General features: G+C 38.5%; 2 protein-coding genes and 1 non-coding gene across 3 annotated transcripts; 1 reads left to right on the forward strand and 2 right to left on the reverse strand.

Moving 5' to 3' along the window:
• Positions 1 to 24,545: 24,545 nt before the first annotated feature.
• Trnay-gua (transfer RNA tyrosine (anticodon GUA)) lies at positions 24,546 to 24,632 on the reverse strand. Its single transcript is given in 2 exon segments — positions 24,546 to 24,581; positions 24,596 to 24,632. It is a non-coding gene; the product is annotated as a tRNA-Tyr (tRNA).
• Positions 24,633 to 24,833: 201 nt separating this feature from the next.
• LOC132563647 (peroxisome assembly protein 26-like) lies at positions 24,834 to 40,681 on the forward strand. The gene is made up of 4 exons (XM_060228385.1): positions 24,834 to 25,033; positions 25,428 to 25,574; positions 30,408 to 30,541; positions 36,507 to 40,681. The coding sequence occupies exons 1-4, from the start codon at positions 24,834 to 24,836 to the stop codon at positions 36,599 to 36,601; spliced, it is 576 nt and encodes a 191-aa protein (XP_060084368.1). The 3' UTR covers positions 36,602 to 40,681.
• Positions 40,682 to 41,857: 1,176 nt separating this feature from the next.
• On the reverse strand, positions 41,858 to 48,913 carry LOC132563658 (sulfotransferase 1C4-like). Its single transcript, XM_060228399.1, has 5 exons — positions 48,571 to 48,913; positions 46,666 to 46,977; positions 43,586 to 43,695; positions 42,373 to 42,559; positions 41,858 to 42,166 (listed from the first exon to the last, which is right to left on the reverse strand). The coding sequence occupies exons 1-5, from the start codon at positions 48,740 to 48,742 to the stop codon at positions 42,051 to 42,053; spliced, it is 897 nt and encodes a 298-aa protein (XP_060084382.1). The 5' UTR covers positions 48,743 to 48,913; the 3' UTR covers positions 41,858 to 42,050.
• Positions 48,914 to 66,156: the final 17,243 nt, after the last annotated feature.

Below are 66,156 nucleotides of genomic sequence, written 5' to 3' on the forward strand. Positions count from 1 at the left end.
GGCATAGAATATTTAGTCTACAGAACGACATAGAATATTAAGTCTACAGAACGACATAGAATATTTAGTCTACAGAACGACATAGAATATTTAGTCTACAGAACGACATAGAATATTTAGTCTACAAAACGACATAGAATATTTAGTCTACAGAACGACATAGAATATTTAGTCTACAGAACGACATAGAATATTTAGTCTACAGAACGACATAGAATATTTAGTCTACAGAACGACATAGAATATTTAGTCTACAGAACGACATAGAATATTTAGTCTACAGAACGACATAGAATATTTAGTCTACAGAACGACATAGAATATTTAGTCTACAGAACGACATAGAATATTTAGTCTACAGAACGACATAGAATATTTAGTCTACAGAACGACATAGAATATTTAGTCTACAAAACGACATAGAATATTTATGGATGGTTGTTAATCTTAGTGACCTCTACATTCTATGTCTTTTCATAACAATTTATATTATCATAAAAGAGCTAAACATACAAAAGATATCGTAATAAAGATATTTTGTAAATATAGGTTACACGATCCTCTTTAAGCATTTATACACGATAACACATTGTCTATAACAGTGCTTTTAAAACAGACACTGTTCTATTTTCACGTCCATATTGTCGATGACATACAGACACTTGATTAAACTTTACGCTATGTTTTCAATCAGTTTTTTACCAAAGGGACACATTACTTTAGATATCATTTATAGGCACATCTACTCCAAGCTAATATTGCCCCGTTATTAGACATCAGTCCAACAACTCATCATTTTATGGGGTTATTTTCGCTCCCACAATGCACCATTCAAGATGGCTGCCAGTCCCCACATTCCCCCAAAGTTCACCATTCAAGATGGCCACCTCCATCTCATCACAAAAATATCCCTATTGCAAATTGATCTCTCTGAATCTTTATTAAGTATTATATTGAGAATATTGAAATGTAATATGAAATAGACACTGCTAAAAGTGAGCTGAGCGCAAGTTGGTCAACAAAATGAACTCCTTGATCCATAACTGCATTAAAGCGTTTTTAAAATTTGTTTTATATTTCGGAAGATTCAAATAAAACATCGGCACATACACCGATGTACCGATGGATCAGCATCATCTCATCTTCTTCTTCTAGAAAACATTGCATTATCGACATCAGGCTGTGGTTTGGTGGCACAGCTGTAACACTTGTCTATCACCTAGCTGTCCGGGGTTCGATTCCTGGAAGGGATACGGGTTTCTCGCGCAGTTAGACCTCCTTGCATGCTTACAATAAGTGTGATTCTTATAAGTTGAAATGATAAAATTTCCATGTGTAAAGAAGTCTTGCACATACAATCATTCAACATGAAGACAGACAAAGAAGAACAACACAAAAGACGACAAGATAACGCAACGCAATACGTTATCCCCGCGATGTGCTGTTTAAAAGAAAGACACATAGCCATAAATATTTATATTTATATTAAAACAAGTTTAATTTCTGTTTGGTATATCTAATTGTTCCATACAAAGTATTGGAATGGAGAACATCTCCATAGCAAAAGATAATACTAGCTTAATTAGTGTAAAACGTTTTGAGCAATTATCTTGAATGGTTTCAGAGCATTGGACCAGGAAAACTTAAACTAGTGATGACGGTTATCTGTTTCCATGGTAACAGAAAATGTATAAATAAAGTCTTTGACAACACATCTAGACTACAAAAATTGATAAAAAAATGTTTAAAATAAATGTACAAGAGTTTCCGTTTCTGAGTTACAGAGATTGCAGAGAGGACTATTTATCATCTTTACTTTAAAAAAGAAATAAGTTTGTAGTCAAAATATGATGAAAGACAATATAGTTTTATTCGGATTTGTAAAGGCGGTGCTTATATGTTTAACCAGTTTTCATCATCAAAATCAAAGTGTTCTAACTATCTGTTTTCTTTTCTCTTTCTCTTTGTAGGGTATTCGTTCTGTAAAATAACAAATCATAAAATGCTTCAGAACCTTCAGCGTTTTAAGCAATGTCGACTTGTCTTGGTAGAATAAAGTGAGTAATGTTGTGAGCATTGCTGTGACTATTCTGTTATACATTATAATTAAGAAAATCAGTATGATATATATACTGAAAGGATAAAAAAAACGCAGGGTAATATTTATTCCAATATTTTGAAAACGCGTTCTCCAAATAAAGTGAAACATTGTGGATTGAGTAATTAGGTCATATTACACCTTTCGAAAATTTAGTCACGGTACAGTGCGCAGCTCTGGTAAATGAAGGAAGGAAAAAACAAGAATCTCGTGCACCGTGTTGTTCTGGTCTCATGCAGCGTTGGTCAAGTCACTCTTCGTTAGTCTTTATACAGACCAACTGCTTCCCTAAAATTTATTGAGAATTTGATTCGTTTTAAGAATGGCACGACTCACAGAAGTTCAGAGGAGTCAGGCCATTCAGATGCTGATGCAAGGCAGCTGCAAAATCAGGTTGCTAGGCACTTTGGTGTTAATGTTTCCACCATAGAACGTCTTGTAAGACGTCTTCGGGAAACTTGGCGATTGGCCTATCGACCTAGGTCAGGGCGTCCGCGCGTAACGTCACGACGTCAGGATCGCTATATCGTCGTCTCTCATGTGCGTAATCGGCGCCTTACTGCCGTTGAGAGTGCACTTAATGTTCGTGGAAATCATGGGCGTCCTATAAGTTCAAAAACTATAAGGAATCGATTACGAGAAGTTGGTGTAAGAGCACGTCGCCCCTACACTTCACCCCTGCTCGACGTCAGCGTCGTATGGCCTGGGTCGCTGCACATGCTCTACGACGGTTTCCACTGAGGCAGTGGAGACAAGTTTTCTTCACGGACGAGTCTGACGGCCGCCAACGTGTCTACCGACGTCGTGGCGAACGTTTTACGGACGCTTGCGTTGTAGAGAGGGATAGGTTTGGGGCGGTTCAGTAATGGTGTGGGGAGGAATCTCAAACGGGTTAAAATCACAAATGGTTGTTATTGATGGCAATTTAACAGCAGCTAAGTATAGAGATGAGATCCTCTGACCCCATGTTATCCCTTTCTTACAGCAGCATAATCTAACCCTCCAGCAGGATAATGCTAGGCCCCACGTAGCAAGGATTTGCCAGGTCTTTCTGGCCAACAACAACATTCAACCACTAGATTGGCCGCCATATAGCCCTGATTTGTCCCCGATCGAGCATCTTTGGGACCAGTTGGATAGACAGGTTCGAAAGCGCCAGCCACCCCCTGCTACTCGAGAGCAGTTGACCTGAGCTCTGATTGAAGAGTGGGACAACATCCCCATAAGACGGATTAACGCTCTCATGAACTCTATGACCAGAAGAATAAGGGCCGTGACCACAGCAAACGGCGGACACACAAGATATTGATGACTCAGTTCAATTTTAATTTCAAAATCCTATGGGTCCATTCAAATTAATCGTTAGTACCGCTAAACCAATTGTCAGATGCAAAATACAGACTTTGGATATTTGTAAGCTTTAATTTATCTGTAAGTATACAAAATTTCGTTTTAAATGAAGCCCGATATCATACTTAATTTCTGGTTTAAATTCACCCTGCGTTTCTTTATCCTTTTAGTATACTGTATGTCTTTGAACTGTTTGGATATCTTTTCACGACATCTTCGAGTTTCAGTATGCTTTTTCTGTGTGTCTTTGGACTGTTTGGTTATTTTTTCCACGACGTCTTCGAGTTTCAGCTTGCTGTTACTGTTTGTCTTTCAACTGTTTGGATATTTTTTCACGTCTTCGAGTTTCATCATGTTTATACTGTATGTCTTTGGACTGTTTGGATATTTTTCCCACGACATCCTCGTAATTCAGCATGCTGATACTGTAAGTCTTTGAACTGTTTGGATATCTTTTCACGACATCTTCGAGTTTCAGTATGTTTTTTCTGTGTGTCTTTGGACTGGTTGGTTATTTTTTCACGACGTCTTCCAGTTTCAGCATGCTTTTTCTGTGTGTCTTTGAACTGTTTGGATATTTTTTCACGACATCCTCGTAATTCAGCATGCTTTTTCTGTGTGTCTTTGAACTGTTTGGATATTTTTTGGTCTAGGTTTCAAGATGTCATTTAATTTCGCCATGCTTGTACAGAGTGTATTTTAGCTGTCGAATAAATGTTCACGACATCATTGAATTTCATTCAGCATGCTTGTACATTGTATATTTAGACTGTAGAGCTGTATCACGTCATCTTTGGTTTGATTGGCTGTTCATGCTTGTACATTGTATATTTAGACTGTAGAGCTGTATCACGTCATCTTTGGTTTGATTGGCTGTTCATGCTTGTACATTGTATATTTAGACTGTAGAGCTGTATCACGTCATCTTTGGTTTGATTGGCTGTTCATGCTTGTACATTGTATATTTAGACTGTAGAGCTGTATCACGTCATCTTTGGTTTGATTGGCTGTTCATGCTTGTACATTGTATATTTAGACTGTAGAGCTGTATCACGTCATCTTTGGTTTGATTGGCTGTTCATGCTTGTACATTGTATATTTAGACTGTAGAGCTGTATCACGTCATCTTTGGTTTGATTGGCTGTTCATGCTTGTACATTGTATATTTAGACTGTAGAGCTGTATCACGTCATCTTTGGTTTGATTGGCTGTTCATGCTTGTACATTGTATATTTAGACTGTAGAGCTGTATCACGTCATCTTTGGTTTGATTGGCTGTTCATGCTTGTACATTGTATATTTAGACTGTAGAGCTGTATCACGTCATCTTTGGTTCGATTGGCTGTTCATGCTTGTACATTGTATATTTAGACTGTAGAGCTGTATCACGTCATCTTTGGTTTGATTGGCTGTTCATGCTTGTACATTGTATATTTAGACTGTAGAGCTGTATCACATTGTATATTTCTTTGGTTTGATTGGCTGTTCATGCTTGTACATTGTATATTTAGACTGTAGAGCTGTATCACGTCATCTTTGGTTTGATTGGCTGTTCATGCTTGTACATTGTATATTTAGACTGTAGAGCTGTATCACGTCATCTTTGGTTTGATTGGCTGTTCATGCTTGTACATTGTATATTTAGACTGTAGAGCTGTATCACGTCATCTTTGGTTTGATTGGCTGTTCATGCTTGTACATTGTATATTTAGACTGTAGAGCTGTATCACGTCATCTTTGGTTTGTTTGGCTGTTCTTGCTTGTTTAACATTTTACACATGTTTTCTTAGCTATTTACCATTTTTGGCTTGTTTGGGTGGTTTCACCTGAATGTTTTATTCTTCTTTTCTGGCATATTTCTCTCCTCTGACTTATTTCGCTTCTGCAGTGCATTGGTTGACTAAAACTTTACTGTTTCACTTTCTAGTAATAAGTATTTCTTTTTTAGGCTGTTGAATCTGAGAACTCCATGTTTTTTGGGGGTTTTTTTAATCTTTTTCCTCACCAATTTTCATGCAAATGACGATTGACACTTTCAGCAAAAAGAAAACGGAAAAGAAAAATCACATAATTGGTTTGTATTGTATTTAATGAAGGATGAACATACAGCTATCGGAAAAACATTTGGAAATAAACTAAAAATTGATATTTCTATTTTCCTATATAATGCATTAAAATAAGAGATAGTTCAACGCAATGAATATTCACCTTAAACGTGATCTGTGTCTCAGATCAGGCATACTTATACACGTGAGTGACTTAAATGTAAGAAATAACGATGAAATCTGGTTATATGTAGTGTAGATGTTGGAGACTCACCATTCCTTGGTGAATTTTTAGAGCATGGTTAGAAATATGCTTATTGTCACCAGGAAGCCAGATTCCCCCAGCACCATTAAAGAGACAACTTTTATAATGAACAGTTTTTTTTTTCAATTTCATAAGCTTGCCTATTTTGCCTTTAACGATAAAGATGTGTAATTTTTTCATCCTTTCTAGTATACCATTGGTGTAATGCAGGATCCGATGTTTATTACAACATATTTTTTCTGTAAGTACATTGTCTCAGGAACATTTTACGCCATACTTACCATCTGGCCGTTGGAGCTATTGGCCGTGGCGCCATTGTAAAGTAACCCCCTCCCCCATTTTCATGATGATTTTTACAACATAAACTTTGTTATAACTTAGCTAATTTTAGACCTGCAGTCATCAAATTAGTCGCAAATAAAAGCGCATGACTTCTTTGATTTGATGCCAAAATACATCTACCAGCTAATTTACATATTTAAGAATATTAATGATCTTGTTCAAAATGGCCTACTTTTTTTTTATAACATATGGCATGTTTTTACCACTGGAGTATGAAAGTTCAAATTGCATTAGTCTTTACTAGTTCATTATGAAAGAAGGTTTTGTTTTCAACATTTTAAGCTGAATTGTTTGAATTTTGAATGTTTGGCCGTTTGGGCATGACGCTATCTTAAATCAACCCTCAATTGTACAATTGTGATATCGACAGGGTTTCTGCACATTGGTACAGACGATCTCGACACGCTGAACCCATTTCTTTGTAGCAATTCGTTTGCTCCTGGATGTTTTTTTTCGGGCAGATTCAGTAATGTCATAATGTAAGCAAGAAGGTACCAGGCGTAGTTGTTGTGATCAAACGCGAAGAACACTGGACAAAGTTTTGATTAAAGCAAATATCCATTGGATAATATCAATATATCGTTGCCAGAACTGTGCAGTTTTACCTGATTTACCTTTCCTAATTGACTCCTGGAACATTTGATACCCATTAAAGTAAGCAATGTTTTTGGTTTTATTCTACAACCAGTTTCTTCTTGAAGGATCTTTGACTAGATTCTGAAGCAGTGTGTTGATCTCTTCTGGCATCACCTGGACACTTTTAAAACGTGTAAACAGGAGCCGTTCAAGCCCTTCAACAAATAATTTGTGTACACGTAGCGCTCGATTTTCCAACGACCCGCTGGCACATATTCCAGCCTCAATAACAATATCAGCAAATCCACTGCCTTTCATTATCTTACCCACTGCGCTAATGAGGGAACAGAATGTATGAATAAGCCCCATTCTGACAATCACAATTTCTCTGGGTACTGCCAAACCAAGGAGTAGGCCTTTTGTTCAACAGCTAGGTCAAAGGTCACAATTACATATGGCTGGCCTACCTCCTCACTTGCCGCAAAAGATGCTTCAAGGATATTCAGAACTGTTGAGTTCTCATTAATGGAGTCATGGAGTGGATGCATGTATTCAACTTATACAGATTTACGGTCTAATGCTTCTACTGTACTGTACAGCCATCCGGAGAAAGACAGCACTGTCTGGGTCTCAAGTGCACTTCCGGTCATCCTGCCGAGGAACCACGTGAAGATTAACATTTCAGTCTTTTAAAATTATGTTTGGGTTTACTGATCCCCACCTCAAAGTTCGGCTCGAATTTTACTTTCGCATAGCAAGGTTTTATTTCCACTACTTTTGGCTTCACTGTCCTCTCACCAGATTTGGGCAGCTGGCTTTCTCGAGGTACTTCCCGTGATCTATCAACAACCTCTTGAATGACGATGACATGTGTCGAGCGCGTTGTGCCAGAACCGGATGGAGTCTCTTCGTTTAGATCAAAATTGTCCCAACAAAGATGGATTTAACTCCAATCAGCGGTATAATGAAGTTTACAAGGCTTTCGGTGGATTTTTCTTTCTCCAGAGAGAAGCCAGACCGAAGAAGGTGGCCATGACATCAGTCTGGAGTTTATGCGAGCATCATTGACGTGCCTCCTTTATATCATTGCTGATGCTTGACGACGCCTCTCATCAGATGATGCAAGTTCAGATGCCTTTTCAACAGCACTGCTATGAAAAACTGCGCTGTACACCAAATCTGATGTAGTTTGGGATGATTCCGGTCTCCGGGACTTTATTCTTTGCTGAGAATGTTTAACTAACTTTTCTTTGAGTTTGTATGTTTTGTAGTTTTCATTGTAGATTGCTGGAAACTTTTCTAACAAGAAGTCAAGATAACGTTCTCTTAGCACTGTTAGTCTCTCTACAGTCTGGCTTTCGCTGATGTGTGTTTCTATATATTTGCAAATATGCTCAAATGCGCTTTGGTGAGCCGTTGGCGCTTTGGTGAGCCGTGGGCGCTTTGATGAACTTGCTGCACATTCAATATCTATTGAGGAAGTCAATTTCCTTTTCTGAAGTTTATTTATATTAGTGTATCGTTGGTAGCATTTTCAGTGGGTCCCATGTCTCCGTCAGTCCCCCGACTTCTTCACATCTTAAATCTTCAAATGTACTTAGCACTGCCTTTGACTAGCGCCTATTGACGATTTCTTTGCAGATTTCTTATTTTTTCGCATTTAAGTTTCACGGGTCGCTCCATTTTGATACTGATTTATGAAAGACAGAAACGATAGAAGTGGGAAATGTTAAGACACAAAATAAAAACTTTCTTTCTTGCATTTGACCAACATTTTATTCGTTGTACAATTTCAGTTTGATTAAATTTATTGTTTGTTCCGTTTTCTGTGTAGCGCTCGCCAAGGAAACCATTTATTCCTATCTTATTGTTAGAACTTTTATTTTACGTTACTAATTAACATATTGTAATGGTATCCGTGATTTTGTTTAAGGACTTAACATCCTTTAAACAGCATAGGATACCATTTAAGAATTTCCACCCGATTTCATTTGAAGTGTTGCTTGTCGATGCATATTGGTTTATCAGTGTAAGCATTCTTACTGTATTGCGAACTTACGCCAGCTTATGATACAGATGAGTTAATTTACATATTTTAGCAGTTAATTAAACCAGACAGCATACCAATTAAATGATACAACTCTAGTTTTGAAATCAATAAAGATATCATAAAATCTTATGTCTTTATGTTCTGCTGCACGTTTGCAAAAAATTAGGGGTGGGTTGATTTAAAATGACGTCACACCTAAATGGCCCAACAATCAAAGTTCAAACATAGCTTAAAATGTCCACGATGAAATTTACTTAAATATTAAATTAACAAAAACCATGCCAGTAGGGAATTTTACACTCTAGATGTAAAATAATGCATCGCGTTACTAAAAAAAATTCTGCCATTTTGAACAAAATCATTAATATTCATAAATATGCAGATTAGCTGGTGGACATATTTTGGCATCAAATTAAAGCAAATGTCATAATCTTTCATTTGAGAAATTCAAAACTAATAGGGGCGGGGTACTTAACAATGGTGCCACGTCCAAAAGCTCCAACGGAGAGATGGTGAACATAGATTTTCTTGTAGCATTTTCCATAAGCTTTCAGAAATCATACTCGTCAAAATCATCCCTAGGGGGAAACGGGTTATGATCAGCTCAATGACTATTAGAGAAACCATGACTTTTCTTCAAGAATTTGTGCGAACGTTTGAAAACATAAGCTACAGATTTTGTTATTACATAGATAAAGTTACCTTTAACACAAACAAAAGTAAAATGTAATATAAAGATAGCTATTACACTTACATATATTTAACAGGTAATGATTTTTATTTAACAATAATGTAACAAAAAGTTTTAACACACACACACACACACACACACACCCATATATATATATATATCGCATATCCGATAGAAACAAAACGCTGGCATATTCTTTCGGCTTCCCCTGTGTAAATGATCTTAAAATGTGCAATTCGTTATTTCTTTGATAAAAAGGTAACCCAACAAACGTTGTATTAATGGTTGATCGACAGAAGTTTGGTTCAAGATAATGAAGAATTTGTATTCCCATTAATGACGACAATAATGTTAACTTGGAAAGTTTCATTTCATATGAATACAGATGTTTTCTTTATAGTTATACTATCTTGTTAACTTGCTCTATCTTGTCAATGAACTGGTTCTTTCTTTGAGAACGTGATATTACACAGATTCGACTGAATTTTAACGGTGCCGTCAAAATATGTCACCTTTGGAAATTAAATGGTCTTGCTTTAAATCCGTTGTATTATACAAACATTGTCTAATAACTCACAAGTGAATACCACCATATTTCGAGTACAATACAAATTTATAACTACACATAATAAATTAAACAGTATCATACAGCTGTTTCGTCTTTCTACGGCTCTAAGTAAACATTTCTTTTGTCACGTTGATGATGAATATCATTGTTTCATTTTCTGGAAAATGAAGTGAAATCTCCAGATTCATATGAAGGTAATTTGACTAGCTTCGTCTATGTCTACGCCATACAAACGGACTGCGGTGTAACGCTTTGTGTTAATACGTTAAACAGAAAAGATATGTTTAGACACGGTAATTTATAGCTCAGTAGTCACTGTAGATGTGTGGTATTAGCTTTGTTCCCAAGGACAAACCGATTTAGTTAACCTTATACAATGGCGCCACAGGCCTTCAGCACAACAAATCATCGAGCTAAATCATTTTCCCAAGGTCAGCTTGCAATTTGACATTGAAAAAAATCATTTTGCGTTACGTTTTTTATTTTATCAGAATAAAACGAACGTTTTTTTTTTCACCACGAGCTCGCTCCTAATCAGTGCAGTTACATGCTTCTTTGACTACATCCCCGAGGACATTTACACGTTCCCATCGACTGACTGGCAAACTTCCTCTATCAGATAATTAGTACAGAATCTCAGCAACTTATTTTGTAATCAAAGTAGTAAATATTGCACATGGCCGTGGCGAGAAATAAGCTATACTTTGTAAGCTCACGTGAATTGCTTTCATTTCAAGAAAAGTCCTTAAGACATTATTACAATCTGATGGCGTCAATAACACAAACTAAATTTCTACAAACAACTATTATCTTGGCATTAATTGAATTTTTCTTTTGATGTTTTAAGAGGATGAGAATTCTATGTTTTCATAAAAGACGAATACATCCTTTTCATTTTCAGAGCATATTGTCACACTGAGCGTTCTGGCAAAAACATTATCGCCATTTCAAATACGCTATATACTAACCGAAAATATGCTCGGGAAAAATAGGTTTTGAAAAATTTCTGATTAATAAATATGCATGTTAATAACAAGATAGAATAAATGACAAAAACGCGGCTTCCCCGAGTGTGTAAAAGCTGTACCTAGGTCCGCCCGCGGCTTCCCTGAGTGTGTAAAAGCTGTACCTAGGTCCGCCCGCGGCTTCCCCAAGTGTGGAAAAGCTGTACCTAGGTCCGCCCGCGGCTTCCCCGAGTGGGTAAAAACTGTACCTAGGTCCGCCCGCGGCTACCCCGAGTGATTGAAAGCTGTACCTAGGTCCGCTCGCGGCTACTCCGAGTGTTTGAAAGCTGTACCTAGGTCCGCCCGCGGCTACCCCGAGTGATTGAAAGCTGTACCTAGGTCCGCTCGCGGCTACCCCGAGTGTTTGAAAGCTGTACCTAGGTCCGCCCGCAGGTCACCACACAGATATATATGATGTTGATATAAGTCATTTTTATCACTTTGGAAACTTGTAATGTTACGCTATCTTACTTTCTAACAATTATGTTTCATACCAAAGTAATTTTTATTTGGTAGATAATCCTTCGGTAGAGAAGGGAGATAACTCGGTCTTCCGTATGTTCCATCACTATTTTAAGCATCACGAACATTGAGTTTAGAGCGCTAACATCCATTTCTATTTTTGCAACGGTCAGAACAATATTCCCTTAGGAAAATTTTATTTGGCAAGCTTATAGTTCATCACATATAGTAGCCATTTTGTTTTTGTGGGTTTTTTTTTTTTTAATTTGATTCCATGTAGGCAAATCTGTCTTACATCATAGGATGACAGAGCTGGAGTCTGCCATAGTGTTACTCCCCACAAATCTGTCTTACATCATAGTATGACAGAGCTGGAGTCTGCCATAGTGTTACTCCCCACAAATCTGTCTTACATCATAGGATGACAGAGCTGGAGTCTGCCATAGTGTTACTCCCCACAAATCTGTCTTACATCATAGGATGACAGAGCTGGAGTCTGCCATAGTGTTACTCCCCACAAATCTGTCTTACATCATAGGATGACAGAGCTGGAGTCTGCCATAGTGTTACTCCCCACAAATCTGTCTTACATCATGGGGTGACAGATCTTGTTTCTGTTTTATCTTACACCTGTTTATGTTGAGGATCATTTTAGATATAAACCTATTAACTTTACATAATGTACTTTTCTGTTTTGAAATTATGTTTTGAATTAGATTTAGCAAAATAATTATGATTATTTCTATATTTTGCAGGTTTACTTGTTCTCATCCTGTCCACCATGATAATCGCTGTTTATAAAAGGTATTTTTTTAGTGTATGAAGGGCCTGTAATTTTGAGTTTTAAGGGGGTTGACCAGATAGATACACTAGGCACCTTTTACACTGAAAAATTGTGTTCTCACTTTTAGTGGTGTATTATCTCTCAGCCCAGGGTCGAGTCGGTGAATTAGTCTTTGATTAGTTTGACATCAAGAAAGCCAGCAGAGTCAGAGAGATACAGTTATTATCCTCCTTATCATTGGAATACGTTGATCTAAACAACAGATTACAAAAGTATTCTGTTTAGCAAGTTGTGTGTTTGATAATGTTACTTTTCAAGTTAAGATCCCCCAGGGGTGAAAGGTTTTTTTCACAGTGTTTGAGAGATAAAGACAAACCAGTAATATTTACAGACTGTGAAGTCCTATCTAAATGTAACTCCGGTAAAATACTAGTCACAATATACCACTCGGCTAGAAAGAACTTTAAGGCCCTGTCACACCGCCCGGAGCGTCCCTGGAACTGTAGGGAGGGGTGTATGGCGAATTTCGACAACGCTTGTCACAAAATGGGAAAAAAAATCGAAAACACGGGCGTTGGCTTAGCGGTGCACCGCTGAAACCGGCGTTGCTTTAGCGTTGGTTTAGCGGTAGCGAGCGTTGTTATAGCGGCGTTCTGCGCATGCGGGCGTTGGCTCGGCGGGGATACAAATAGCAGTAACGTTGGTTTAGCGGCATACCGCTTGTGACTACGGAGTTGAACGGATCGTTTTGATACAAGTTCTGATAGATTTTTGATAGAAGTCGATAGTTGAAGTTCATCATGCCACGTGGACAAAAGACGAGGAAGGCTGGAGAAGGAAAGGCAGCAGCCTCCAAGAAGATCATTACTGAGGTGAAGCAATGGAGTCAGGTAAATATATGTGGCCCAATGGTTGTGTGAAGAAATATTTAACTGTGAAAAAATGCTGTTAGGTATTTCAACCTTTTTAATTTATTATTCCATTGTTATATTTTGCAGAGACCAGTCAGGTCACAACAGCAGCCACTGCTAGTACAGCCACTGCTAACACAGCCACAGCCACTGTTATCACAGCCAAGGCAGGGGCAACTGCTGATGAAGGTAATCACAAATGAAAATGTATGAAATTAAATAATGATAATAATAATAACCATAATCTTATTATTCATTTGTTATATTTTGCAGACTCTGATAACCAGCCAGAGGAGGCCCTGACACAGGACCAGCCTGACGATGAGGAGCTACCCCCTGGTGATGACCAGCCTGAGGAGGGCCGTGCTGCTGCTGGTGCTGAAGGTAATTATAATGTGATGAATGCAATGAAAAAATCAATACAAATTGATTTAAAAAACATGTTTCATTTATACATTTATGATTTTTATGCAATTGTTATATTTTTCAGACTCTGACTCTCAGCCCCCAAACTTGGAGAGTGCCCTCCTGCTCGACGATGACACACAGGAGCAACTCATCGAGTGGGTCCGGGAGCACGATTTTTTGTGGAGGAAGGGGGCCACCGACTACAATGATGCAAAGAAGAAGACGGAGAGTCATCACGGGACCTCTACGCGAAGCTTCTCTCCAAGAAGTCTGGCCAGGCTGCAGCGAACTTGAACTGTTCATCCAGAGGATCTGTGCCTTCCTGCACAGGGAGGTGAAGCCCAGGAAAGGTCAGCCACTAAGAAGCAACCCCTCACACAGGAACCTGCAGCCAGTAAGACTTCTGACTTCAGCAGCCAACCTCCAGCAGCCCAGCACTTGTCGCCAGCCGTCCCACGACGTCGAGGAACAGGAAGATAACGAGGTCTCTCTCGCTCATTGAAACTCAAGCGGCAGTCACGATGTCCCAGGACACCCCCCCCCTCCACACACACACACGCACAAACATCAGCTCCTTCCTCCACCACCACCAGACGACCACGCCGTGCCGCCACCAGAGCCGAGCCTGAAGACTCCTCTGCGATGCTGGAGATGAGGGATTGTATGAAGGCCACCAACGTCCTCATGGAGAGACTGGTCCAAGCCCAGGAGATCAGCCATGCAAGGTAGCCCTTCATCACGTACATGTCCCAGTCTCTCCAACGACTACCTGAGGCCCAGTACCAGCTCGCAGTGGAGAGGATGACGGCCATACACCACGATATGGATGTAGCGACCCATCCCCTACCCCCTCCTCCAGCTCCACCACATCCAGCCTCAGCACTTTCACCCACACCCACCTTCTACCAGCAGCAGCACTACTTCCAGCACCAGCCTCAGCATCACGGCTTCCAGCAGCAGCCTCTCGACTTCCAACAACAGTGTCAGTCTCAGCAACAGCCTCAGCACCTCCACCAATTGCAGACACTCATAGTCAGCCAGCCAGCTATCCTTCACCCCCAGGAGCTCCAACCAAGGACTCGTGTTGTCAGACATGCCGAACTGTTCCTCCATTCACCATACCAACATGAGCGCCGTCAACGAGGAGTGGATTCTCCAGGACCAGAGGCAGTAGATGAACGCTCCACCCATACCCATCACCACCTCAGCTCAAGGGACTGCTGATGTACTTGCAGAGATGAGGGCCACCACAGATGAGAATTGAGACTGCTTGTGATGTGTTGAAGGGACTGCTCAGATATTTCATGTGATTTTTGTGTTTATTTATTGCATGTACACTTGTGTGTGTGTGTGGGGGGGGGGCGTTCTCAAAAGCTTTGAGCTTTAATATTGTAAAGTTCCCGTGTGACCCCAACAAAGTGATTGCCCTGTGGCCCTTCTTTGGCCCCAAAATAATTTCACACTTATGACCGTGACGCCCGAGTATATTTTCAGAAATGAACTCCTGTCCTGTTAACTCCTGACACTAATTAGCGTTAACAAGGCAATTGAGGTGGAGGCATTGGCCTGCAATAACCATTGGGAAATTATTTCAAGTGGGAAGGGTTAAAGATTAAAGACCTTTATTAGAACTTCTAACAAAAAACCTTCAAGTATTAAACAAGACATGTTTTAAATATAAAGTGCTTTTATTAATATAATATAAAATTAAGAATGAATCATAGCACACGGTTCTTTAATAATCTCTCATAACATTTCAAACACACATAGCACAATTTATTCAATGCATTTCCAATACTGGGACCCCATTAACGTTCAAGTTTCTTTAACAATGTCAAATAACATTTACAACAAAGTAATAAACATGAGTATATATAATATGTACAATGCACAAGTGTCTCCTCAGTTTTCTGCACAGTGTTCAGTTGATAGCCACCATTCTCTCCTGCCAGCCCACTGATCCTGCTGGGGAGTTGCACCAATGCTTGAGTAGGTTTCGCTGCCTCTTCCTATCACGTGAGGCTGTGTTGGGGACTTGCACAACATTAGTGTCCTCCAATGTCCGTCCTTCTCTCCATGCCTCAGGCTGCAGGTTCCCATCTGGTTGTGCAGGGTCCACAAGTCTGTTCTGGAGCACTGGGTAGCGGGTGCGCATCAGGCTGTGGAGGATGCAGCAAGCTTCCACGATGATTCTGACAGTTTTATGGTGATGTTGCATGGTGGTGAGCAGGATCTGGGACCTGTTGGCCAGGATGCCGAAGACGTTCTCTGCGACCCGTCTTGCCCTGGACAGCCGGTAGTTGAAGATGCGCTCTTCATGGGTGAGGTTTCTGGTGCTGCACGGCTTCATGAGTTAGGTCCGCAGTGAGGGGGTCTGGCTGAGGAAAGGCATGGATCCTGTTCTGATCCAGCCCACGATGGAGATTACTTTTGTTGTAGATCTGAGCGTCTGAGAATGAGCAGTTGCCTGAGACGTCAATGTAGGTGAACTTGTAGTCAGCATCCACCATGGAAAACAGGATCACACTGTAAAAGCCCTTGTAGTTGTAGAATTCTGACCCAGAGTTAGGAGGAGCTTTACATGCCACGTGCTTGCCATCAACGGCACCAACTGTGTGGGTAAAGTTCCATCTCTGGTACCATTGGTCAGCCAGGTCTCCATCCTTGTTCAGTTGTTGGACAAAACAAGAGTTCATCTGTGTACTCCTCAATGATGGCCTCTACCACTTCTCTGACTACGACACTGATAGTATTGTGGGGAAACCTCCAGGCATACTGCATGTTTTTTGTAGGTGTTACCAGAGACCAGGTGCCGTATGGTGATTGCCACATTGAGACCAGAATCCAGGCTTGCACGGTATTGGTGTCTTGCTTGGTCAATATGGAGGTCAGCCTCTGTACAAGTTCCTCAAACATGGCTGGTGGCATCCTCATGAAGTGCTGGAAGGCTCATGGGTCCTCATTCCTCAGCTCCACTATCAGCTTGTCATACATTACATGTTCCACTCTGTGACCCACACAACTCTGTCTCTCCTTCTTCTCTCTCTCTTCTTCTGTCAACAACTTGTTGCAATCTGAGGAGGTTGTGATTAAAGCAAGCCTCTCAGCATCCGTGTTGATACAGTTTTACTGTAACTTTGAGCTAATTCGATATAGATGAGGTCTGAACTCAACGGCAGCTGGATTCAAAATGAGCTCCTGGTCCATTTCTCCACATATTTATAGCTAAATTCTGTTCCCGCTCCGAAACCTCTATACCAACGCCACTCCAAAGTTCATTGCCGCCATGGATCGCTGCTTCAACGCCCGACACCGTTCCAGCAACCCCTTGTCCGCTTACAACCGCTTCACCAAAGCAACGCTGGCGAAGCAGAGGTGGTCCAGCGTTCAAGATTTCTGCGTTGGCCTAGCGGACACAAGAGTCCACGAACTTGCGTCTAGCGGTGCCAAACTTTGAGTGGGCGTTGGTGGAGCGGGTGAACTTTGCCGTGGCGGAAAATTGCCCCCTCCTCACCGCTCGCAATATTTTGTGCAGCTCGAAACTTTCGGAGCGGTAGGAGGGCCCCTCGAGAAACATCAGCGGTGGCCGAGCGTATACGGCGTTGATTTAACGGGGGCCAACTTTTGTTAAACGGTGGTGAACGGTTACAAAAGTTGATGAATTTTTTCACCGCTCCAGGAACGCTCCAGCAAGGTTCGGGCGGTGTGACCGGGCCTTTAGCTCGATTGGTTGAGCGTCAGACTAGTAAGCCAAGGGTCCCGGGTTCGATTCCTATTATTGAAATAAATAATGACTTCTGGTACATCATAATGAACACGTACTTGGTGTCATTGTGACGTTCTTGGTGTCATTGTGACGTTCTTGGTGTCATTGTGACGTGCTTGGTGTCATTGTGACGTGCTTGGTGTCATTGTGCTTGGTGTCATTGTGACGTGCTTGGTGTCATCATGACGTCCTTGGTGTCATTGTGACGTGCTTGGTGTCATTGTGACGTCCTTTGTGTCATTGTGACGTCCTTTGTGTCATTGTGACGTACTTTGTGTCATTGTGACGTCCTTGGTGTCATTGTGACGTTCTTGGTGTCATTGTGACGTCCTTGGTGTCATTGGGACGTGCTTGGTGTCATTGTGACGTGCTTGGTGTCATTGTGACGTGCTTGGTGTCATTGTGACGTACTTGGTGTCATCATGACGTCCTTGGTGTCATTGTGACGTGCTTGGTGTCATTGTGACGTCCTTTGTGTCATTGTGACTTACTTGGTGTCATCGTGACGTCCTTTGTGTCATTGTGACTGACGTACTTGGTGTCATTGTGATGTCCTTTGTGTCATTGTGACGTGCTTGGTGTCATTGTGATGTCCTTTGTGTCATTGTGACGTGCTTGGTGTCATTGTGACGTCCTTTGTGTCATTGTGACGTTCTTGGTGTCATTGTGACGTCCTTTGTGTCATTGTGACGTGCTTGGTGTCATTGTGATGTGCTTGGTGTCATTGTGACGTCCTTGGTGTCATTGTGACGTGCTTGGTCTCATTTTGACGTGCTTGGTGTCATTTCCTTGCCGACTCTACTAAGACATAGTTTTGTAAGGAACTTAATTGCTCTCAAACAATGTCTGTCATCCTTCTGAAGAGAAAGGACTTCCTTCTCTCTGTTGACGACAACAGATGAAATGCTGTTAAAATGACTTTGTTCATCTACAGAGTAGTATTTATAACATATTCTTCAAGAGTGAAAGCTTTCAGAACATGTCCACGGTTCCAAAATCAGAAGTGGGCATATAGGACAAAGTTGTTAAATGTAAATGATTTGCGCCTAGTTAATATATATGTGATCTTGTTACAAGCAGCATCTTTGGGGTAAAGTGTTTGACAACCGATGAATGTTTGATGGAATTTACTTATTTTTCAATCCTCAATGGTAGTGAAAGTTGCGATGAAAATGAAAATAGAAATCTTCTTCCTGTTTCAAAATTTATTAATAGATCATACAGATTTTATTGGATAAATACTAACTATAAATTCATTGTATTTGACTGTGTACCATGTATGCCTTATTCTTTTCAGATTTCCGAATGATAAATATCCTGAAATAGTAAGTGTAATGTTTATGTAATTTAATGTTGAAAGCCATTTTCATTTATTTAATTTACCTATTTTATTCAGAAATGTTAAATGATATTTATCAATAATACTACCACTGGGGATTGTGCATAAAAAACAGATTACTCTGGGGTTTTTTAGATAATTAATTCGGTATGTAAGCAACGCATTCTATATGGTGTAAGATATAAACAGATGTATATTTTCACACAATGTTAATACCTATTTAGTTCTATATGGTGTAAGATATAAACAAACAGATATATCTTTTCACACAATGTTAATACCTGTTTAGTTTCCATTCCATCAGTTGCTGATAGTGACTTTTGGCCTGTAGGTGAAGTTGGAACTAGGGTTAGGTGAAGTCACTGGGTGTCGAGCTTCCACTCACGCTCACATGCTAGTCAGAACAGTCTGTGTCGAAATTACTTTGAATTATTCCGAAACCGGACAGCAGTCCATGTGAATACTAGTTCGTTCGTTAGTTTTATTGTTAACTCAGGTAGAGTTTGCTGTTCCACGCTATATGTATACATCGGCATTTGTTAGCTAGTATCTCTACAAGGAATCAGAGACTTACCCACCGTGTGCAAAGCTAGGCTGCACGTTACAATAAGAGTTGCTTCCCTTTTGTTATACTGCAAAACGATTTTCTATCTCATGACTGTTGTATGTTAAGGTATTTTGTTATGTATCAATGTGAGGGAGATGACCTAGATAGGCTCTTGTTTGATGTCCAATCCCTTTGTCATATATGTAAGGTTTCTCGATCGAAGTGATGCTTCTATGTAGAAAAATGAAGTAATCACTGTAAACAGATCTTTGATTGAATGGCAGGGATCGCTCTCGAGGAAAACCGCAACACATTCACGACTCCGTCACAAAAGGACCTACTACAAATGTTGCTAGGACTTCTTGTTTCATTATACAAGATTGAGAAACCTTATAAATCATCAATAAAAATCATGTACAGTAACAAACCACATTTACTTAATGAATGCTCCCTGGAATAACTACAAAAATTGTTATTATTTCCCATTTACGCCATTTAAGTAGTAGTTTTATGTTTGTGTTCAGAGAATGGAAAATGTTATTTAGCAACAGAAATTTAAAATTTCACTGAGTCTTTATAATTCACATGGAGATGTTATTTTCGACTATTTCTAATTATAGTGGAAGAGTCCTTGAAACTATTATCATGAACTTTGCTTTTAATGCAATTATAAGATAAAAAACAATAATACTTTATATATTAATTAAAGGTGGTAACCTATCCAGTATCAACCTCCAATCTTTGAAATCAAACATGAAGGATTTTTTTAAAATAATAAACACGTGTCTATTGTTTATGTGACAATAGTGTTAGCTATTCAAAGTTTTCGACATTAACCACTGTCACCATACAGAGACGAAACACTCATTGCTAAGTGTGTAGTTTAAACGACAGTGGTCGGCAACGTTTTAGGACAATAGCAGATGATCACTCATTTGACATGTTTCTAAGGAACCATAGACATTGACGTCATCAGGGTATAGAGGTAACCCCCAAAGAGTAAAAGACCAGTCAGTGTACTGCTTTACATTTTAACATTTTAGTGGCAGTTACGTCATCTGCTCTCGTCATTTCTGTCAAGAGTCTTAGTGTGCACAGATTCAATTACGGGTGCCTGCCAACTGCTCTTCTGAGCGTAATGGAAGCCATTCTTAAGATAAAAGCGTACCTAATATGTCTCCTTACTGTATATACACGGGAACTTATTGAAATCAAGTTTCTTTTTATAATCTAAGACAAGAGAACGCAGTAGGGCTAAAAACAGGCCGATGGAACTGTTTACAGAATACTTTCGTTGAGTGGAAATGTTCAGAAACAGCTCCAAATTGGATGATTTTCGAAATTCGATGTATTGTATGCGTGTAAGATATTAGATAAATGATTTGTTTTTCTTGTGTTGTAAAGTCTACCCAAACAGTTTCTTCATGTAACAATTTGCAAATGCACATCAAATAATACATTTTCATATATCAAATATAATACAGTTGTTTCAGCGATAAGGTGATGATGCACGTTTAATTTGTGCAGTGTCGATTGCTGAGGTCACACTGATTTGTACAGTACCGAATGCTGAGGTCACAATGATTTGTACAGTACCGAATGCTGAAGTCACAATGATTTGTTCAGTACCGAATACTGAGGTCACAATGATTTGTTCAGTACCGAATACTGAAGTCACGCTGATTCGTTCAGTATGGAATGCTGAGGTCACACAGATTTCTTCAGTGTCGAATGCCAAGGTCACACTGATTTGGTCAGTGCCTAATGTTTAGGTCACACTGATTTGGTCAGTGCCTTATGTTTAGGTCACACGGATTTGGTCAGTGCCTTATGTTTAGGTCACACGGATTTGGTCAGTGCCTAATGTTTAGGTCACACTGATTTGGTCAGTGCCTAATGTTTAGGTCACACTGATTTGGTCAGTGCCTAATGTTTAGGTCACACGGATTTGGTCAGTGCCTAATGTTTAGGTCACACTGATTTGGTCAGTGCCTAATGTTTAGGTCACACTGATTTGGTCAGTGCCGAATACTGGGGTAACACTGATTAGTTAGTTTAGTTTAAGCATATTTTATTTGACCAAAAATCAAATGGAATTGGACATAAGTTAAACAACTCCTAACAACGAACCAATCACAACGGAACAGATCAGATGACACCAACTCTTCTCAACGAACCAATGACACCACACCAACTCTTCTCAACGAACCAATGACACCACAGCAACTCTTCTCAACGAACCAATGACATCATACCACACCACACCAACTCTTCTCAACGAACCAATGACACCATACCACACCACACCAACTTTTCTCAATGAACCAATCACACCACACCAACTCTTCTCAACGAACCAATGACATCAGACAAAGCCTTATCCACGAACCAACGACATCAGACCAACTCTTCTCAAGGAACAAATGACAAAAGACCACACCACACCAAATCCTCTCAACGAACCAATGAAACCGGAACTGATCAGACCACACCAACTCCTCCCAACGAACCAATGACACAAGACCAGCTCTTCTCAACGAACCAATGACACCAGACCGCACCACACCAACTCTTCTCAACGAACCAATGACACCACAGCAATTCTTCTCAACGAACCAATGACACAAGACCAGCTCTTCTCAACGAACCAATGACATCATACCACACCAGACCAACTCCCCTCAACGAACCAATGACACCAAACCAACTCTTCTCATCGAATTAATGACATCAGATCACACCACCCCAACTCCTCCCAACGATCCAATGGCACCAGATCACACCACACCAACTCTTCTCCAGGAACCAATGACACCAGACCGCACCACAACAACTCTTCACAACGAACCAATGACACAAGACCAAGTCTTCTCAACGAACAAATGACACCACAGCAACTCTTCTCCAGGAACCAATGACACCAGACCGCACCACAACAACTCTTCACAACGAACCAATGACATAAGACCAAGTCTTCTCAACGAACCAATGACACCACAGCAACTCTTCTCAACGAACCAATGACACCACAGCAACTCTTCTCAACGAACCAATGACACCAGACCGCACCACAACAACTCTTCTCAACGAACCAATGACACCACAGCAACTCTTCTCAACGAACCAATGACACCACAACAACTCTTCACAACTAACCAATGACATCATACCACACCACACCAACTCTTCTCAACGAACCAATGACACCACAGCAATTCTTCTCAACGAACCAATGACACAAGACCAGCTCTTCTCAATGAACCAATGACATCATACCACACTAGACCAACTCCCCTCAACGAACCAATGACACCAAACCAACTCTTCTCATCGAATTAATGACATCAGATCACACTACCCCAACTCTTCTCAACGAACCAATGGCACCAGATCACACCACAACAACTCTTCACAACGAACCAATGATAGCAGATCACACCACATCAACTCTTCACAACGAACCAATGACACCAGACCAACGTCCCTCAACGAACCAATGACATCATACCACACTAGACCAACTCCCCTCAACGAACCAATGACACCAAACCAACTCTTCTCATCGAATTAATGACATCAGATCACACTACCCCAACTCTTCTCAACGAACCAATGGCACCAGATCACACCACACCAACTCTTCTCAACGAACCAATGACACCAGACCGCACCACAACAACTCTTCACAACAAACCAATGACATCAGATCACACCACACCAGCTCTTTTCAACGAACCAATGACACAAGACCAGAGCAGACTGCGAAATTATAATGAGTGAGTAATGTCCGCGAAAAGCGCGGTTGAACTGGGAGGGAGCCCGCCAGAGGAAGCTGACATGGAATGACATTTGGTATACTGAACCACAGAGGCTACAATTTAACCTCAAGTCAGTATACGATGTCTTGCCGAGCCCAACAAACCTGACAACGTTGGGGCTGCCAGACGATCCAAGCTGCAAGCTTTGCGGGTGACCAGCTAACTTGGAGCACATCCTTTCTTCTTGTTCAGTCGCCTTGACAGATGGACGATACACCTGGCGTCACGACAAGGTTTTGTCCGCCATTGCAGATGCCTTGGAAAAGTGCAGGCGGAAACCAAAGAGGGACAAGGGACAGCTGAAATTTGTAAACTTTGTCCGGGCAGGAGAGCCTACCACAGGAGGGGGACCGTTGAAGGGACTGGGCTACTAGGAACAGCAGGGGATTGGCAGCTGAAAGCAGATCTGAATGGTCGTATGCAGTTTCCACCAGAGATAGCAGTTACAAATCAAAGGCAAGACATCGTCACCTGGTCTTTGTCTACTAAACAGGCTGTCCTGGTTGAACTTACTGTGCCATGGGAAGAAAGAATGGAGAAAGCCTATGATCGCAAGAAGTTTAAGTATCAGGGTCTAGTGGAGGACTGCCAACACAGAGGATGGAAAGTATGGTGCTTTCCAGTGGAGGTGGGTTGCAGAGGATTTGTGGGCCAGTCGATGTGGAGAGCTATGCGGGTCATAGGCATCATTGGTGCAGACAGGCGTCAGCTCATAAGCTGTCTCTGTAAAGAAGATGAGTTGACTTCACTGTGGCTATGGAGGAAGAGAAAGGAGAAGTGGATCAAACATCAGTGATCTCGAGAAACATCGGAGATATAACATTGTAGGAGGTGGCATATGAACATTTAATAACACCAAGTAAAGTAGCCGAGTGGTTCCGGGCTGGGACCTGATCACCCTAGTCGGCGCACCTCTGGAGTTTGTCGTGGACAGCGCCGAAACAACCGAGGAAGGAGGATCCACCTTATGACGGGACCACGACGCATCTACACCATCAAGATGTTTATAGGTAATATATTTCACTCGTGTGTCTATTTTATTATATATTTTTTTTTAAAATTTAACTCGAGTGCACAATATTTCACACTTGTGAAATATATTTTTTTTAATTACTGAATACACTATTAAGTATCTGTTATGTATTCTTCGCGCTGCATTACGTTGAAATATGTTCGTGTCATAAATGAAGTGTTGGAAAAGTTACTGCACAATTCAAAACCACACAGCATTTTCCATACTGACATTCCTCAAACAGAAATGTTTATTTAGCATGATATTATAATACATACGAGTATGATATATTGGTCCTATATTTGGTTATAATATATAATATATATTATATAATACCTTCATGGATAACTGGCAAAACTACTGATACATTTGCTGTGCTTGCTATTGTATTGAAAAGAAATTAATAGTTATCATAACTGATATGCGCAATTGTTTCTATTTAGTTGTGGCTGCATGGGGTCATGAGGAATGCAAGTTAGAGTATAGATAAAAACAATGAAAAAACGAAATCCCGCGAGCCGGATTCGAACCAGCGACCTAAGGATTGCTATTTATACCACTACAGTCCTCCGCTCTACCAACTGAGCTATCACGGGTAGATACCATATGTGGAACCAACATAATTAATATATCTCAACAATAACTACGTGCAATCTTATTTATTTTCCTTGTGGTGATCTATATTTGGCTTTTTTACTATACGAAAAATAAATTACAATTCATATTTAAAGACATTGTTCTGCTTTATAACATCGATTATTAGCACATTTCGTTTTTGATGGTCACATGACAGCAAAATGGCGGCGGTCGAATTCTCATCCGTGAAACCACCGACCCCGAGTAGGTTACAAAGTAATATATCTGATACGGCAGTTTTATCAGCCGATCAATGTATTGAAAAAGCAACCGAGAAACTTCTGTTTAAAGACTTCAACGAGTGCATACGACTTTGTGAGGCAGGAATTACCGAGGCTCAAATGCAACCTGACACTGTGAGGTAGATTTGTTTACAACTGTATTACTGTAAAGCAGATAAGTGCAAAGAAACACGTCATTTAGATATCAGTCAAGTAGACAGCTTACAACGAGATTGTATTGTATAGTTATATACATCATCTATTTAACTTCATGTATTACCGTTAGATCGTTTTAAATCATTTAGGTATATACATGTGATTTATTGGTCAGGTACACCATGGGGAAAACCACAAATTTGTGGATAATACGGATTGCCTATTATTAGGGATATGGATTTGTTACTAAAAATAGCCGAAATTGTTTAAACAGCAACTTTTGCAATATACTTTTAAAAATCGCATTATCTATGTTGTACTTAGAGGGAACTTAATGATATGCATATGATATAGAATCAGGTTTTTATTGTTTTTCAGTCATAGTGTACAGATAAAACTGGAGGCGCTGTGTATATTGGCTGTGCAAGCCTATGCTGAACTTAACCAGTGGCAACAGGTGATGCCCTTTGTGCAGCAGGTATTTGGCAGTGTGGAAGATTGTCCTTATAAAGTTATGCACCTATGGTGAGGATTCTGGTGGTTATTTTGTATTAATTTTGTCTTCATCATTGTATTTGTTATTCCTTCTTGTCACAGGGACATGAATTACCAACCCACAGTCCATATGTACATGTTTGTATAATAGATTTAGTGATTACTATGATACATATGTGTGGACCTTAAGTCAAGGATTTGTACCAAGTTCCGGTGTTTCTTGTTTCTAAAAAAAAAATTTCTGAACACTAAAATTTATGTCAAAGTAATGGGAAAAAAACTTAATCAGTTTCTAGCAAATCAGCCTACAGTATTTTAGATTTCCTAACAGATTACTGATAAAACCTATATATGCCTAATGAACTAAAATATTTTCAAACTTAAAATGAAATGGTCTCTGTGAATGCCTGAAGGAGACATATACTTTGGGCTTCAAATGATCCATAATCATCATGAGTCAGATCACTTTTCATGCTGAATGATACGGATATCTGCCCTTGGAAGTCAGTAGTCAAGGGTAGAATTACTTTTGGGAAAAAGAGGTCAAGGTTTCCAGTGCTTCCATGACTTTCTTGGAACCCCTACCTCTTGAAGAAAAAAGTTAGCTCCATCAGGTCCTCATTATTGTTGGAAACCCACAAGTCTCTGTCGTTTGAGACTCAGTGACAGAATAGTCTTGTGGGTTTCCGACATTAGTCAATCCACAGGTCACAATCAAGTAATCAGTGTTGATTCATTGTTAGATCACATATCCCCTCCTCAGGATTGTCATGCTTATGTATGTTATTTACAACTTATATAGAAATAGACCTGGATATCAAAGTCTATGTTAAAAGTAACCCCTTAGAATTATTCCATTTGCAAGTATCTTCATTTTCTGTTTTGTTTTTGTCTTTTTTTAATCAAACTCATTGAAACATAATCTCTCAAAATATCATACTATGTCTAATTTATTTATTTGTTTAACAGGTTTGACATCTACTATTGCGACCTTTTGGTCTTTCAGCAGACAAGGAACTGTATCTCATTTTACCAGTACATGTATATATATACTCAACAAAAAAAGAAAGGTTAACATGTTTCCTTGGCGAATACCTGTAAATGAGTGAAAACAAAATGACGTTTGTGCAATATTAGAAAATGGTAATGTTTTACATTACAAAATCCAAGGGGTTACCAAAATCATTCAAGCGTGAAAGTCTGTATTAGCGAAAGAGCTGCACGAGATTTCTGCGACTAACTTGTATCATCACTTGAATTTCATAAACATTCAAACTGACAACTGTTCCTTAGATCCTCAGGACTTAGAAATCACCGAATCTTGCTATCTATCAACTTTATCATTATGCCCCGGCTGTCACAAGTACAGAGAGAAAGGGCAGTAGGCATGATCCAGGCTTGGGAGTCTCGCCGTTGAGTTGCACGGCATTTTGGTTGCAATGTTAAGACAATTTGCCAATTGGTAAGTCGTTTAAACCAAACTGGGTCAATATCCGATCGTCCCCGAAGCGGCCGACCCCATAAAACAACCGCCAGGGATGACCGTTGTATACGATTGATACACTTGCGCAATCGATTCGTAACCGCAGTAGAGACTACAAGGACATTGTTTGGGCGTCGTGTGTCTCCCCAAACAGTCCGCAACAGGTTGAGGGCCTACCAATTGAAAGGGCAGCATCCCTACACTGTACCCAATTTATTGCGACGTCACCGTAATAATCGGCGTAACTGGACCCGTGTTCACCGTCGTTGGGCCTTACGACAATGGAACAGTGTTCTGTTTTCAGATGAGTCCAGGTTTTGTCTGCAACACGGTGACGGAAGGCGCAGAGTGTGGAGGCGACAAGGGGAGCGTTTTGCGAACTGCTGCGTCGCAGAACGGTACCGCTTTGGCGGCGGAAGTGTAATGGTTTGGGGTGGTATTTGTGGGGACTCGTACCAGGCTTGTTGTGTTAAATGGCAATTTAATCGGCATTCGATATTGGGACAAAATTTTAAGACCAGTGGTTCTGCCATTCTTAAGACGCCATGGCAATGGCGCCATTTTTCAACAGGATAACTCACCAGCGCACACCAGTTGCGTCAGCAGAATTTCTTGCAGCAGAATAACGTACAGGTGTTAGATTGGCCATCTAAATCACCTGATTTGTCACCGATTGAGCATGTCTGGGATGTTCTTGGGCGACGTGTGAGAGAACGTCAAAATCAGCCGTCAAACTTGCAGGAGCTGACCCAAGCCCTGATCGCTGAATGGAACAACATCTCTCCTCGAATTATCCGCCGGTTTACGAGTTCCATGCGACGACGCTGCAATGCTGTTTACTTCGCAAACGGTGGCCATACCCGTTACTAATGGTGTTACCTTTGAAATCGACCCCAACGTCCTTTACAGTCAAATAAAATTAACTGAACGCAAAGTTTTATAATGAACCATGACTGCAGTTTTATCAGAATTGATCAATTACTTTATTCGTTCATGATTGGTAAGGATTTATGAAGGGGTTAATTAATTAATCACAGAATAAAGTAGTGTTGCCTTTCTTTTTTTGTTTAGTATATGTCTATACAAGATACAATGTAAAAAGGTTAGAAAATTATACCTTGAGTGTATGTATACAGTGGAAATACATTAGAAATATTGGGGATATTTCGTGGTGGTTCTTGCTACACTTTTTTTGAAAGATTTGGAAGAATTTTGACCATGCATTTTCACCTAATATTGTCACTGCCTTAGCTAGTTGGGTAAAGTGTGATAGAAGGGAGATAACTCTTGTAAACTTGATTCATATTTTTTCTTAAGTAATTAATGTCTGGTCTGAAAATAAAAATATGTGGTATTACCAAGTGATCTCTCGCCTCTTTATGATAATTCAGCTAATGTGCTAAATTTCATTCACATAAATTAAAGATTGTTAAGTAAGGTAGTTTCTTTTTCAGAATGGAAACAATAACATGCAGCCATGTGATGTAGATGAATGACTAATATCTTGATGGAGTTGGTTTTAATACTTTAGCTTTCAATGTCCACAAATAATAATCATTAAATGATCAAAATCTGAAAATGGCATCACATTCCGTTCAACATGTGTATATTTCTTTATACCTCAGTAAACCTAAAAAAGATCATCACTTCCTTTATTACAGTCCTCTCTACCTATGTGTTTTAATAGTAAAATTATGAGCAGAGAGGTGCAATCACAACACGATCTGATGTACTCTGTTAACGGTGATTTATTATTGTATTTTAATGCCAACCGGTTTCGCCCGGGGGAGGGCTTCGTCAGGGCGGGGGAAGGCTTCGTCACATCAGATCGTGTTGTGATTGCACCTCTCTGTTAATATGTCTTAATCATATGCAATCACCCTGCATACTTGAAGGTGTCCACACCTAGACGATAAACCTGATACTTCCACATGAAGTACCTAGGCGTTGGCTCCTCTCTTTCTTTTTATTAATAGTAAAATTACATATAGAATCATCACTCCCTTTATTACAGTCCTCTCTACTATGTGTTTTAATAGTAAAATTACATATAAAATCATCACTCCCTTTAATTTGTTACAGACCTCTCTACTATGTGTTTTAATAGTAAAATTACATATAGAATCATCACTCCCTTTAATTTGTTACAGACCTCTCTACTATGTGTTTTAATAGTAAAATTACATATAAAATCATCACTCCCTTTAATTTGTTACAGACCTCTCTACTATGTGTTTTAATAGTAAAATTACATATAAAATCATCACTCCCTTTAATTTGTTACAGACCTCTCTACTATGTGTTTTAATAGTAAAATTACATACAAAGTCATCACTCCCTTTAATTTGTTACAGACCTCTCTACTATGTGTTTTAATAGTAAAATTACATATAGAATCATCACTCCCTTTATTACAGTCCTCTCTACTATGTGTTTTAATAGTAAAATTACATATAAAATCATCACTCCCTTTAATTTGTTACAGACCTCTCTACTATGTATTTTGATAGTAAAATTACATATAAAATCATCACTCCCTTTAATTTGTTACAGACCTCTCTACTATGTATTTTGATAGTAAAATTACATATAAAATCATCACTCCCTTTAATTTGTTACAGACCTCTCTACTATGTGTTTTAATAGTAAAATTACATACAAAATCATCACTCCCTTTAATTTGTTACAGACCTCTCTACTATGTGTTTTAATAGTAAAATTACATATAGAATCATCACTCCCTTTATTACAGTCCTCTCTACTATGTGTTTTAATAGTAAAATTACATACAAAGTCATCACTCCCTTTAATTTGTTACAGACCTCTCTACTATGTGTTTTAATAGTAAAATTACATACAAAGTCATCACTCCCTTTATTACAGTCCTCTCTACTATGTATTTTGATAGTAAAATTACATATAAAATCATCACTCCCTTTAATTTGTTACAGACCTCTCTACTATGTGTTTTAATAGTAAAATTACATACAAAGTCATCACTCCCATGTGTACTGTCTACCTATGTGTTTTAATAGTAAAATTTCAAAATCAGTCAAAGTCAGCTTATAATCTAAACTGTTGTAGACTTACTGTCGGTTTTCACACTTTTGCACTATGAATTCAAAAGGTTTTGCTAAAAAGAATTGTAGATGAGCATTAAGTCTTTAAAGTGATGTTTTTAATGGTCAGTTAATATCTTGAATAGGATATCAAGATGCCTGGTCAGATAGGAAAAATTATAAGGCTTTTACACAACCAGCTGGTTTTTGCTAAGGCAAAATTTTTGCGCTCCCACCTTAAGACACTGTCCTCATACCAGGTCAATAATTATAGAAGGGTGAAAATAGGTTGATATATAAGTTGTATGTATTTTTTTCCAGTATCCTGTTGCATTCAAAAATCAAGGAATATACACAGTGCTATGCTCTGTCAAGTGTTTGGTTAAAACACCCAGGGAACATTGGGAGTCAACTAATTACCTACTACAGCACGTTACACACACCAAAAACGGAAGGCAAAAGCACTCTACCTAACACAACATTTGGACAGGTACATAACACTCTACACCAAACAATACAGACAGGTACAGAGGAACTAACACAACATACAGACAGGTACATAACACTCTACACTAACACAACATACAGTCAGACAGGTACATAACACTCTACACTAACACAACATACAGTCAGACAGGTACATAACACTCTACACTAACACAACATACAGACAGGTACATAACACTCTACACTAACACAACATACAGACAGGTACATAACACTTTACACTAACACAACATACAGACAGGTACATAACACTCTACACTAACACAACATACAGACAGGTACATAACACTCTACACTAACACAACATACAGACAGGTACATAACACTCTACACTAACACAACATACAGACAGGTACATAACACTCTACACTAACACAACATACAGACAGGTACATAACACTCTACACTAACACAACATACAGACAGGTACATAACACTCTACACTAACACAACATACAGACAGGTACATAACACTCTACACTAACACAACATACAGACAGGTACATAACACTCTACACTAACACAACATACAGACAGGTACATAACACTCTACACTAACACAACATACAGACAGGTACAAAGCACTCTACACTAACACAACATACAGACAGGTACATACTCTACACTAACACAACATACAGACAGGTACATAACACTCTACACTAACACAACATACAGACAGGTACATAACACTCTACACTAACACAACATACAGACAGGTACTGTACACAACAATATACACTAACAAAACAATACAGACAGGTACATAACACTCTACACTAACACAACATACAGACAGGTACATAACACTCTACACTAACACAACATACAGACAGGTATATAACACTCTACACCAACACAACATACAGACAGGTACATAACACTCTACACTAACACAACATACAGACAGGTACATAACACTCTACACTAACACAACATACAGACAGGTACATAACACTCTACACTAACACAACATACAGACAGGTACATAACACTCTACACTAACACAACATACAGACAGGTACACATACAGACAGGTACATAACACTCTACACTAACACAACATACAGACAGGTACATAACACTCTACACTAACACAACATACAGACAGGTACATAACACTCTACACTAACACAACATACAGACAGGTACATAACACTCTACACTAACACAACATACAGACAGGTACATAACACTCTACACTAACACAACATACAGACAGGTACATAACACTCTACACTAACACAACATACAGACAGGTACATAACACTCTACACTAACACAACATACAGACAGGTACATAACACTCTACACTAACACAACATCGACAGCTACATAACACTCTACACTAACACAACATACAGACAGGTACATAACACTCTACACCAACACAACATACAGACAGGTACATAACACTCTACACTAACACAACATACAGACAGGTACATAACACTCTACACTAACACAACATACAGACAGGTACATAACACTCTACACCAACACAACATACAGACAGGTACATAACACTCTACACTAACACAACATACAGACAGGTACATAACACTCTACACTAACACAACATACAGACAGGTACATAACACTCTACACTAACACAACATACAGACAGGTACATAACACTCTACACAAACACAACATACAGACAGGTACATAACACTCTACACCAACACAACATACAGACAGGTACATAACACTCTACACCAACACAACATACAGACAGGTACATAACACTCTACACTAACACAACATACAGACAGGTACATAACACTCTACACTAACACAACATACAGACAGGTACATAACACTCTACACTAACACAACATACAGACAGGTACATAACACTCTACACTAACACAACATAACATAACACAACATACAGACAGGTACATAACACTCTACACTAACACAACATACAGACAGGTACATAACACTCTACACTAACACAACATACAGACAGGTACATAACACTCTACACTAACACAACATACAGACAGGTACATAACACTCTACACTAACACAACATACAGACAGGTACATAACACTCTACACTAACACAACATACAGACAGGTACATAACACACTCTAACACACTAACACAACATACAACAGGTACATACAGACACTCTAACACTCTACACTAACACAACATACAGACAGGTACATAACACTCTACACTAACAAAATACATACAGACAGGTACATAACACTCTACACTAACACAACATACAGACAGGTATATAGCACTCAACACCAACGCAACATACAGTCAGACAGGTACATATCACTCTACACCAACACAACATACATACAGGTACATAACACTCTACACTAACACAACATACACACAGGTACAAAACACTCTACACTAACACAACATACAGACAGCTACACAACACTCTACACTAACACAACATACAGACAGGTACATAACACTCTACACTAACACAACATACAGACAGGTACAAAGCACTCTACACTAACACAACATACAGACAGCTACATAACACTCTACACTAACACAACATACAGACAGGTACATAACACTCTACACTAACACAACATACAGACAGGTACATAACACTCTACACTAACACAACATACAGACAGGTACATAACACTCTACACCAACACAACATACAGACAGGTACATAACACTCTACACTAACACAACATACAGACAGGTACATAACACTCTACACTAACACAACATACAGACAGGTACATAACACTCTACACTAACACAACATACAGACAGGTACATAACACTCTACACTAACACAACATACTACAGGTACATAACACTCAGACACTACATAACACTAACAACAACATACAGACAGGTACATAACACTCTACACTAACACAACATACAGACAGGTACATAACACTCTACACTAACACAACATACAGACAGGTACATAACACTCTACACTAACACAACATACAGACAGGTACATAACACTCTACACTAACACAACATACAGACAGGTACATAACACTCTACACTAACACAACATACAGACAGGTACATAACACTCTACACTAACACAACATACAGACAGGTACATAACACTCTACACTAACACAACATACAGACAGGTACATAACACTCTACACTAACACAACATACAGACAGGTACACAACACTCTACATACACTAGCACAACATACAGACAGCTACACAACACTCTACACTAACACAACATACAGGCAGGTACAAAGCACTCTACACTAACACAACATACAGACAGGTACATAACACTCTACACCAACACAACCTACAGACAGGTACATAACACTCTACACCAACACAACATACAGACAGGTACATAACACTCTACACTAACACAACATACAGACAGGTACATAACACTCTACATTAACACAACATACAGACAGGTACATAACACTCTACACTAACACAACATACAGACAGGTACACAACACTCTACTCTAACACAACATACAGACAGGTACATAACACTCTACACTAACACAACATACAGACAGGTACATAACACTCTACACTAACACAACATACAGACAGGTACAAAGCACTCTACACTAACACAACATACAGACAGGTACATAACACTCTACACCAACACAACATACAGACAGGTACATAACACTCTACACTAACACAACATACAGACAGGTACATAACACTTATATATAACACAACATGCTTTTGATGTAACACAACATACAGACATGGATACATAACATCTACACAATGTAACTACATAACACTCTACACTACATGTATCTCACTTACAATTTAACACAACATACAGACAGGTATCTAACAACTAAGATGATACATGTATCTAACAATGTAACAGATGGTACATTTATCTCATTTACAATTTAACAGATGGTACATGTATCTAACAATGTAACAGATAATACATGTATCTAACAATGTAACAGATGATATATGTATCTCACTTACAATGTAACAGATGGTACATGTATCTAACGATGTAACAGATGATACATGTATCTCACTTTAATGTAACAGATGATACATGTATCTAACAATGTAACAGATGGTACATGTATCTAACAATGTAACAGATGATACATGTATCTCACTTACAATGTAACAGGTGATACATGTATCTCACTTTAATGTAACAGATGATACATGTATCTAACAATGTAACAGATGGTACATGTATCTCACTTACAATGTAACAGATGGTACATGTATCTAACGATGTAACAGATGGTACATGTATCTAACAATGTAACAGATGATACATGTATCTAACAATGTAACAGATGGTACATGTATCTAACAATGTAACAGATGATACATGTATCTAACAATGTAACAGATGGTACATTTATCTCATTTACAATGTAACAGATGGTACATGTATCTAACAATGTAACAGATGATACATGTATCTAACAATGTAACAGATGATACATGTATCTAACAATGTAACAGATGATATATGTATCTCACTTACAATGTAACAGATGATACATGTATCTCACTTACAATGTAACAGGTGATACATGTATCTCACTTTAATGTAACAGATGATGCATATATCTAACAATGTAACAGATGATACATGATTCTAACAATGTAACAGATGATACATGTATCTCACTTACAATGTAACAGGTGATACATGTATCTCACTTTAATGTAACAGATGATACATGTATCTAACAATGTAACAGATGGTACATGTATCTCACTTACAATGTAACAGATGGTACATGTATCTAACGATGTAACAGATGGTACATGTATCTAACAATGTAACAGATGATACATGTATCTCACTTACAATGTAACAGATGGTACATGTATCTAACAATGTAACAGATGATACATGTATCTAACAATGTAACAGATGGTACATTTATCTCATTTACAATGTAACAGATGGTACATGTATCTAACAATGTAACAGATGATACATGTATCTAACAATGTAACAGATGATACATGTATCTCACTTACAATGTAACAGATGGTACATGTATCTAACAATGTAACAGATGATACATGTATCTAACAATGTAACAGATGATATATGTATCTCACTTACAATGTAACAGATGATACATGTATCTCACTTACAATGTAACAGGTGATACATGTATCTCACTTTAATGTAACAGATGATGCATATATCTAACAATGTAACAGATGATACATGTATCTAACAATGTAACAGATGATACATGTATCTCACTTACAATGTAACAGGTGATACATGTATCTCACTTACAATGTAACAGGTGATACATGTATCTCACTTACAATGTAACAGATGATATATGTATCTCACTTACAATGTAACAGATGATACATGTATCTAACAATGTAACAGATGATACATGTATCTCACTTTAATGTAACAGATGATACATGTATCTCACTTACAATGTAACAGATGATATATGTATCTCACTTTAATGTAACAGATGATACATGTATCTAACAATGTAACAGATGGTACATGTATCTAACAATGTAACAGATGGTACATGTATCTAACAATGTAACAGATGGTACATGTATCTAACAATGTAACAGATGATACATGTATCTCACTTACAATGTAACAGATGATACATGTATCTCACTTACAATGTAACAAGTGATAAATGAATCAGACAATAACAAGTAGATAAATCTCCAGCACTTCTAGAGGAAATATAGCCATATTTCTCTTTTGCTTATCAGCAAAGGATGTTATTTAAAAATCTAACTTTTTCAATTAATACAATAGTTTTTTTGTGTGATAGATAATATTGGATTCTGAGCCTTTGTTATAACCAGATTTCCTGGAAAGTTAAAGTTGACAGATTTTAGGAAACCTCTTGAAGTCTAATGATGCACCATATTATTAACCTTTGTTACAGGTAATACATCCAGCAATTTCAGTCGACTGTCAGGTATTGGAAGAAATCTTATCAATGCATTAAAATCTTTTTTGTGGCCAGGATCATCATCATAGCAACAGAGAAAGAGGTGATGGGCCTCCCCATGTTACAAATGATTGAAAAAACAGATATGGAGGTGATTTACTTTTTGTTTACCAGGGGGGATTTTCGATGTGATAACTTTCTGTTTGCATGGAGGAATTCTCAGTAAAGGACTTCCTGTTTACCAGAGGGAATTCCCTGTTGAGGACTTCTGTTTACCAGAGGGAATTCCCAGTGGAGGACTTCTGTTTACCAGAGGGAATTCCCAGTGGAGGACTTCTGTTTACCAGGGGGAATTCCCAGTAGAGGACTTCTGTTTACCAGAGGGAATTCCCAGTGGAGGACTTCTTACCAGGGGAAATTCTCAGTGGAGGATTTCTTACCAGGGGAAATTCTCAGTGGAGGACTTCTTACCAGGGGAAATCCTCATTAAAGAACTTCATGTTTACCAGAGGGAATTCTCAGTAAAGGACTTCCTGTTTACCAGGGGAAATTCTCAGTAAAGGACTTCCTGTTTACCAGAGGGAATTCTCAGTAAAGGACTTCCTGTTTACCAGGGGGAATTATCAGTAAAGGACTTCCTGTTTACCAGAGGGAATTCTCAGTAAAGGACTTCCTGTTTACCAGGGGAAATTCTCAGTAAAGGACTTCCTGTTTACCAGGGGGAATTCTCAGTAGAGGACTTCTGTTTACCAGAGGGAATTCCCAGTGGAGGACTTCTTACCAGGGGAAATTCTCAGTGGAGGATTTCTTACCAGGGGAAATTCTCAGTGGAGGACTTCTTACCAGGGGAAATCCTCATTAAAGAACTTCATGTTTACCAGAGGGAATTCTCAGTAAAGGACTTCCTGTTTACCAGGGGAAATTCTCAGTAAAGGACTTCCTGTTTACCAGAGGGAATTCTCAGTAAAGGACTTCCTGTTTACCAGGGGGAATTATCAGTAAAGGACTTCCTGTTTACCAGAGGGAATTCTCAGTAAAGGACTTCCTGTTTACCAGGGGAAATTCTCAGTAAAGGACTTCCTGTTTACCAGGGGGAATTCTCAGTAAAGGACTTCCTGTTTACCAGAGGGAATTCTCAGTAAAGGACTTCCTGTTTACCAGGGGGAATTCTCAGTAAAGGACTTCCTGTTTACCAGAGGGAATTCTCAGTAAAGGACTTCCTGTTTACCAGGGGAAATTCTCAGTAAAGGACTTCCTGTTTACCAGAGGGAATTCTCAGTAAAGGACTTCCTGTTTACCAGGGGGAATTGTCAGTAAAGGACTTCCTGTTTACCAGGGGAAATTCTCAGTAAAGGACTTCCTGTTTACCAGTGGAAATTCTCAGTAAAGGACTTCCTGTTTACCAGAGGGAATTCTCAGTAAAGGACTTCCTGTTTACCAGTGGAAATTCTCAGTAAAGGACTTCCTGTTTACCAGGGGGAATTCTCAGTAAAGGACTTCCTGTTTACCAGGGGGAATTGTCAGTAAAGGACTTCCTGTTTACCAGTGGAAATTCTCAGTAAAGGACTTCCTGTTTACCAGAGGGAATTCTCAGTAAAGGATGTCCTGTTTACCATGGGGAATTCTCAGTAAAGGACTTCTTTTTTACCACTGGCTAAATTAAGAGTAATGGAAGTCACATAATACCTGGTCTATAGCAGGTGTGATAACTATACGTAGATACATTTATAAACAATATGCAACTTAAGGAATTATGTGTGACTCAAATCAAGATCTGATAAATTTACATATCTTGGTTACTACTTTTTGATACATTGTAGTGCTACTGGAGTTAAATGATGTGTTATCCCCATGGCACCTTTGTTTAGTTAGAAGAAAAGTGATTTTTTGTGCAATATGCAGTTATGGTTTAATGTTGATATTGTTGCATACTGCACAGTATAAAGGATATTTTGATATTTGGTGTTTTGCATTTCATTTCAATGGTTAGAGTCCAGAAAACTTATGTTATAGACTGTTGTCCAACATGTGTGACCTGTCTGTCTGAGTGTCATGTCTGTCCTGTCTGTCTTGTGTGTCCTGTCTGTCCTGTGTGTCCTGTCTGTCCTGTCTGTCTGCGTGTCCTGTCTGTCTGTGTGTCCTGTGTGTCCTGAGCCTGGGTATCCTGCCTGTCTGTGTGTCCTGTCTGCCTGTGTGTCCTGTGTGTCCTGTGCCTGGGTATCCTGCCAGTCTGTGTGTCCTGTGTGTCCTGTGTGTCCTGTGCCTGGGTATCCTGCCAGTCTGTGTGTCCTGTCTGTCCTGTGTGTCCTGTCTGTCCTGCCAGTCTGTGTGTCCTGTGTGTCCTGTGTGTCCAGTTTGTCCTGTGCCTGGGTATCCTGCCTGTCTGTGTGTCCTGTCTGTCTGTGTGTCCTGTCTGTCCTGTGTGTCCTGTGTGTCCTGTGTGTCCTGTGCCTGGGTATCCTGCCTGTCTGTGTGTTCTGTCTGTCCTGTGTGTCCTGTGCCTGGGTATCCTGCCTGTCTGTGTGCTAGTTAACATATCTGTTGAACATATTTTGATTTTATTGCTAGTTTTGAATGGATCTGTACTGCATTGCATTGCAAATTATCATGTAAAATATTCTTGTGAACTACCAACATAACATGCAACCCTACATAAAGGCCATCATTGCTCTCCATTATTTCAATTAAAATACTAAGTGTAGTGTAAGTGCTATAACTAGTTAGTTCTATTTTAGTGTATCTAGTACAGCTTGTTAGTTCTACCTTAGTGTAACTAGTACAGCTTGTTAGTTCTACCTTAGTGTAACTAGTACAGCTTGTTAGTTCTACCTTAGTGTATCTAGTACAGCTTGTTAGTTCTACCTTAGTGTAACTAGTACAGCTTGTTAGTTCTACCTTAGTGTAACTAGTACAGCTTGTTAGTTCTTCCTTAGTGTAACTAGTACAGCTTGTTAGTTCTACCTTAGTGTATCTAGTACAGCTTGTTAGTTCTACCTTAGTGTAACTAGTACAACTTGTTAATTCTACCTTAGTGTAACTAGTAAAACATGTTAATTCTACCTTAGTGTAACTAGTACAGCTTGTTAGTTCTACCTTAGTGTAACTAGTACAGCTTGTTAGTTCTACCTTAGTGTAACTAGTACAGCTTGTTAGTTCTACCTTAGTGTAACTAGTACAACCTGTTAGTTCTACCTTAGTGTAACTAGTAAAACATGTTAATTCTACCTTAGTGTAACTAGTACAGCTTGTTAGTTCTACCTTAGTGTAACTAGTACAGCTTGTTAGTTCTACCTTAGTGTAACTAGTACAGCTTGTTAGTTCTACCTTAGTGTAACAAGTACAACTTGTTAATTCTACCTTAGTGTAACTAGTACAGCTTGTTAGTTCTACTTTAGTGTGACTAGTACAGCTTGTTAGTTCTACTTAAGTGTAACTGGTACAACTTGTTAATTCTACCTTAGTGTAACTAGTACAACTTGTTAATTCTACCTTAGTGTAACTAGTACAACTTGTTAATTCTACCTTAGTGTAACTAGTACAACTTGTTAATTCTACCTTAGTGTAACTAGTACAGCTTGTTAGTTCTACCTTAGTGTAACTAGTACAGCTTGTTAATTCTACCTTAGTGTAACTAGTACAACTTGTTAATTCTACCTTAGTGTAACTAGTACAGCTTGTTAGTTCTACCTTAGTGTAACTAGTACAGCTTGTTAGTTCTACCTTAGTGTAACTAGTACAGCTTGTTAGTTCTACTTTAGTGTAACTGATACAGCTTGTTAGTTCTACTTTAGTGTAACTAGTACAAATTGTTAGTTCTGCTTTAGTGTAACTGGTACAGCTAGTTTCGTCAACTTCAGTGGAACTAGTACAGCTTGTTAGTTCTACTTTAGTGTAACTACTACATTTAGTTTGGTCTACTTTATTGTAAATAGTAAAACTATTTTAATCTACTTAAGTGTAACTATTAGAGCTAGTTAGTTCTACTTCAATGTAACAAGTACATCTTTTTAGTTCTAGTTTAGTGTAACTGGTACAGCTAGTTCGGCCTGCTTTATTGTCAGTAGAATAATTGTGTTACAGACATTTTCTAGTTCTTCTCCTTTTTTTTTACACATTTGAAAGCTTTTTGTAAAACTTCTTTCATTAAAGATTTGATGTTACTACATAAATAGTCTTTTGTGTGTAATTTTGCTTCTTCATTAAAAACTAAACAGCTATGGTCAGGGTCAAATATCAGGATATATAAAGTTCATCCTCAATACAATCTCATGGTTTATACAGCTAATGACCACATCAAAAATTTGACAACATTCTTCTATAATATTTTTTTTAAACATTTTAACATCAATTTTATCTTTATTTGAGTGGTAGGTATTCATTTCATACAATTTCCTTGGTGTCCTTGTTAAGAGGCGCCGAGGTTAACTGGCTAGAGCCACCCAAGGTTCTGGGTTCATATAATTTATAATCTGTTGTAAAGTTGTGTCCTGGTTTCAGTATACAATACAATTTATAATCTGTTGTAAAGTTGTGCCCTGGTTTCAGTATACAATACAATTTATGATCTGTTGTAAAGTTGTGCCCTAATTTCAGTATACAATACAATTTATAATCTGTTGTAATGTTGTGTCCTGGTTTCAGTATACAATACAATTTATAATCTGTTGTAAAGTTGTGTCCTGGTTTCAGTATACAATACAATTTATAATTTGTTGTAAAGTTGTGTCCTGGGTTCAGTATCAAATATAATATTTTATCAGCCATTCAGCAAAGGTTTGTCATTAGGTCGTACAGTTTTAACAGGTAAACACTCCCCACCATTAAACCATGGTTTGTCGTAGGTATACACTTCCCACCATTAAACCATGGTTTGTCGTAGGTATACACTCCCCACCATTAAACCAAGGTTTGTCGTAGGTATACACTCCCCACCATGAATTCGGTCGTATTGTAACAGTTTTGACAGGTATAGATATCAGATATATACCGACGTGTGGCGTTAGATACAGGAGAACCAAACAAGGAACTGTATCAGATATATAGCGACGTGTGGCGTTAGATACAGGAGAACCAAACAAGGAACTGTATCAGATATATACCGACGTGTGGCGTTAGATACAGGAGAACCAAACAAGGAACTGTATCAGATATATACCGACGTGTGGCGTTAGATACAGGAGAACCAAACAAGGAACTGTATCAGATATATAGCGACGTGTGGCGTTAGATACAGCAGAACCAAACAAGGAACTGTATCAGATATGTAGCGACGTGTACCGATTGTAAATGTAATTTTCCAGTGAGAGACAAAAAAAAAACAATTATATGTAGATTCAAGTGTTTTCATTCCACGGGGATGTAAAGGGTTGACAAAGGATTGCCGGATTCACCTCATTCATAAATATTAAACATTAAACTGTGCTGCTGATAACTCCAATGGCAAAGAAACTATTTGATGTCTATGTCTAGGCATTTACGTGCACGTTTATCTCTAAAATCTCTTCTGAACTTAAATACATCACATGTTTATGATTCATATTATTCATAGGAGAAGTGGATATCAACACCATGCTTCTTGATTTTTTTGTTGTAAAGAGAATCGAACCTTTCGTTTTGCGCAACTGTGAAGTAGTTCTTCCAGTCTCCAACATACCCTGAAAAATAATTACGAAAGAATCATGGTCCTTGATCAAACTACTTAAATATTTCGTATCAAATTAAGGTTCTTGTGATGAAAGAGACATTCGATATCTCGAACAGCGATTTTTACATAAAAAACAATAGAATTAATCACGGAACCCTTATCACTCCCTCATTAAGAAGTCAGTAGAAATGTTTACATATTAAGGATTGATAATACCTTTTCTATAAATAGGTAATCTACCGCCGTTTCCGGCATCTTTCCAAATTGCATTTTCCCCTGCCTCAGTTTCATGTTCCTTTTTCAGATTTTCAAATTGAACTGCTTTTTCCACTTTTCGTAAAAACGATTCAGATCTGTCAAGTTGGAAGAAGTCTACTAGTCTTGAAATAATGTCGAATGGATTCTGAAATGGTAATTATTAAGCGATGGTTTAACATGTATAATTACATACATCTCTTTACATAGTTATATCATGATAATTACAGGTGTAATACAGTGACAACATTTTTCATATAGGTAAGCATTACCTACTTCCTCGCGGACGCCTGTTATTAAATTTTATTTTCATGTTCTTGAAAGGAGAACCGAGGTAGAGCTTTTGAAATCACCAGATACATTATATGTTATGGATTGAACTTGTAAACTTTATATCACACAAGAAAATGAACCCTTCCCCAATGAAGTCATGGTGATTACCAAACCCCACCATACTTCATCGACATGAATCTCTAGAAAACCTGAGTTTAATGATTGTTTTTAAAGTTTTTTAAAGTTATTTTTTGTTAGTCACTTCTAGGTAGTTTTTAAACAAACCATTGAATATAGAGTCAACTGCAACGTATTAACAACGAAGGCTGGTGTGCAGGTAAGCTACTATGCTTGGATATATTAGGGAATTTGGGACTTGATACAGCCATCAGTATAACCAATCAGATATAGCTCTTTCCTAGGACTTGTTGATAATGATCGGAGTCTAAAGTATTGTTAAAAAATAAGTGATTATAACCTATTAGTACAAAAGAATTAGACAAAGTTCAGAAAAATCATTAATTTAACTGCATCACAAAGCTGTTTTGCCCCACTAGGACTCGTTTTGTGGTGTCAAGTCCTTAAATTTTGAAGCCTAGGAATCGGCCGAGTGATCAAAATTGTTCGAAATGTCAAAATGTAGATGACAAGATGCATGAATCGCTTAATCTGCTATATTTCATAATTTTCACAAATGGATTATTCTTAAAGAAAAAAAAAGAAAAAAAGATCAAATAAAGCTGAAATACAGGAGTATATTGTAAACCGTGCCGCTATACAGAATGCATACAAAAGAGAACAAAAGAAACTTCAGTGAACAGTGCATATCTGTAAATAAATTTGGAGAATTCCTAGATTCTGCCAATTATCATAACCACAAAGCAATTGTTCGTATATAAACCTGTTTGATTTCTTCATATTGCAGAGAGAAAACAGTTAGATTTCTGTTGCAGCGCTTAGCCTTCTCCCAATCTCTGATGTACGAAAACCAATTTCCACCGAACAGTGCAACTAAAAGGAAAAATCATAAGAGGTACTATTACTGAATGTGAAAAAATATGTTTTAAAAAAGTTACTTCGAGCACAATCTAGAATCTTCAGAGGTTACATCTAATAAGCATTGTATAGAAACACAACATATATACAGGTGTAATAAGGTAATATTTTGATAAAGGGCCTGTTTCCAGTAATGTTAATTCTCCATAGGAGCCTGCCCCCGTATATAATTTCTTATCTAGCTCAAATACTGTTTTTTTCTTTTCCGAAAAATAATTTTACACCTTTCCGACACCCAGATTTCATAATTTCAGTGAAAATGTATTTTTATAAAGTTGTGAATTTCAGCATCAAGACATAAGTTCGTAAATAAAAGAAGGTTATCTCGAAATTATAATTCGCAACATAGTATAAATTTCTTTTGATAAATATTTCCAAAACATCGTGTTTATTCATAAAACATAAAAAAAAAATATTCTCGGATGAAAATGCACTTGCAGAGACACAATTATGAAGAAAAATGCCATAAATTTGCAATTTTCTCCCGTTGTATAGTTTTGGATGCAAATTTCCATCAGAAAATCGGATAGAGCTTAACTTGTTTCATATGTGTACCAAAAATCAGCTAATTCCATGTGGTGGAACGTTCTCATTTCGCCGCCTGAATGTGGTCGTAAATTGAAAGAAAAAGGGAAATGAGTAACAACCTTGTCTGAAACCCTATTATATAGCTTATTATATACAAACTTTTATATTGAATATCAGAGCGGATATTTTCATGACAGTTTTATGATGTAAAAAAAAATAAATAAAGTACTGTTTCCCCGTCTCGATCTTCATTACTTGAGAATCTCTGGCTCCTGGTTACATCGCCGAACATTTAAGTGATGACGGAGACTATGAGGTGTGGCTTTACCAGCACTCCCCAGACCTTCTCCGATGTCAAATACATTCTCGACACAAAAGCCAAACGAAATATAACGTTTGGATACGGTTCACCGCTTCACCCGATGTTGAGGCCCCAATAAAGGACTACTACTGCCAGTGCCCAGTTGGAGAGAGAACGATGGGAATGTGTGCGCACATCTCCAGTATCTTGTACTACCTTGGGTATTACAGGACGCTGAAAAACCCTCGACCATTACAACCAAAGGTAAAGAAATAGTTTTCCATGCGGCAACAGAGTGCATATGTCGAAAGTATGTTTGGGGCTCGATATGAAAGATCCCCGTTACCATGTGACTAACCAAACTTATAAATATAGGTATTATACAATCGCCCGTAGCTATGAACTCTCCCGTAAATGCGAAAACCAACCAAAATCATAAGGAACACGTTTTGTTTGTTGTTCTGTCTATTTGTAAGCCAATGTCTTCAACCACGGGGACTTACGAAGTAGCCATCTTGGATTTTTTTATGAAAAAGTGTTTCTCTCACTTTTTTTCATATCTGTGTGCATATTCTCAACATACCGAGCAAATACTCTCGTTTTTTTGTTCATTATCTAAAGAAAGTAGAAAATCGGCAATTCAACCATAGGCTAATTCAACCCAACATTTGAAAATGTTCCACCACTTACATTTTGATGATTTTTCCTCTCATTAATAGCATATTATGTACTATTTAATAGGATAAAAAATGGTTTGCATCCAACGCCCATAAAAGGGTGTATTCTCTAAAAATCACAGTTTTTGTGTCTAAAATGTTATCGAAAATGGCATTTTTGAGATTGTTTCTTCCATAAAACAGCCAAATGGCGCGATGGAAACATGAATTTTTGTCACAATCATGCCATGAATGTATTCTTTACGGTGACTATCATTTGATTAGATTTTCATTAATATTTTACATAACATGCACATTTTAACGACACTTAGACAGCTTCTGAAAGGTACAACTTTGAGGAGCCATAAAAAACAAACCAAGTGACCTAAATCTTTATACTTTATAGATTTGTGACCACAATGGCATGGGCAATGCACCACCAACAGGAAATTTGAATCAGAGAAGGGGCCGTTTTGGAAACCGGCCCTTTGCATAACCTCGGTGTGAAGTTGATGAGAATGAACATCGAAGTTAATAAAGGAACAAGATGACGGAAAAGCTATCTCTGGCAAAAAATAAAATTCAGAAATGAACTTGAGAACAATATCAAACAGCTAGTATATCTGTTCGATTGCTACTCATTAACCAATCATCCATGAAAATTGAAATAAATAATGTTCATTGTAAATAGTATTGTGAATAGGTCTGATCACATTGAAAAATAAAACTAAAAGCCAATACGCTTGTACTGGATCGTACAAAAATGCACCCATGGGAGTATATCGGATGATACCGAGTGATATTGTCATTAAGCTTGTGGGTTTGTAATTGACCCTTGGTGTGATAAGGTCAAATAAGACTCAGTGTTTCTTCAATGTGGAGCAACGTGGCAGCTGCGAACGAAAATGTTTTTAAAAAAAAACAGTCATGATTGTCGGGGCCAGTTTTACAGAAAGCGGGCACTTTGGCAGACGTTCCCCCAGGTTAATCAGGTGTTCGGATGTGTAATAAAGAGGGTTGAATTCACAACTGGACATTGACTTCTTACGTAGTCGAAACACTGTACTACATGAAGTAAATGTCAGTATCCAGATGGGGTGATGCACCAAATTTCAAAACATTCTGAGGAATCGAACAAAGTTCCAGAGGCAGTTTCTCATCCCAAACCTTAGCCTAATTAAGTGGATGTGATTTTCAATTCACTTATACGTTGTTTTTAGTGTAGTGAATGGTTTTGTCCGAATACAAAAATCACCAAAATATTTCATTCGATCAATTTTGGATTCCCTCAGTGGTCAAAATTTAGGATCTCGGCATCATCAACGAGTGTCAGAAGGAACAATTGAATTCATTACTTGACAATGCTATATCTCAATCTAAATAAGTATGAAAGGGTGCTATCTATATGTGTATTATCTTTGCAATGTAAAAAAGCATTACACTCATCCGATAGAGCTAACTCCAAAAACCCATCAAAGGCTCCTTCGTATACTGTCGATCCAACTTGTTGGTAATGCTCATAAAAAGACGTTATGGTGTCCTTTGGATTTCTGACAACTTGTACAATCTTCACTTTGCCCTGTCTCGCCATGGCTGGAATCAATGGATACGTCAGGTGTGTGTGGAGGGTTCGGGGGGAATCAATATGTTGTAACTCGCTTGACGGAAAAAACTCGATCATGTAAGGTGTTCCTCTGTATTGAAGAGTTTCTGATCGGATCATATGAATCATGTTATACACCCAATGTGTTCCTGAAATGACATTTAAAGCAAAAGGCTCTTACTCTTATGGACAACCTAGTCATATTCTGTATTTTTCTTAGCTCTCCATGTAATGTTTCTTTTGTTCATATTTTGCCCTCGTTTCATTAGTATTAGCATTTCTGTATTTCCTCTGTTGTTCTCCGCAAAATCACATTAATGATTTGAATCCTTTTCACTGGTAAAGGAAATAATGTTCATACAGAATGGCAATACTACATTACAGAAGTCTGTCCCTCTCACCCATATCTGGTAATCCTCACCCATATCTGGTCATCCTCACCCATATCTGGTCATCCTCACCCATATCTGGTAATCCTCACCCATATCTGGTAATCATCTTTGATCTGTATCGAAACGCCGCCTTTCTACTTAATGATATATTTTCGGTGTCTCAAGGGTCAGGATTATCCTGCATATTTATTTCATCTTCTAGTACAATGGCATGCCCTTAAAATGTTTACTAAGGTAATACTAAACAAACTACCAGGTACACCTACTAACATATATTTCAATACAATGTCACGTCCATAAAATGTTTACCAAGGTAGTACCAAACAAACTATCACGTATACATACTAACACATATTTAGCGTAAAGAAATTGATACCGAAGAAGGAAATATAGTATCATGAAGATAGATCTTACGCAGAGTTTAATTCTAAGGAGAAATAACCTCACCCCTTTATATAAGGTTGTTTTCCTTTGATATCTTACAGTTTCAACTTTAATTTTGTTGTATTTTATAGTGACTAGGATTGAGCTTACTATAAAAAGAATATGTGCTTAACACATCTAGCAATGTCATATCTATTTGCATATTACATTTCGTTTGAATGTTTTCCCATTGCCTTTCATTGAAACTAATTATATAGAGATATTGACGATTCAAGCGGTGATGGGCCTTTTGTTTCCGTAAGATATACTCTGAACAGAAAGGAGTCATTTATAAATGTTCTTTCCTGACTTGTTTCATTCCTTTCTTTCTCTTTGTTGTAGCTTTATATGTGATGTATTTTATTATATAGTTCAAAACTTCTGTGATCTCTCGTTTTGCGTGATTTTATAATTTTATCAATGGGGTAGTCAAACGTCACTGTAATGGATGTGTCAGAGACATCTATTGGGACATTTTGTTTGATTTCATGTTAAGGACTGACAAATGAATTAATATGTCACTCCTTAAATTAGTAGCACTTGTAACAATTCATTATATCTATAACCTAACACCATTTAGCTTGCCTACTTAAGTTGAGAAGCGATATATTTAGTGATACCAAGTATCTCATTTTGTTCCATAACAAAAATAATAATGTTAACATACAGCTTCATATACCTGTGATACTAAATAGCAAAAAATTCAAAATGCAATGAAACGGTCATTACTTTATAAACCATACATATCTAAAACGCTTGTTAAATGACAACAACATTGTAAAACCTAACATGTGTGTTATCATTGACAATAATGAACACATTGTAAAACCTAACATGTGTGTTATCATTGACAATAATGAACACATTGTAAAACCTAACATGTGTGTTATCATTGACAATAATGCTGCCTGTGAGCCGTATATTTACCTGATTTAGGATAGGTACACAATAGCACATCATCTGGACGGAGAGCTAACGAATCTACTTCCCTCAGACGCTCTTCTATATTCCCGGGGATATCAGGATGGAATTTCAACCCATTAAACGGTTTAAAACGAAATATATTGCCACGAGAATCTGTTTCTTCCACTCTCTGCATTGTTTACGTATGGTGTCCTTAAGGATTCGGCCACATTAGATGACAACGAGGTCCGGTATGACGATATAAGAAGAAAATTGACCACACCTATACCTACGGGGTGAATTCATTTTGGTGTAATTAGTTATATAATATGTATGTAGTTCATCTGTCTTGATGCGTCAACGTCATGGTTGGCTAACTTTTGAAAGTACCGTATTGTTATGTTCAAGATAGTAATCTGTTTCACAATGAATCGTTCACCAGTGGCGTTTTAGCAAAGAGCGATAGACGAAAAGGCCATTTTGATCCGTATCAGTGGTAGACACTGCTGGATGACTTTCAGCCCTCGCGGTTTTTCGTAACTTCCATCGGCCACGCCTTACTTCATTTAGATATCGTCCACAATATATACATTACATGTAGATATCGTTCACAATATATACATTACATGTAGATATCGTCCACAATATATACATTACATGTAGATTGTAACCCTCTCGAACCGTTCGAGAGACACAATTGAAGGACTACTGAAGGTGAAGAAAAACGCCTTTTATTTCCGGTAAGCTTACAAAACTCTCTCGCTCCCGTACCTGCCCTGGTCCCAGGCCTCGTGACACCAGTCCGTCCAATACGCTGTCTAGTGACCGGAGTGAGGAACGATCTTGTCCCCTCCTATTTATGTCTAATGCCTACGTGACTGTCAAATTTGATGGGTGACCCCGGTTGACCAAGGCTGTCAAACTATTACTAATTTTGAATTGAATCCCAGACATTCTGGAGCCAAAACAGTCGAAAACAAATACAAAGCCTTCAATTCGGCCACACACGCCAAGGTCCGGTCTCCCAGTGTAAACAAAAGACTTTCAAAAATTACGTCACATAAACATTTGTCAGCGTTTTAGGTATTAACTATTGCGCAGTTTGTGCACCTGCCTCAGCAGCAGCAGTACAGCGTAGTAAAGTGACCTTAATATATGTCCCCCACAGAACAATGACTGTGTATCAGAACATATAACTAAAACAGATAATTCTGCTTAATAATTAAATATTATAAACATCAACTCAGTAACAGAACCAAAACAGATAATACTGCCTAATATCTAAAGCAAGGGCAGATAACCTTGCATAGGGTTACAAGATACCGTCCACAATATATACATTACATGTAGATATCGTCCACTATATATACATTACATGTAGATATCGTCCACTATATATACATTACATGTAGATATCGTCCACAATATATACATTGCATGTATATATCGTCCACAATATATACATTGCATGTAGATATCGTCCACAATATATACATTACATGTAGATATCGTCCACTATATATACATTACATGTAGATATCGTCCACTATATATACATTACATGTAGATATCGTCCACTATATATACATTACATGTAGATATCGTCCACTATATATACATTACATGTAGATATCGTCCACAATATATACATTTACAATATATACATGTAGATATCGTCCACTATATATACATTACATGTAGATATCGTATATATACATTACATGTAGATATCGTATATATACACAATATATACATTACATGTAGATATCGTCCACTATATATACATTACATGTAGATATCGTCCACTATATATACATTACATGTAGATATCGTCCACTATATATACATTACATGTAGATATCGTCCACTATATATACATCGTCCACTATATATACATTACATGTAGATATCGTCCACTATATATACATCGTCCACTATATATACATTACATGTAGATATCGTCCACTATATATACATTACATGTAGATATCGTCCACTATATATACATTACATGTAGATATCGTCCACTATATATACATTACATGTAGTCCACTATATATATCGTCCACTATATATACATTACGTCCACTATATATACATTACATGTAGATATCGTCCACTATATATACATTACATGTAGATATCGTCCACTATATATACATTACATGTAGATATCGTCCACTATATATACATTACATGTAGATATCGTCCACTATATATACATTACATGTAGATATCGTCCACTATATATACATTACATGTAGATATCGTCCACTATATATACATTACATGTAGATATCGTCCACTATATATACATTACATGTAGATATCGTCCACTATATATACATTACATGTAGATATCGTCCACTACATATACATTACATGTAGATATCGTCCACAATATATACATTACATGTAGATATCGTCCACAATATATACATTACATGTAGATATCGTCCACTATATATACATTACATGTAGATATCGTCCACTATATATACATTACATGCCTGAACATTTATTGTTGGGCATATTAATTTTGACACTGCTTTCCGGATCAATTTGGATTTCCCTCAGGTTTCATAATCAAGGTCCTTAGTATCATTGACGATGTTTAATTTGTATTGAAAGATGCTATTCATTGTGTCGTTTGTGCAACCTGTGTGTAGTTAACGAGAAAATTGTCAAAAAACTATGAGCGAATATCTGACAGAAAGGTTTTATGGATTAGGAAATCAAAATGTATTTATACTACCTGTCTCGATACACTATCATGGAGCATTGATCCGCTACGTATGCAATAATTCCATGCAAGAGTAATTGCCATAATAGTCCGAAATAAAAGATCTTAACAATGTATCAGCGTGTGTTTCACGCAATACGTCACAACGAAAAGCAAAATCCTTGTAAATTGACTTACTCTTCTACTTTCTGCAGTCGCCTCCTATATTTCAACACTTTAGACCTTTACGGAGGACGAATCAGCTTAAATATTCTCTTTATTTATCCAAATTGTTGATTTTATATACAAAACAATATACTTCATGCACAAAATTTTGATAATAACAATGATTGATGTATTATAAAAGATCATTAATGATCTACAGTATATATCTACAATGTTAACGTGTATATAACTGTTACCAAGGGTCTATAAACATTCAGGGAAGTAAGCGATTCATATTCTTCAGACTTTCAATAAATCCACTATATTCGAAAGGTTCATCATAAAAATCATGAAAATGAAGACATGAAAAAAAATGTATTCTACAGTTTCACCAGGTATGTATTATTTATTATATATTAACACGTTATTATACGCATGAATCTTTCTTTAAAAGTCGACTATTTTTCAACGCATAAATATCAGCCATGTCCTTGTTAATATAGCTGCAGAATGTAACCTTCTTCGTATAGTACAAGTTAAACATGTTTAAAAGGCCTTGTCGATGACAAAGATCAAGAAACGCAGGGTGAACTTTAAACCAGAAATTAAGTTGATATCGGGCTTCATTTAAAACGAAATTTTGTATACTTACAGATAAATTAAAGCTTAAAAATTTCCAAAGTCTGTATTTTGCATCTGACAATTGGTTTAGAGGTACTAACGATTAATTTGAATGGACCCATAGGATTTTGAAATTGAAATTGAACTGAGTCATCAATATCTTGTGTGTCCGCCGTTTGCTGTGGTCAATCAGAGCTCAGGTCAACTGCTCTCGAGTAGCAGGGGGTGGCTGGCGTTTTCGAACCTGTCTATCCAACTGGTCCCAAAGATGCTCGATCGGGGACAAATCAGGGCTATATGGCGGCCAATCTAGTGGTTGAATGTTGTTGTTGGCCAGAAAGACCTGGCAAATCCTTGCTACGTGGGGCCTAGCATTATCCTGCTGGAGGGTTAGATTATGCTGCTGTAAGAAAGGGATAACATGGGGTCGGAGGATCTCATCTCTATACTTAGCTGCTGCTAAATTGCCATCAATAACAACCATTTGTGATTTTAACCCGTTTGAGATTCCTCCCCACACCATTACTGAACCGCCCCAAACCTATCCCTCTCTACAACGCAAAAAACGTAAAACGTTCGCCACGACGTCGGTAGACACGTTGGCGGCCGTCAGACTCGTCCGTGAAGAAAACTTGTCTCCACTGCCTCAGTGGAAACCGTCGTAGAGCATGTGCAGCGAGCCAGGCCATACGACGCTGACGTCGAGCAGGGGTGAAGTGTAGGGGCGACGTGCTCTTACACCAACTTCTCGTAATCGATTCCTTACAGTTTTTGAACTTATAGGACGCCCATGATTTCCATGAACATTAAGTGCACTCTCAACGGCAGTAAGGCGCCGATTACGCACATGAGAGACGACGATATAGCGATCCTGACGTCGTGACGTTACGCGCGGACGTCCTGACCTAGGTCGATCGGCCAATCGCCCAGTTTCCCGAAGACGCCTTACAAGACGTTCTATGGTGGAAACATTAACACCAAAGTGCCTAGCAACCTGATTTTGCAGCTGTCCTTGCATCAGCATCTGAATGGCCTGACCCCTCTGAACTTCTGTGAGTCGTGCCATTCTTAAAACGAATCAAATTCTCAATTAATTTTAGGGAAGCAGTTGGTCTGTATAAAGACTAACGAAGAGTGACTTGACCAACGCTGCATGAGACCAGAACAACACGGTGCACGAGATACTTGTTGTTTCACTTCCTTATCTACACGTGATTATATAGATGCTGTCACACACTGTAGTCACAATAACGTGTCATTATATAGATACTTCTGTCACACATACCTATAGTCACAATAACGTGAGATTATATAGATACTTCTGTCACACATACTTATAGTCACAATAACATGTCATTATATAGATACTTCTGTCACACATACTTATAGTCAAACAATATACGTGTCACACATATCATTATGTAGATACTTCTGTCACACATACTTATAGTCACAATAACGTGTCATTATATAGATACTTCTGTCACACATACTTATAGTCACAATAACGCGTCAATATATAGATACTTCTTTCACACAAACTTATAGTCACAATAACGTGTCACTATATAGGTATAGAGATACTTCTGTCACACATACTTATAGTCACAATAACGTGTCATTATATAGATACTTCTGTCACACATACTTATAGTCACAATAACGTGTCATTATATAGATACTTCTGTCACACATACTTATAGTCACAACGTGTCATTATGTAGATACTTCTGTCACACATACTTATAGTCACAATAACGTGTCATTATGTAGATACTTCTGTCACACATACTTATAGTCACAATAACGTGTCATTATATAGACTTCTGTCACACATACTTTCTGTCACACATACTTATAGTCACAATAACGTGTCATTATATAGATACTTCTGTCACACATACTTATAGTCACAATAACGTGTCAATATATAGATACTTCTGTCACACATACTTATAGTCACAATAACGTGTCAATATATAGATACTTCTGTCACACATACTTATAGTCACAATAACGTGTCATTATATAGATACTTCTGTCACACATACTTATAGTCACAATAACGTGTCATTATATAGATACTTCTGTCACACATACTTATAGTCACAATAACGTGTCATTATATAGATACTTCTGTCACACATACTTATAGTCACAATAACGTGTCATTATGTAGATACTTCTGTCACACATACTTATAGTCACAATGACGTGTCATTATGTAGATACTTCTGTCACACATACTTATAGTCACAATAACGTGTCATTATATAGATACTTCTGTCACACATACTTAGATACTTCTGTCACACATACTTACATAGTCACAATAACGTGTCACTTATATATAGGTATATAGATACTTCTGTCACACATACTTATAGTCACAATAACGTGTCAATATATAGGTATATAGATACTTCTGTCACACATACTTATAGTCACAATAACGTGTCAATATATAGGTATATAGATACTTCTGTCACACATACTTATAGATAACATTATATAGATATTACTTGTCACACATATATATACTTCTGTCACACATACTTATAGTCACAATAACGTGTCATTATATAGATACTTCTGTCACACATACTTATAGTCACAATAACGTGTCATTATATAGATACTTCTGTCACACATACTTATAGTCACAATAACGTGTCAATATATAGATACTTCTGTCACACATACTTATAGTCACAATAACGTGTCAATATATAGGTATATAGATACTTCTGTCACACATACTTATAGTCACAATAACGTGTCATTATATAGATACTTCTGTCACACATACTTATAGTCACAATAACGTGTCATTATATATATACACATATATAGATACTTCTGTCACACATACTTATAGTCACAATAACGTGTCATTATATAGATACTTCTGTAACACATACTTATAGTCACAATAACGTGTCAATGTATAGGTATATAGATACTTCTGTCACACATACTTATAGTCACAATAACGTGTCATTATGTAGATACTTCTGTCACACATACTTATAGTCACAATAACGTGTCATTATATAGATACTTCTGTCACACATACTTATAGTCACAATAACGTGTCTGTCACACATATATACGTGTCATATATAGATACTTCTGTCACACATACTTATAGTCGTGTCATTATATAGATACTTCTGTCACACATACTTATAGTCACAATAACGTGTCATTATATAGATACTTCTGTCACACATACTTATAGTCACAATAACGTGTCTATATAGGTATATAGATACTTCATATATATAGTCACAATAACGTGTCATTATGTAGATACTTCTGTCACACATACTTATAGTCACAATAACGTGTCATTATATAGATACTTCTGTCACACATACTTATAGTCACAATAACGTGTCAATATATAGGTATATAGATACTTCTGTCACACATACTTATAGTCACAATAACGTGTCATTATATAGATACTTCTGTCACACATACTTATAGTCACAATAACGTGTCATTATATAGATACTTCTGTCACACATACTTATAGTCACAATAACGTGTCATTATGTAGATACTTCTGTCACACATACTTATAGTCACAATAACGTGTCGATGTATAGGTATATAGATACTTCTGTCACACATACTTTGTGTCACAATAACGTGTCAATATATAGGTATATAGATACTTCTGTCACACATACTTATAGTCACAATAACGTGTCATTATATAGATACTTCTGTCACACATACTTAGTCACAATAACGTTTCAATGTATAGGTATCTGGATACTTCTGTCACACATACTTATAGTCACAATAACGTGTCATTATATAGATACTTCTGTCACACATACTTATAGTCACAATAACGTGTCATTATATAGATACTTCTGTCACACATACTTATAGTCACAATAACGTGTCATTATGTAGATACTTCTGTCACACATACTTATAGTCACAATAACGTGTCATTATATAGATACTTCTGTCACACATACTTATAGTCACAATAACGTGTCATTATATAGATACTTCTGTCACACATGTCATATATATAGATACTTCTGTCACACATACTTATAGTCACAATAACGTGTCAATATATAGGTATATAGATACTTCTGTCACACATACTTATAGTCACAATAACGTGTCATTATATATATACTTCTGTCACACATACTTATAGTCACAATAACGTGTCATTATATAGATACTTCTGTCACACATACTTATAGTCACAATAACGTGTCATATATAGGTATACTTCTGTCACACATATATAGTCATTATATAGATACTTCTGTCACACATACTTATAGTCGTGTCAATAACGTGTCATATATATATATAGATACTTCTGTCACACATACTTATAGTCACAACGTGTCATTATGTAGATACTTCTGTCACACATACTTATAGTCACAATAACGTGTCATTATGTAGATACTTCTGTCACACATACTTATAGTCACAATAACGTGTCATTATATAGATACTTCTGTCACACATACTTATAGTCACAATAACGTGTCACTATATAGGTATATAGATACTTCTGTCACACATACTTATAGTCACAATAACGTGTCATTATATAGATACTTCTGTCACACATACTTATAGTCACAATAACGTGTCATTATATAGATACTTCTGTCACACATACTTATAGTCACAATAACGTGTCATTATATAGATACTTCTGTCACACATACTTATAGTCACAATAACGTGTCATTATATAGATACTTCTGTCACACATACTTATAGTCACAATAATACGTCTGTCACACATACTTATAGTCACAATAACGTGTCATTATATAGATACTTCTGTCACACATACTTATAGTCACAATAACGTGTCAATATATAGGTATATAGATACTTCTGTCACACATACTTATAGTCACAATAACGTGTCACTATATAGGTATATAGATACTTCTGTCACACATACTTATAGTCACAATAACGTGTCACTATATAGGTATATAGATACTTATGTCACACATACTTATAGTCACAATAACGCGTCAATATATAGATACTTTTGTCATACATACTTATAGTCACAATTACGTGTCACTATATAGGTATATAGATACTTCTGTCACACATACTTATAGTCACAATAACGTGTCATAGGTATATAGATACTTCTGTCACACATACTTATAGTCACAATAACGTGTCATACTTCTGTCACACATATATAGATACTTCTGTCACACATACTTATAGTCACAATAACTGTGTCAATATAACGTGTCATATATATATAGATACTTCTGTCACACATACTTATAGTCACAATAACGTGTCACTATATAGGTATATAGATACTTCTGTCACACATACTTATAGTCACAATAACGTGTCACTATATAGGTATATAGATACTTCTCCCACACATACTTCACAATAACGCCTCAATATATAGATACTTTTGTCACACATACTTATAGTCACAATAACGTGTCACTATATAGGTATATAGATACTTCTGTCACACATACTTATAGTCACAATAACGTGTCATTATATAGATACTTCTGTCACACATACTTATAGTCACAACGTTTCATTATGTAGATACTTCTGTCACACATACTTATAGTCACAATAACGTGTCATTATGTAGATACTTCTGTCACACATACTTATAGTCACAATAACGTGTCATTATATAGATACTTCTGTCACACATACTTATAGTAACAATAAAGTGTAATTATATAGATACTTCTGTCACACATACTTATAGTCACAATAACGTGTCATTATATAGATACTTCTGTCACACATAATTATATTCACAATAACGAGTCATTATTTAGATACTTCTGTCACACATACTTATAGTCACAATAACGTGTCACTATATAGGTATATAGATACTTCTGTCACACATACTTATAGTCACAATAACGTGTCATTATATAGATACTTCTGTCACACATACTTATAGTCACAATAACGTGTCAATATATAGATACTTCTGAGACACATACTTAAAGTCACAATATCGTGTCAATGTATAGGTATATAGATACTTCTGTCACACATACTTATAGTCACAATAGTCATTAATAACGTGTCACACACTTATATCACAATACGGTATATAGATACTTCTGTGTCACACATACTTATAGTCACAATAACGTGTCATTATATAGATACTTCTGTCACACATACTTATAGTCACAATAACGTGTCATTATATAGATACTTCTGTCACACATACTTATAGTCACAATAACGTGTCATTATATAGATACTTCTGTCACACATACTTATAGTCACAATAACGTGTCAATATATAGATACTTCTGTCACACATACTTATAGTCACAATAACGTGTCAATATATAGATACTTCTGTCACACATACTTATAGTCACAATAACGTGTCACTATATAGGTATATAGATACTTCTGTCACACATACTTATAGTCACAATAACGTGTCAATATATAGGTATATAGATACTTCTGTCACACATACTTATAGTCACAATAACGTGTCATTATATAGATACTTCTGTCACACATACAATTGGCTCCAAATTGGCTCCAACTATGAGTTCCAGATCAGCAGCACCAAATTGGCTCCAATCAACTATAATTTCCAAACCAGCAGCACCAAATTGGCTCCAACTAACTATGAGTTCCAGACCAGCAGCACCAAATAGGCTCCAGTCAACTATCAGTTCCAGACCAGCAGCACCAAATTGGCTCCAACTAACTATGAGTTCCAGACCAGCAGCACCAAATTGGCTCCAATCAACTATAATTTCCAAACCAGCAGCACCAAATTGGCTCCAACTAACTATGAGTTCCAGACCAGCAGCACCAAATTGGCTCCAGTCAACTATCAGTTCCAGACCAGCAGCACCAAATTGGCTCCAACTAACTATGAGTTCCAGACCAGCAGCACCAAATTGGCTCCAATCAACTATAATTTCCAAACCAGCAGCACCAAATTGGCTCCAACCAACTATCAGTTCCAAACCAGAAGCGCCAAATTTGGTCCAACCAACAATCAGTTCAAGACCAGCAAGAATAAATTTGCTCCAACTAACTATCAGTTCCAAACGAGAAGCACCAAATTTACTCCAACTATGAGTTCCAAACCAGGAGCACCAAATTTGCTTCAACAAACTTTGAGTTCCAAACCAGCAGCACCAAATTTGCTCCAACCAACTATCTGTTCCAAACGAGAAGCACCAAATTTTCTCCAACCAACTATCAGTTCCAAACCAGAAGCACTAAATAGGCTCCAACTAACTATGAGTTCCAGATCAGCAGCACTAAACTGGATCCAACTAACTATGAGTTCAAGACCAGCAGCACTTAATTGGCTATAACCAACTATCGTTTCCAGGCCAGCAGTACTTAATTACTCCAACCAACTATCAGTTCCAGACCAGCAGCACTAAATCACTCAAACAAGCTATCAGTTCTAGACCAGCAGCACTAAATTTGGTCCAACCAACTATCAGTTCCAGACCAGCAGTACTTAATTACTCCAACCAACTATCAGTTTCAGACCAGCAGCACTAAATTGGCTCCAATCAACTATAATACCCACTTATGCCGCACCACCCCAACGAGTTAGTTATGAATTCCATTCATTCTCTTCACCTTCAAATGTCAGTATAACGTCATCATTAGGTACTCCTCCGATAAGTTAGAGTGTTTGTTGACCTTTAATTCTTTACAATAGAAAGTAACTCAAACGACAGTTCATAGTCAATCACATCTTACTAATAAGGTCATTCATACATACAATGTAATTCTGTATGTATACTAGCGGAAAAAAGAAACGCAAGTTCAGTTTTGGTAATACAACTTTTTTATCTGTAGACCAGATGTTGTGAAATGTGACACATTGTACCTCAGTGTACTGTCTAAATAATCGTCAGTTTAAATTCGATCAGCCGTGACCACGGGCGACGCTGCACGATTTGAACAGATTTTCCAACAAAGCGTGCGTCCGTAGCACTACCACGATACCAAATCCAAGTTTTAAACAGCATAAATCCAGTGCACAACATTTCATTCCAAGGTGATTAAAAAGCAGCATGCCGCGAATGTCCGAAGTTGATAGGGGTATGGCTATTGCCCGAATTCTACAGGGCCAATCGCAACGTCTCTTCGCCCAGCAATTTGGGGTCCATGAGTCAACGATAGCTTGATCAGTTGGGCGTCTCTGGGCCACGGGAAGATTAGCTGACCGTCCCAGTAGCGGACGTCCATGCGTTACGATGCCACGTAACATCAGGGCATACGTCTCTCACACCTAAGTAACCGATTTCAGATAGCGACGGAGACGGCAAGTCATATTGTAGGCACTCATGGTCGCCGTGCGTGTCCAAGAACAGTTAGGAATCGGTTGCGGGAGTTCAATTTAAGGCCACGACGTCCCTACGTTGGTCCGCAACTTACACCCAGGCGACGTCAACGTCGAATGCAATGGCTGTGTGCACATGCACCAAATCGGTTTCGCTTGGCCCGCTGGAGACGTGTGTTATTCACGGACGAGTCTCGGTTCATGTTGTACTGGTCAGATGGATGAAAACGTTGCTATCGATGTCGCGGTGAGAGATATTTTGACGCATGCATTAAAGAAAACGAGAGATTCGGGGGAGGGTCTGTTATGGTTTGGGCGGGGCTTTCTCATGGCGTGAAAACACCTCTCGTGATCCTCCAAGGCAATCTTACAGCCGTCGGTATCAGGTTCTCATTTCTCATGTCCTTCCATTAATCCAAGCGCGAAACCTTACATTGCAGCAGGATAATGCGAGGCCGCACGTTGCTAGGGTGTGTCGTAACCAAAACAATGGCCCAGTCCTCGACTGTCAACCCTACAGTCCAGATCTGTCCCCGATCGAGCATTTGTGGGACGAGCCGGACAGGAGGCACAGGAAGCGCGTCAACGTCCCAAACAACGTTGCTCAGCTTACGCAGGCCCTTCTTCAGGAGTGGAATAACATCCCACAAAAGGCCATAAACAATTTGATGGGGTCAATGGTAAGGAGAGTTGGAGCAGCGACTGCAGCTCGAGGTGGGCACACCCGCTATTGATTTTGATCAGGAAATGGCGTAGGGTATCCACGTTTAAACGCTATCCATGCCAACACCGTCTGTGTTGAGACAACAGAACTTATCAAATTTTAATCAGTAATGAGGAATTAATATAAACATCTTAACAATGATATGATCATCCATAAAACATTTGAAATATTTACCATCGGACAAAAATTTGCATTTCCTTTTTCTGTTAGTATAATTTAGATAATTTTGGTCTCATTTACATGTGTTTATTTTTTCTGGGCATGTTTGATGCTCGTCAGTTTGCCTGTTGGTTCTGTTGTTGACTACCTTGTTCTCATTTGAGAATGTGATGTTATTTTCTAAAATTTACCAAGATATTCATGAAGGTGTCGTTGATGAAAAAGAAGACGCTTACTCTTCCTGAACATCAAGTTTTATTCTCCTTGGGGTTCTCCGTGTAAATCTTCCATTTTATATTTTGCCCTAGGTTTATTGAATTTGAGGTTGGATTATGATTCTTTTCCCATGTTTGTATTATCTTGTATTTTAAATCGGTGTTTTTTCAACAGGTCATAATATATAGTATGCATAGACTGGCACGGTTCAGAACATACACCCATCGATATTGTCATCAATTACTTCTGCCCCCATGTGTCTATCTTCTGCTCCCCGTGTGTCTATCTTCTGCTTCCCATGTGTCTATCTTCTGCTTCCCATGTGTCCATCTTCTACTCCCCAAGTGTCCATCTTTTGCTTCCCATGTGTCTATCTTCTGCTCCCCATGTGTCTATCTTCTGCTTCCCATGTGTCTATCTTCTGATCCCCATGTGTCTATCTTCTGCTCCCCATGTGTCTATCTTCTGCTTCCCATGTGTCTATCTTCTGCTCCCCATGTGTCTATCTTCTGCTTCACATGTGTCCATCTTCTGCTCCAAAAGTGTCTATCTTCTGCTTTCCATGTGCCTATCTTCTGCTCCCAATGTGTCTATCTTCTGCTCCTCATGTGTCTATCTTCTGCTTCCCATGTGTCTATCTTCTGCTTCACATGTGTCTATCTTCTGCTCACCATGTGTGCTTATCTGTCTTCTGCTCCCCATGTGTGTAGCTTCTGCTTCCAATGTCTTTATTTTCTGCTTCCCATGTGTCTATCTTCTGCTTCACATGTGTCTATCTTCTGCTCACCATGTGTCTAGCTTCTGCTCCCCATGTGTGTAGCTTCTGCTTCCAATGTCTTTATTTTCTGCTTCCCATGTGTCTATCTTCTGCTCCCCATGTGTCTATCTTCTGCTTCCAATGTGTATATCTTCTGCTTCCCATGTGTCTATCTTCTGCTCCCCATGTGTCTATCTTCTGCTTCCCATGTGTCTATCTTCTGCTCCCCATGTGTCTATCTTCTGCTCCCCATGTGTCTATCTTCTGCTCCCCATGTGTCTATCTTCTGCTCCCCATGTGTCTATCTTCTGCTCCCCATGTGTCTATCTTCTGCTCCCCATGTGACTATCTTCTGCTCCCCATGTCTATCTTCTGCTTCCAATGTGTATATCTTCTGCTTCCCATGTGTCTATCTTCTGCTCCCATGTGTCTATCTTCTGCTCCCATGTGTCTATCTTCTTCTGCTTCCCATGTGTCTATCTTCTGCTCCCCCATGTGTCACCTATGTGTCTATCTTCTGCTCCCCATGTGTCTATCTTCTGCTCCCCATGTGACTATCTTCTGCTCCCCATGTCTATCTTCTGCTTCCAATGTGTATATCTTCTGCTTCCCATGTGTCTATCTTCTGCTCCCCATGTGTCTATCTTCTGCTCCCCATGTGTCTATCTTCTGCTTCCCATGTGTCTAGCCTCTGCTCCCCATGTGTGTAGCTTCTGCTTCCCATGTGTTTATTTTCTACTTCCCATGTGTCTATCTTCTGCTTCCCATGTGTCTATCTTCTGCTTCCCATGTGTCTATCTTCTGCTCCCCATGTGTCTATCTTCTGCTTCCCATGTGTCTAGCTTCTGCTCACTGTGTCTAGCTTCTGCCCCTCATGTGTCTATCTTCTGCTTCCCATGTGTCTAGCTTCTGCTCCCTGTGTCTAGCTTCTGCCCCTCATGTGTCTATCTTCTGCTCCCCATGTGTCTATCTTCTGCTCCCCATGTGTCTATCTTCTGCTCCCCATGTGTCTATCTTCTGCTTCCCATGTGTCTAGCTTCTGCCCTTCATGTGTCTATCTTCTGCTCCCCATGTGTCTATCTTCTGCTTCCCATGTGTCTAGCTTCTGCACTTCATGTGTCTATCTTCTGCTCCCCATGTGTCTATCTTCTTCTGCTCCCATGTGTCTATCTTCTCTTCCCATGTGCTCCCCATGTGTCTATCTTCTGCTCCCATGTGTCTATCTTCTGCTTCCCATGTGTCTATCTTCTGCTCCCATGTGTCTATCTTCTGCTCCCATGTGTCTATCTTCTGCTCCCCATGTGTCTATCTTCTGCTCCCCATGTGTCTATCTTCTGCTCCCCATGTGTCTATCTTCTGCTCCCCATGTGTCTATCTTCTGCTCCCCATGTGTCTATCTTCTGCTTCCCATGTGTCTATCTTCTGCTCCCCATGTGTCTATCTTCTGCCCATGTGTCTATCTTTTGCTCCCCATGTGTCTGTCTTCTGCTCCCCATGTGTCTATCTTCTGCTCCCCATGTGTCTATCTTCTGCTCCCCATGTGTCTATCTTCTGCTCCCCATGTGTCTATCTTCTGCTCCCCATGTGTCTATCTTCTGCTCCCCATGTGTCTATCTTCTGCTCCCCATGTGTCTATCTTCTGCCCCTCATGTGTCTATCTTCTGCTCCCCATGTGTCTATCTTCTGCTTGTGTCCCATGTGTGTCTATCTCTGCCCATGTGTCTATCTTCTCTCTGCTCCCCATGTGTCTATCTTCTGCTCTGCTTCCCATGTGTCTATCTTCTGCTTCTGCCCATGTGTCTATCTTCTGCTTCCTCATGTGTCTATGTGTCTATCTTCTGCTCCCCATGTGTCTATCTTCTGCTCCCCATGTGTCTATCTTCTGTCCCATGTGTCTAGCTTCTGCTCCCATGTGCTCCCCATGTGTCTATCTTCTGCTCCCCATGTGTCTATCTTCTGCTCCCCATGTGTCTATCTTCTGCTCCCCATGTGTGTAGCTTCTGCTTCCCATGTGTGTATCTTCTGCTCCCCATGTGTGTAGCTTCTGCTTCCCATGTGTCTATTTTCTGCTTCCCATGTATCTTGCTTCTTCTCCTCATGTGTCTATCTTCTGCTTCCCATGTGTATATCTTCTGCTTCCCATGTGTCTATCTTCTGCTCCCCATGTGACTATCTTCTGCTCCCCATGTCTATCTTCTGCTTCCAATGTGTATATCTTCTGCTTCCCATGTGTCTATCTTCTGCTCCCCATGTGTCTATCTTCTGCTCCCCATGTGTCTATCTTCTGCTTCCCATGTGTCTATCTTCTGCTCCCCATGTGTCTATCTTCTGCTCCCCATGTGTCTATCTTCTGCTCCCCATGTGTCTATCTTCTGCTTCCCATGTGTCTATCTTCTGCTCCCCATGTGTCTATCTTCTGCTCCCCATGTGTCTATCTTCTGCTCCCTGTGTCTAGCTTCTGCCCCTCATGTGTCTATCTTTTGCTCCCCATGTGTCTGTCTTCTGCTCCCCATGTGTCTATCTTCTGCTCACCATGTGTTCAGCTTCTGCTCACTGTGTCTAGCTTCTGCCCCTCATGTGTCTATCTTCTGCTTCCCATGTGTCTATCTTCTGCTTCCCATGTGTCCATCTTCTGCTCCCCAAGTGTCTATCTTCTGCTTCCCATGTGTCTATCTTCTGCTCCCCATGTGTCTATCTTCTGCTCACCATGTGTCTATCTTCTGCTCCTCATGTGTCTATCTTCTGGTTCCCATGTGCCTATCTTCTGCTCCCCATGTGTTCATCTTCTGCTTACCATGTGTCTAGCTTCTGCCCCTCATGTGTCTATCTTCTGCTCCCCATGTGTGTAGCTTCTGCTCCCCATGTGTCTATCTTCTGCTCCCCATGTGTCTATCTTCTGCTCCCCATGTGTCTATCTTCTGCTTCATGTGCTTCTGCTCATGTTTCTGCTCCCCATGTGTCTATCTTCTGCTCCCCATGTGTCTATCTTCTGCTTCCCATGTGTCTATCTTCTGCTACCCATGTGTCTATCTTCTGCTCCCCATGTGTTTATCTTCTGCTTTCCATGTGCCTATTTTCTACTTCCCATGTGTCTATCTTCTTCTTCCCATGTGTCTAGCTTCTGCTCCCCATGTGTCTAGCTTCTGCCCCTCATGTGTCTATCTTCTGCTCCCCATGTGTCTATCTTCTGCTCCCCATGTGTTTATCTTCTGCTCCCTGTGTCTAGCTTCTGCCCCTCATGTGTCTATCTTCTGCTCCCCATGTGTCTATCTTCTGCTCCCCATGTGTCTATCTTCTGCTTCCCATGTGTCTATCTTCTGCTTCCCATGTGTCTAGCTTCTGCTCCCTGTGTCTAGCTTCTGCCCCTCATGTGTCTATCTTCTGCTCCCCATGTGTCTATCTTCTGCTTCCCATGTGTCTAGCTTCTGCTCACTGTGTCTAGCTTCTGCCCCTCATGTGTCTATCTTCTGCTTCCCATGTGTCTTCTTTTTTTCTGCCACTCTGTGTGTACTTCTTGCCATAATTATTTTGACCACAGTCATCCTATTGGCAGATGCATGAAAGAGTCCTGGAACAGAAAAACCTGTATGATTCAGTCCAATTAATCATTTGGTTTTAATGGTATATTAATTCTATACTTCTATTGAAAAGTGCTATTCACTTGCGTATCTTGTATACAATACTTGTAGGTAATAGACACTGCCGGTGGACTTTTGCCTTAACCATCATGCCATGTTTTAATCCATTCAAAAAGTAGCCTTGCTGAGAATATACAGATGTTTTGGACATCGTAACAAATTTCCGTGATATTGGAGTTTATTCAATATTTCGAAGTTTGGAATTTGTCAACTTCCCATCAGGACCATGTGGTAGATTAGTCT

The sequence above is a fragment of the Ylistrum balloti genome, unplaced genomic scaffold (assembly GCF_031769215.1).
Source record: "Ylistrum balloti isolate Yb309-2 unplaced genomic scaffold, AGI_CSIRO_Ybal_v1 Utg371810, whole genome shotgun sequence".
In the NCBI taxonomy this organism is placed as follows: domain Eukaryota; kingdom Metazoa; phylum Mollusca; class Bivalvia; order Pectinida; family Pectinidae; genus Ylistrum; species Ylistrum balloti.

What these genes read in the sequence shown, in the direction of transcription:
- LOC132563647 (XM_060228385.1), top strand. Translation starts at nt 24,834, where the DNA reads ATGGCGGCGGTCGAATTCTCATCCGTGAAACCACCGACCCCGAGTAGG. An exon ending in TATAAAGTTATGCACCTATG is followed by an intron (nt 25,575 to 30,407) that starts GTGAGGATTCTG and finishes ATTTTTTTCCAG; the next exon opens with TATCCTGTTGCATTCAAAAA. An exon ending in ACACACACCAAAAACGGAAG is followed by an intron (nt 30,542 to 36,506) that starts GCAAAAGCACTC and finishes CCTTTGTTACAG; the next exon opens with GTAATACATCCAGCAATTTC.
- LOC132563658 (XM_060228399.1), bottom strand. Translation starts at nt 48,742, where the DNA reads ATGCAGAGAGTGGAAGAAACAGATTCTCGTGGCAATATATTTCGTTTT. An exon ending in GTTAGCTCTATCGGATGAGT is followed by an intron (nt 43,696 to 46,665) that starts GTAATGCTTTTT and finishes TTTTCCTTTTAG; the next exon opens with TTGCACTGTTCGGTGGAAAT. An exon ending in ATTACCTATTTATAGAAAAG is followed by an intron (nt 42,167 to 42,372) that starts GTATTATCAATC and finishes ATTATTTTTCAG; the next exon opens with GGTATGTTGGAGACTGGAAG.